This window comes from Acinonyx jubatus, chromosome X (assembly GCF_027475565.1).
Source record: "Acinonyx jubatus isolate Ajub_Pintada_27869175 chromosome X, VMU_Ajub_asm_v1.0, whole genome shotgun sequence".
Classification (NCBI taxonomy): Eukaryota; Metazoa; Chordata; class Mammalia; order Carnivora; family Felidae; genus Acinonyx; species Acinonyx jubatus.
The window spans coordinates 81,631,296-81,703,384 of NC_069389.1; the positions used below are offsets into that span (position 1 = coordinate 81,631,296).

A 72,089-nucleotide genomic window follows, 5' to 3' on the forward strand; every position below is an offset into this window, starting at 1 on the left:
ACTAGTCTTCCAATGAAACATTTATTGAACATCTACTATGGATCAATTGCTAAATAAGGAATGAAAGGTATATAACCATAAATTAAATAGGATGCCTGCTCTCAAGGAATTTACAAAATGTGAAGAAGACAGCCACATCCACAAAATATTACCATTAAGAAAGTAATATTATGTATCATAGCAGAGATATAAACAAAGTACTGTGGAAGTAGGGGCAATTCACTGTTACTTGGAGGATTCTGGAAGTTCTCATACAATAAGTCATGTTTGAGTTGGGCCTCAAAAGGTAATCAAGATCTAGACTGGCGAGATGGAAAACAGGGGAAGGGAGATGACTTCTCATACCATGCCTGGCATTCAAGGCCTTACACAATTTAGCCCCAAGCTACCTTTCTAAACACAGCTGTTAAGTTCTCCAAAAAGTAAAAATTAGCTTCTCATCCATTAACCATCTTCCAGATTTATAATCTTTGTGTTCACACCATGTTGCTTTGCATTATAGCATGATGATTAAAAGCAAAAGATCTAGAATCAGACAAACTTGGATTCTGGCCCAGGCTCTACTACTTACTGGCTATGAGATTTGGGTGAAATGAAAATTAATAATTGTTCTTATCTCATAGGACTGTGTGATAAGTTAGATAATTATTATAAAGCTTTGGTATACTACCTGGCACAGATCATGCACTCAATAAACATTTAACTATTATGAATGTTACCTCTACTTTATCCATTTCTGTGGAATTAATTCTCAAGTCACTTAAAACACACTTATTGTATATCTGCTATGTGTAATAGGTAGCATTAGGTATCGTGGAGAACAGAAAGATGAATAAGACCCTAACTCTGCCCCCATTGACCTGTCAAGCAGAAGATATAAAATATATACACACAGAAATGTCATGAGGCAAGGTAGATGAAAAGACTTGGATTTTCACTCTCACCTTCCATAGCATGAGGAAGGTAGACCACATGATCACCAAGACTATTTCCAAGTCTAACATCATGATTCTATTACTTCTATGATTGTGATACATCAAGGTTACTAACTACGAGGGAAGAGTGTAAAAGAGGTTAAACCAAATTCTACCTGGGAGAGTCAAGGATATGTGCATAGAGGAAATGGCATTGAGTTGTGTCATAATACATGGGTATCATTTGGTGAAGGAAGAAATGGGAGCAGTGGAATTGCAGGAAGAGGGGAAATAAGAACAAAGAAAAGTACAGAGTAAACTCAGGGAATAGCCATCAGTCTTGAATCATTGGAACATCAGGATTCATAACGTTTAAGTAGGGAAAAATAAGGTAGAAACTGATGTCAGATCATGAAGAACCTGCAATATCATGTTAAGTGGTTTGGATTTTATCCTATAAGCTGTTTACCTTGGAAGGTGGTGAGAAGTCCTATTACAAAGAGTTGTGGCAGTTGTTTATGTATAAAATAATGAAGGGTTGAACAAGAGCTGCAGGTCTAACAGTAGAAAAAAAAAGGGACAAAAATCGTTTGGCCTTTTCTGTATTCTACTTTGTATGTATTGTTGAATAATTCTTAATCAAATGTTTCTTAAGGACAATGACCATTCATTCATTTCACAAACATTTATTGAGCACCTATAATGTGTGAGACACTCTTCTGGGCACTGAAATACAGTGGTGACTGAGAAGGTCAAGATCTCTAGATGTCTGACTTATTTCACTTAACAAAATACCCTTTCAGTCCATCCATGTCATTGCAAATGGCAAGATTTCATTTTTTTTATGGCTGAGTAATATTCCATTGTATATAACATAAACACACACACATATGTAGATGTAGATGTAGATGTATATACACCACATCTCCTTTATCCATTTACCCATCAACATACACTTAGATCCCTCCCATATCTATCATAAATAATGTTGCTGTCAACATATATTAGGACTCTTGGTGCTGAAAGTATCAAAAAATTATGATACCACTGGAAGACTAGGGACAGGTTGGTAGAGAAAATAGTGAGTTTGATTTTGGGAATATTATCTTTGGGATGCCAATAATATACCTCTCAAAATGTCAAGTAGGCAGTCGCAAATAGATGTCTTGAGCTTTTTTGTGCTCCAACCCACAATTCCTCTCCATTAGCATAGTAATTTGTTTAAGGTGTGTTATTTTTTTAAAACAACAAAATTTTGGCATCTTTATAGACAATGGTATATTAATCAATTCATACTATATTATATTAAATATGTCAATATGAGGGATCAACACATATAAACTGTTTATTAGCACAAGATATATATTCTCTTTTAAAACAAAACAGGAGAGCATTACCTATAAGAAACCCATTATAATCCCATTCCTGAGAATTCTATCTACTGTTAGCAATTTTTAAAAAATTCAACAACTAATAAAAATCCAACAAAAGGTATATTAGACACTTTGAAAAATGTAAAACTTTGATAAAGATTAAAATTACAATCTCAACCGTTATTTTTGCTTACATTAAAACTCAAGTTACTTTTGCTACAATTAAAATCTCAAAAATAATTTTTGTAGAAAATAAAATCTCAGCATCTATTTTTGTAGATATTGGTAAGAACAGTTAGGAAACTCTTGAAGAACAAGTATGAGGTAGGAAGACTTTCCCTACCAGGTATCAAGACTTATTACAAAGATGCAGTAATTGGGGTGCCTGGATGGTTCTGTTAAGCATCTGACTCTTGGTTTTGGCTCTGGTCATGATCTTACAGCATGAGATCAAGACTTGCATCAGGCTCTGCACTGACAGCGTGGAGCCTGCTTGGGATTCTCTCTCTCCCTCTCTCTGCTACTCCCCACTCCCTCTCTCTTTCTCTCTCTCAAGATAAATAAATAGAACTTTTGGGATGCCTGGGTGGCTCAGTCGGTTAAGTGTCTGACTTCGACTCAGGTCACGATCTCATGGTTTGTGAGTTTGAGCCCCGCATCAGGCTCTGTGCTGACAACTCAGAGCCCAGAGCCTGCTTTGGATTCTGTGTCTTCCTCTCTCTCTCTGCCCCTCCCCCCTCACACTCTGTCTCTCTTTCCTTCAAAAAGAAATAAACATTAAAAAAAATTAAAAATAAATAAATAGAACTTTTAAAAAATTAAAAAATAAAACCAAAGCTGCAGTAAATAAGGCAATGCAATATTGGCACAAGGTTAGAAAAATAGATCAATGGAATAGAATAGAGAGGCCACAAATAGTCCTAAGAATATGTGAACACTTGCTATTTGACAGAGTTGGCATTGTGAATGAGTGGGGAAAGGAGAGATTTTTTGACAAATGATATTGGGACAATTGAGTATTTATAAGTAAGAAATAAAATTGAACCTCTATTTTCACACCCTGCACAAAAAATAATTCCATGTATATTAAAAACCTAAGGGTAGCGGCACTTGAGTGGCTCAGTTGGTTGAGCGTCAGACTTCGGCTCAGGTCATGATCTCACAGTTTGTGAGTTTGAGCCCCATCTTGGACTCTGTGCTGATAGCTCAGAACCTGGAACCTGCTTCAGATCCTGTGTCTCCCTTTCTTTGCCCCTACCCTTCTTGCTCTCTCTCTCAAAAATAAATAAACATAAAAAAATTAAAAACCTAAGTGTAAAAGGAAAAAAAATTAGAAATTTTAAATGTTAATATAGATGACATATCTTCATATTCATATTCATATCAGAATATCTTCTGTTATTGGGGACAGAGAAGGATTTCTTTGAAAAGACACAAAGAAGTACTATGCATAAAGAAAACTTTGACTGTATTATAATTAAGAACTCCTGCTTATTGAAAGATACCATCAAGAAAATTATCAAAATATAAGAGACAAAGTGGGGAAAAATATATGCAACACATATAAAGGACAAAGGACTAAAGTTAAGATATATAAATAACTCCTACAAATTAATTTGAAAAAGTACACTACCAAATAGAAAAAAAGAATGTCAAATGTTTTGAATAAATTATTCACAAAATAATAAACCATAATGTTCAATAGGAAAATTAAATGATGCTCAACATCATTAATAATCAGGAGAATAAAATTGTGAGAGTCCATTTTACACTTATTAGATTGGCTAAATTAAAGTCTGATACAACTGTTGGCCAGCAGGGAGAGCAATAGGAAATGTTAGACATTGCTAGTAAGGGTGTAAATTGGTACGTGCCCTTAGGAAAAGTTAGGCACAATCTCCTAACGTTGAAGGTGCCCATACAGTATAAACCAGCAATTCCACTCTTAAGTAAATATCCTAGAGACACTTGTGTTTATGTACATTACCAAGAATATTCATGGTAGCACTGTTTTTTCAACAGTCAACAACTAGAAACAATCAGAATGTTTCTTAAAGTAATTATGGATAAATTGTGGTATATTCATACAATGGTATGTACAACAATAAAAGTGAAATAACCGGGGCACCTGTGTGGCCCAGTCGATTAAGCACCCAACTCTTGATCTCAGCTAGGTCTAGAGCTCAGGGTCATGAGTTCAATCTCTCACTGGGCTCGCTGCCTTGGGGCTCCACCTTGGGCATGAAGCCTACTTTTTAAAAAAGATGTGAAATAACCAAACAATAGGATACTACACACCTATTAGAATGACCAAAATTCAAAACACTGACAATACCAAATGTTGATGAAGATGTGGAGCAGCAGGAACTCTCATTCGTTGCTGGTAAGAATGTAAAATGGTACAGCCACTTTGGAAGACAGTTTGACAGTTTTTTATAATATTAAACATATGCTTACCATACAATCCACCAATTGTTCTCCTTGGTATTTATCCAAAGGAGATGAAATCTTATATCCACTCAAAAACCTGCACGTGGATGTTTATAACAGTTTTATTCATAGCTGGCAAAACTTGGAAGCAACCCAGATGCACTTCAGTAGATGAATGAATTAATAAACTGTGATGCATCCAGACAATCGAATATTATTGTCAAGCCACAAAAGCACATAGAGGAAACTTAAATGAATATTACTAAGTGAAAGAAGTCTATCTAGAGAGTGCCAAAGATGATGGTGTAGTAAAAGGACCCTAGGTTCCTCTTGTCCCATGAACACAACTAGATAGCTATCAAATCATCCTAAATACCCCAGAAATCAGCCTGAAGACTGACAGAACAAAATCCACAACTAACGGGAGAGAAGAGGCAATATCAAATGCCAAAATGAAAGAATTTATCCCAAATGAAAGAACAAGATAAGACCATGGTCATATATCTAAGTGAAACAGATACAAGTAATATGCCAGATGGACAATTTAAATCAACAATCATAAGGATACTCACTGGATTTGAGAAAAGAATAGAAGACATCAGTGAGACCTTTACAACACACAATAAGAGTTAAACTTACAACTTACAATGAGTTAAAAAAAAAGAATCATTTGGAGATGAACAATGCAATAAATGAGAGTGGAAACAGATTTGGTGCAATGAATAGCAGGCCAGAAAAAGGAGAGGAATGAATTAGTGACCTAGAAGACAAAATAATGAAAATAATGAAGCTGAGCAAAAGAGGAGAAAGAATTATGCAACACAAGAATAGATTTTGGGAACTCAGTGACTACATCAAGTATAATAGCATTTGTATTTTAGGAGTCCCAGAAGAAGAGAGAGAAAGGGGGGCAGAAAATTTATTTCAGTAAATACTAGCAGAAAACTTCTCTAATCTGGAGGGAAAAAAACAGGCATCCAGATCCGGGAGGCACAGAAAACTCCCATCAAAATCAACAAAAGCAGACCAACACTAAAACATATTGTAATTACATTTGCAAAATATAGTGATAAAGAAAGAAAAAGCAGCAAGACAAAAGAAGTAACAAGGGAAAATCCATAAGGCTAGCTGGAGATTTCCCAACAGAAACTTGGCAGGCCAGAAGGAACTGGCATGATATATTCAAAGTGCTGAATCGGAAAATATGCAGCCAAGAATACTCTATTCAGCAAGGCTATCATTCAGTATAGAAGGAGACAAAAAGAGTTTCCCAAACAAAAGCTAAAGGAATTCCTGACCACTAAACCAGCCCCGCAAGAAATATTAAAGGGAACTCTCTGAATGGAAAGGAGAGACCAAAAATGACAAAGACAAGAAAGGATCAGAGAAAATCTCCAAACACAAGGACAAAACAAGTAATAAAATGGCAATAAATACATATCTATTAATAATTACTTTGAATGTAAATGGACTAAACTCTCCAATCAAAAGACACATAGGATGCCATGGGGAGACTGGGTGTCTCAGTTGGTTAAGCATCTGACTCCATTTCGGCTCAGGTCATTATCTCATGGTCCATGAGATCCAGCCCCATGTCAGAGCCCCTGCTTGGGTCCTTCTCTCTCCCTCTCTCTCTGCCCCTCCTCCACTGGCTATGAGTGCTCTCTCTCTCAAAATAAATAAACCTTTTTTAAAAAAGACATAGGATGTCAGAATGGGTAAAAAAAAAAAAAAACAAGACCCATCTTTATGCTGACTACAAGAAGCAAATTTTAGACCTACAGACACATACAGATTGAAAGTGAGGGGATGGAGAAACATTAATACCCAAATTGATGTCAAAAGAAAGTTGGAGTAGCAGTGCTTATATAGGATAAACTAGACTTTTTGTTGTTGTATTGTTTTTACCCTGCTTTGGTATCAGGGTAGTATTGGCCTCATGGAATGATTTTGAATGTGCTCCCTCTATTCTATTACTTTTAAGATTTTGCTAAAAATTGTCATTAAATTTGTTTTAGTGTTTGGTAGAATTCACCAATGAAACCATGTGGTCTTGGGCTTTTCTGTGCTGGGAGATTTTTGATTCCTAATTCAACCATCATTCTTCTTATTGGTCTAAGACGATTTCCTATTTCTTGGATATAAGATTCATGATTCAGTCTTGGTTACTTGTGCGTGTTTAGGAATTATTTGGGTTTTTTCTAAGTTATCTGAATTATTAGTATATAGTTGTTTATAGTAATCTGTTATCACACTATATATTTCTGTGTTATCTGTTGTACTATTTTCCATTTCTCATTTCAGTTTTTGAGTCTTCTTTCTTTTTTTCTTAGTTAATGTAGTTAAAGCATTGCCAATTTTGTTTTGTTTGGAAAACTGGTCATTACTTTCAATGTTATGTTATTATTTACTCTGGTCTCTATTTTTTCCTGATTTTTCTTTGTCCAAACCCATAGAACATACGACACTAAGTATGAACCCTAAATTAAACTATGGACTTTGGGTGGTAATGATGTATTAATGTAGGTACATCAATTGCAACAAAGGTATCAGTGTAGTGTGGGATGTTGATAATACTGGAGGCTATGTACGTGTGGGAGCAGGGAGTAGATGGGAACTCTCTGTACCTTCCCTTTGACTCTAAAACTGTTCTAAGAAACAAAGAATTTTTAAGTAAATTTATCACAATTTTTAAAAAAGAAATAACATTACAGTTACTTGCAACAACATGGATGAATCTCACAAATAATGTGGAGTGAAACAAGGTAGTCACAATTCCAAATACATAAATTATATAAAGCTGAAATATCTGTGAAACAAAACTGTGTTTAGAGAATCTTATATAGAAGATAAACTTATAAAGAAAAGCAAAGAAATGATATCACAATAGTCACGGGTTACCTCTAGGATGGAGAGAAGAAGGCCATCAGTGGTGGGGGACTGGAGGCAGGAAAAATGAGGGGGTGGAAGTTATCAAGATGTTGTATTTCTTGTCTTGGGTGGTCATTACATGGGTGATTATAAATGTTCTTTTAACTGGAAGCTCTCTTCTGAATGCTTCTCTTTTCTTAATAAAATGGAAAGCAAGGTCAACAACTACGATTCAGGAGGGGTGAAGAAGTGTTGAAGATTTGAGGAAAAAAAAGGTGGTATGAAAGAAACAGAAATGGGAGAATATATGGAAATATAGTATTTATTTATTTATGAACACTTCTCACTTTTTTCCTGATTTATTATGCTGCTTTTTCTCTCATATGGAACATTATTTTATTATCTTTAATATACTATACTATATGCAGTTGTTACAAAAATGTAGTTAAATTATAATACCATATAATGTTTAAAAATAAATTTTAAGAGCAAACTGAAGTCTTAATAAACCATATAACAATAATAGTAATATATTAGTTCTTATTTCACCTTGAGCTTTAGAAAACCTGATATAGTTTATATTTAGACAAAGATATACAGGGCTCATATGGAGATTTTATTCTGTTTCTTTCAACTTTTTATACTAAGCAACTTTAGCACTAAATTCTACATTTTATGAGTTTTAAACATACATAGGTATTTATTACCTCCTGGTTTATCTCAAATCCAAAAGTCATTTTTTAAATGTCAGAGAATATAACCACATTTACATCACAAAACTAAATATGGATATTTAAAATTCCTGGGGCACGGCTGGGTGGCTCAGTTAAGTGTCTGGCTTCTTCTGCCCAGGTCATGATCTCACAGTTCCTTAGTTCAAGCCTTGCATTGGCTCTCTGGTGTCAGCACAGAGCCCGCTTCAGCCTCTATCCCCGTCTCTCTCTGCCCCTTCCCCACTACATGCTTTCTCTGTCTCTGTCTCAAAAATAATGATGAAAAAAATTTAAATTACTAGAAAACTATTACACTCTTAAACTTTCCTCAGAAGACTTAAAATGGAAAAAGATATGTAATTTTGCTTAGGTTCTTAAATGAAGCAATTTGTAAAAATCAATTATTTAAATTATAACATGCTTTAGTTGTAAATTCATGTTAATATTAGAATTGCATAGCTTCAATTATTAACACAATGTAAATCCGAAGTTTCTATAAAGGCAAATATAGTACATTTAAACAATTGCCACCAATGTAACTTTAAAATATGCCATGAACTTTCATTTTCTAATATTCTATAGCTATTCCTCAGCATGGAGTTACATCCTGATCAACCCATCATAAGCTGAAAATATCTTATGTCAAAAATGTATTTAATACACCCTGCCTACTGAACATCATAGCCTAGCCTAGCCTACCTTAAACGTGAACACTCACATTAGCTTACAGCTAGAAAAAATCATCTAACACAAAGCCTATTTTGTAATAAAATGTCGAATACCTCATGTAATTTGTTGAATACTGAACTGAAAGTTAGAAATATAAAGGCTGTGTGGGTACAGAATGGTTGTCAGTGTATTAATTGCTTACCCTCGTGATCTTGTGGCTGACTGGGAGCCTCAACTCTTTGCTGCTGCCCAGCTCACATTAGTATCTACCACACATCACTAGCCTGGAAAAGATCAACATTCAAAATTCAAAGTGCAGTTTCTGCTGAATACCTATTGCTTTCACACCATCATAAAGTCAAAAAATCCTAAGCTGAATCACTGTTAATTTGGGGATCGTCTATATAGTAACTGTGCCACTGTCATAGAGTTAAAACACAGTCTTTGAAAATTTGAATCTACAAATATTGAATCAAGAAATATTAAAATTGCAACTCTGGGTAGTTCAGGCAAAAATACTGTGTGTGTGTGTGTGTGTGTGTGTGTGTGTGTGTGTGTGTGTGTAGGTAGAGAATGAATGTTCAGTAAAGCAAATGGGCTAAAATGTTAACAGGGGAATTTGAATAAAGGGTATGTGGGTGTTCTTTAAACTTGACTTACACTAGCAACTTTTCTATAAGTTTGAAATTACAGTTTCAAGAAGTCTGAAACTTCTAAATAAGTTAAAATGAATAAAGGGACATGAACTGACACAGTGGCATAAGTGGAAATCGACATTGTACTTGGTAATAAATGCATCTCTTGGATTAAAACGTGGGGGAGTACAGTAGTTTATCTCCTTTTCAGCTTAAAAACCAAAGCTATAGGGGCGCCTGGGTGGATCAGTTGGTTGAGTGTCCAGCTCTTGGTTTCGGCTCGGGTCATGATCTCACAGTTTCATGGGTTCGAGCCCCATGTCAGGCTCCATGCTGACGGTGTGGAGCCTGCTTGGGATTCTGTCTCCCTCTCTCTCTGTGTCCCTCCCCTACTTGTGCTGACTTGTCTCTGTCACAATAAATAAGTAAACTTAAAAATTAAAAAAAAAAAGCTATAGGGGTGCCTGTGTGGCTCAGTCCATCTGACTTTGGCTCAGGTCATGATCTCATGGTCTATGAGCTGGAGCCCCACATCAGGTAAGCCCCATTTCTCTCTCTTCCTTTCTCTCCCTCTCTCTGCCCCTCGCTCACTTGTGCCCTATCTCAAAAAAAAAAAAGCTATAGGCTAAGTTACAAATTTTTAAGAAATATTTCGTTCCTTCTGAGAGTTAGAAGGAATACATAGATATAACTATGCTGAAATATCACTAGCTGCTGTTCTATTTTTCCTTTCCTTGTACAGACCCCATGTTCCCTGCCCTTAAATCCACCAGCAGAGCACTGTCCTACCCCATCCAAATCTGCACAAGGATCAGATGTGGGAACTCATCTACAGCTCTTTTGGACCACCCATTTTCTGTTGACCTTGCGGGCAAATGCTCTCTGATCTCATACTGCCTACTGCTGTATCTTTAATTTCTATGATGTTAAGTGAGGAATTCTCACTGCTAGGATCTATAAGTAGGTCATTTTAAATGACAGATTCAGTTAGGTAAGGAGGTACAAGTGGAGGTCACTATCATGATATTATCTCCAAAGGGAAAACTGCAACATACGTCATCTTGGAAATCTTCAAAATTCTGGAGTTGAAATGAATGGGATAGTTATGCAATGTGTTTCTGTTTGCGAAATTTTAGTTCCTGTGGTGTTGCAAATAGCAAACATGCCATCAATAACACAAACTCATCAAATGTTCTAGTTAATAGTCATTTATTATTATTATCAGCAGCAGCATTATCATTAGCACAAAACTAAATCCACTAATTAAAGAAAACAAAATCACACCTCAAAGGTATGTGTCTTGCTGACAGTGAGTCAATAACATCATTTTCATGTACAAGGGACAGCACCCTGAGGATAAAGATCATATCACAGCTTGACAATCAATTCGGTAATCAGCCAACATTATTGAGCACCTAGGCACAATGGGAGATTTTAAAATGCATACAAGAATTCCTGCTTTCAAGGAGTTTTACAGTCTAGTAGGAGGTATTGAAGAACATCAAGAAGAACACAGGGCACCATAAGATCAGTGACATAATGGAATCAGTGCCATGTATGAAGTGTTATTGGAAAGGGGCATCACTAGAGACTAATGTAACATTCAGTTATGGGAAATCAGAAGAGTCTCCACAGAGAAGGTGGCATGTGAGCTAGGCTTTGAGGACCTGGAAGGGTTTTGGCAGACTAGCATGTGGGGAACAGATACTACAGGTGGAGAAATAGTGTGGGCCAAAGCACTGCCATGGGAAAGTTCATGGCATTTTGGGGGAGAGAACAATAGTTCAGTTTGGCTGGTTGTATGGGACCTATGTAAGTGGTAGTGGTGTGATAAAATGCTGCAAGTTATATGGAGACCATATTTTGAATAGTTTTGAACTACAGGCTAAGATTTCTGATATTTATATCACTGTAACTGTATTTATCCACACAATAAAATATGCAATTATTTGTGAAGAGATATGGTCATTTCACTTCCAGATTTATTAGGGAAACTCAAGTGGTTTCTAGGCAGTGTTATTGCCCTGCTATCAAAAATATACTGGCAGATAATACCAAGCAATCTATAGTAAATTTTTCTCATGACCTAAATCTCTTCCCTCAAAGTCTATTCCTTCCATCTAGCGACATAAGTGACAATACTTCTTCCCACCCCTATATCCAGCCCCATCAGTTCTTATGACATCTGATCAGTTGAGGCAAGCCTAATTTAGGATTTCCAGCCACGAATGCCAGCCTGACTGAAACAAGAACCTACAGCCCTGAGAAGTGAGAGTGATGGTGGCAGGGGTAGTGAACAATATCATGAAAATGCAGTCATCTGAGATGTTCTATGGAATCTGCATCCTAAGTCAAGCATAGTTCTTTGAAATTGGAGTATCTGGTCCTCCCCTAAGTTTAGTCCAAAGGACAACTGGAGGGGTCCCAGAACTCACAGTGCCTAACTAAGGTCATCTTTTACAGTTTTACTCTTATTGTCAAGGAATTCTTTAAAGGAATGACATTTCATCTGGGTCACAAGCTTTTTTAAGGGCCTCCTGGGTCTGAGACTGTTGAAGCTGTGGATGGACTGGGGTGACTTTCTTTTTTCTGGCCAAGGAACCCTGTTGGGCTTTGTCTTTGCCCAACAGGCTGGTGGTTGACAACTTCTCCCATGCAGTCACAGTTCAAAGATGCTAAACAGTTGTTGCATTAGGTAACCAAGCCAAAGATGTAAGCTATTTAGACCAACTGGGAAGGCTTAGGATAACAAAGTTGCCATGACCACACTTTCTACAGTTAGTCAGTCTTTCAGCTCTTTCCTGGAATGATATCTCCTCTGCAGGAAGTCATGGATAGCAGTAGTGAGGCCCCATGTCACGCTGGACCTTAGGATGACCAGGGAGCCGCCACGGTAGATGAGGAACACCTTTCGGCCCCGAGTGTCCCACACGTCCTGGGCAGAGGCCCATAGGCTTGGCATTCTTTGCCAGCCAATATGGGACTGCATATTGGCCACTAGCACAATCAAAGGATACAGAACTAGGCAGGTGATTGTTCCATTGACACTCCCAGACACTAAGGCAGGAACCCAATGGGGCAGGCCTTGCTCTGCCAAGCCATCCTGGATGGGGTCTTTGAAGGAAAAATACAGAGCACTCCCCAGGCTGTTCCTGAGAAGGACAGGCCAGAAACCACGATAGTATCCCAGTGACAGCCGCCCCCAAAGCCCATAAGAGTTGAATTCCTTGAGAATGCTGAAGGTGCTGGGGAAGCGAGCTTGCTTGCGACCATCCTGGAGCACATTTTGCACCCTTTCAAAGGGGCTCAGTGCCACAGCCTCCACCACACCAGACATGAGCCCTGCAGTCCAGCGGTGTCCCAGTGAGTGTGGCCCAATAGGGGAGAGAGAACACAGCAGGCTATCATAAGTCCCAAACAGTAGAGTCCCTTGCAATGTCTTGGAGAGAAGAGGTGGGTATATTCCCCGGTAGAAGTATTGAGGGCCTTCATGCCAAAGCTGTCGCACAGCCTCTGACACCACCATAGCATGTATCTGTTGACGGAACACAACCTTATAGATAGGGAAGGTCAGAAAAGTAGACATAAAGTTGGAAATGGCCCCAAGGGCATAGGCCTGGGAATGCCAGCTTTTCTTTCCTGGAGACTCTGCTCGTGTCCTGTGCTGAAGTTCCTTTCTAGGAGAGTGGTTCTGTTCTGCCATGCTGAAGACAACTGGGTGCAGATGGAAGAAAACTGGCAAGAGTGGGAAAAAAAGAGGTTACTGACCACTTAAATCTGTTGGTGGCATTTTCGTTACTTACAAACAGAGTCCCAAGAAACTTAGCTCTAAGGAAACAAGCAACACTTTGGATGAATTTCTGAGAAATATTTCTTAAGAAATCGTTCATCAGCCTCAAATTAAAACAAAGGAAGTGTTGGAGCACCTAGGTGGCTCAACCAGTTAAGCTTCCAACTCCTCTTCTTTTTTTTTAAGTGTTGGTGAGAATGTAGAGAAATTGGAACTCTTTTTTTAATGTTTATTTATTTTTGAGAGAGAGAGAGAAAGCAGGGAAGGGTCGGGGGTGGGGTGGGGAACTGAGGATCCAAAGCAGGCTCCATCCTGTAAGCACCGAGCCCAGGCCTGCTGCTATGGGGCTCGAACCCACAGAACCAGGAGATCATGACCTGAGCCAAGGTCAGACATTCAACCGAATGAGCCACCCAGGTGCCCCAAGTGTCTGACTCTTGATTTCAGCTCAGGTCATGATCTCACAGTTCATGAGATGCAGCCCCACCAGGCTCCACACTAACAGCACAGTGGAGACTGCTTAGGATTCTCTCTCTCCCTCTCTCTCTCTCTGCCCCTTCTCCTCTTGTGCTGTCTCTTTCTCTCTCAAAATAAGCATTAAAAAAAAGCCAAGTTTTTTTTTTCTGAACAGAGTCACCTGTGCAGTGGTTTACCAATAAATCAAATATTCTAATATTCAAAGAAGGTTTGTGATTGAAGAAAATAAAATTGGGAAAAGAGGGCTCCAAAACATATTGCATTCAACTTTCACCACATGAAATTTTGCATTTGGTAAACTGCTACAATAAGTTGCTATTCTCTTTCCAAAAAGTGGTACTATCTCAAAGAAGCAGAAAGGCATTCAAAAGTTGTATTCCAATACTTTCTCTAAAAGCTGGTAGTAAATCTGGGGAGTGGGGAATCTCCCTCGTCTCTCTGCCTGCAGATTCCTAACACTGTTGTAACTGTTTCATTAGCAATGCCCTGCCCCCACCCAACTGAGGAACAGAGAGAGTAGCTGTTCCTGGAAGGTCAGCACCCAAAATCTCTATACCTGGCAATTTCCAAGCCTATCCTTGCAGACCTGTAGCTATATAATAGAGCAGGGATTTTCAGTCTTGACACATGTGACATTTTTGACCAGACAATTCTTTGTTGTAGGTGTCTGTCCTGTGCATTATAGAACGTTTAGCAGCATCCTGGCCTCCACTTACTGAATGCCAGCAGCACAAGGTGGGGTCAACCCAGCAATAATATAATTATCTCCAGACATTGCCATATGTCCCCTGGGAAGCAAAATCACCACTAGTTCAGAATCAATGTACTAGAGGAAAGACAGTACAAGGGCACCAAACTACTGATCCCACTGCAGAAATGGCTGGGAGCTGTTGGGGTAGATGAGAGGCAACTGGGGATCCAGGACACATGAAGGAAACTCAGGACCAAGAAGAAATGAACGCTCAGCGTAGATCTGAGACCCTGAGGGGGGTTGTGAGGAATGAAATATGGCTGAGAGGACAGAGTGTGGCACGGTGGAAGGTAGTGTGTGGAGGAGAGGAAGCATAGAGCTGTAGAGATTGGGGGAGGAGAAGACAGGGAGAGGAGGGGAGGGCACCTTGACTGGGCAGGGGATTCACATCTAGACTGGTAGGAATGGCAGACTCTGGAGGTTTCACACAGAACCCTGGGCTGTGTGGTCCTGAGGGAAGAAGGGTATTGGGGCTCTAATTATGCTAGCAGTTAATGGCCCCTCAACAGGGACAAAGGGGTGCAGGCTCAGGCCTCTGGGGAGGGGTAGAAGCCAGGCACTGCAAGAAGCCCACTGCAGCCTTCCCCGGACTGCCATACCCAGACCCTGCCATGAAGTGCTTCTCCTTCCAGAATCATCCCCATCAGCTCCTCCCTGGCTTCTTGCTCCTGCTTCGTCCCTAACCCCTTAATCCGACCTTTCAACCCACCTCTCCTCTCCCCCAGCCACACACTCTCTCTCTATGGACGGGTGTGGAGGCTCAGCCTCCTGTGCTCTTCCAGCACCCCTCCCCTCCCCTTAGCACCCTGTGTTTGCCTTCAACTTCACCTCCTTAACCCCATGGCCAGAAGGAGACTGGGAGGGCCCTTCTGCCTTGGACCCTCTAGCTGAGAACTGGCCAGGAGCAAAGGCTCATGAGGCCCACTTCTTGCATCCCTCTGGGACAATTCTAGGCCCCTGGTAGCCACCTCCATCTCTCTAGAGCCAAAAGGACGCCTCCCCCAACTCCAGGCCACCGGGAGCTCCATTCATACCTCCAAAGCCACAGGTACCCCCAACACCCCCCAAATATACTACTAAGGAACTTCTACCCCAAGTCTTACCTGCATCTAAATAAGGACAGTTAATGAGGGAAATGTTTGCACCCTATTCTATTTCAAAGTGTAGTGATGTTCCACTTCTTACCCCCATTTTCCTGAGTTACCCATAAACATGTGTTGACTGATTGCATAAGGCAGGCTGACATAGGGGAAAAACTGGGCTAGGATTTGGCAGACTAGCATTCTAAGTGCCAGTCTATTATTATCTTCCTGTATGACCTTTAGAAATTCATTGACATCTTGGAGTCTGATCCATCTCAGTTATAACAGAACTGATGGAATGGGGTGCCTGGGTGGCTCAGTCAGTTCAGCATCTGACTTTGGCTCAGGTCATGATTTCACAGCTCATGAGTTTAAGCCTCTCATTGGGTGAACATGAGCCCTGCTTCCGGTGAGCATGAGCCCCTCTTCTCTCTCCCTCTTTCTCTCTCTGCTCCTCATGGGATTGATTCTTTCTCTCTCCCTCTCTGCCCCTTGCTCACTTTCACCCTCACTCTCTTGAAAATAAAATAAAATAAAATAAAATAAAATAAAATAAAATAAAATAAAGTAAAATAAAACAAAGTAATAAAATACAATCAGCTGACGGGGTGAAATGCTCTCTAGGCATTCTCATATTGTGCACGTCACTGGGGGCTGACATGGAGGAATTAGGGCAAATATTTGATAGCAGAATTGCGCTTTCCCATCCCCAATTCCTTCTGCCAATTTTGTCAGTCATTTTCAGGAATTAAAGGTGAACAATAATTTAGAAACACCTTAGCTTAAATATCTAATTCATCATTTTATAAATTTAATTCTTCCTATTTTATAGGGGAGAAGGATAATCCACATTTTTTCCCATGTATTCTCCCATTATGATGCCAGGCTTTGGGAGCAGACAGATCAGAAATTGAATTCTGGAGGTGCCTGGGGTGGCTCAGTCAGTTAAGCGTCGGACTTCAGCTCAGGTCATGATCTTGTGATGTATGAGTTCCAGCCTCGCCATCAGGCTCTCTGATGTCAGCACAGAGCCTGCTCCAGATCCTCTATCTCCCCCTCTCTCTCTCTCTGCCTCCTCTCTCTCCCTACCCCACCTCTCTTTCTCTCTTAAAAATAAACATTAAAAAAAGAAACCGAATTCTGTCTCTACCACTTAGTTATATGACCTTAGACAAGACACTATACTCAATCTGTTTCTTTAGCCATTAAATAGCAACAATAGACCTACCTCAAAAGATTGTTGCAAAGATTAATAAAACAAAATGGGAGAAAGTGGTTAAGCATCCATATCATGGTGACCTCAATAAAATGTATTAAAAAAAATAGAGAGATGCTTCCTGACTTCGCCATCTGTCTCCATAGAGCATATACTCCTGCAAGATCAGGTCAGCCAGAACCAGATAAAGAGGTATGGTGGAACAAATCCTGTGTTCACATATGAGGCAGAGAAGACCTTTCTTCTGTGAATGCAAAGATGTTCTATAAACTGTTCTGGCCCCTTGACATGAATTTCAAAGTACAGACCATAGAATGTGTCTGGAGTCAGTCTTGAGTAGTTATTCCCTATACCTCATGATGTGTCTCCTATGTTTAAAGCCTAATAAAGTGAGCCCAGGGGACTCCAGACTCCCCTGGCCAGTCGAGTCCAGGGGAATCACCCTGGACTGTGATCACCCCAGAATCCAGCCCCTCATTTATTTGTTCATGCAGGGTCTCCCTCAGTCAGTCTTTGTTCAGCTCACAAACATGTACTGATTGTGTACTAAATCACTGTGGATAAATTACTGTAAAGCTAGAGGTGAATAGGACTTGGTACCTGCCTTCAAGGGCTCGGGAATATAGTCGGGGAGACAGGTCAACAATGAACTAAACTATACTGGAAGGCAAAATTAAGGGTACACTAATCAAGGTAAGAGCAGAAAGACAAGAGCAATTTATTCTACCTGGGACAGGGAGCAGTGAAGAAATTTCTCTCATGAGGGGCATTTGACTTGATCCTTAACCAATGACCAGGATTTCATTAGGTGAAGGAGTGACGGCAGGCATTCTATGCTGAGGAAGAGGCCTAAGGCACAGAGGCCTAAAAATATGAATGGTGCACAGTTCTGGATGCAGGCCGTGGGAAGGAGATAGAGCTGTGGCTGACAGGAGTGGATTTAGAAAAAGGGTCATATTTGTTTTCCCCACTGAAAAGTGTTATAGTATAAAGACACAGGCTCTGGAGTCAAACAGATCTGGGTGTGAATTTCACCATGTCACTTCCTAGCTTTATGACCTTGGCCAAGTCTCTTCACTTTTTTGAGCTTCAGTATCCTTATCTTTAAAATTATCATCATGAAGCTTGCATGAGAGGAAGTATATAACACTCTTAACACAGTACTCAGTATATAAATTGCTCCCTAAGTTATATTACTAGTTTCATTATAAAAAAAAGATCCCAGAAATAAAGATTAGATTACAACTACACTTCTTCTAAAAGCTGAAATCAGTCTAATGCACTGGGTCATCTGCAGAGTAGATTTTATTTTATTTTATTAATGTCTACTTCATTTATTTTGAGAGGGAGAGGGAGGGAGGGAGGGAGGGAAGGACAGGGAGAGACAGGGAGCAGGAGCATGGAACAGGCAGAGAGAGAGGGAGAGAGAATCCCAAGCAAGCTCCACACAGCCAGCACAGAGCCAGATGGAGCCCACAAACAATGACATCATGACCTGATCCAAACAAGAGTCAGATGCTTAACTGAGTGAGCTGAGCCACCCAGGTGCCCTTGCAGAGTGCATTTTAAATTGCTTGTTTGGGAGACAGCAAAGTTGTTCATGGGCTTTAAAGTGTGACAGCCCTGAGGGGGCTGAAGTCCCAGTAACTCCACTTACTAGTTGTGTGGCCTTATATAAGTTACTTAATTTCCCTGAAACTCAGGTTCCCTATCTGCAAAATGGGATAACAATGACTGTCTAATATGGCTGCTGAGAAGCTTAAATGTAAAGATAACAGATGGAAAGTTCCTGGCACAGAGGAGGCAGGCAGCCAGGGAAGCTATTACTGTTTCAGCTGAAAAGCTTTATCTCCCTAACCTTCAGACTTTTAAGGTTTCTTTGTTGAAATTGGAAAATGTGGTCTCATCAGAGCCATGAATTGGAACACACTCCCACACATGAGGCCAGAGGTAAGGGATACTCTATATCCAACTGGAGCCAGTTTAGCAAATCCTCCTCCCAGCCTTGCTGGAAGAGACCTTAGCTTAGTTTTAAGGGCCCAATCTAGACACCTTTACATAATCCATTTCTTCTCACTTTTTTGGTCAGAGTTCTAGAATCTATTTCTCCTATATGATCCCATCCCCACAAGGTCCACCTGCAGTTCACCTAAGTTGGCAGTGAAGACAATTTAAACACAGAATCTGCTGTGACACAGGGTCGATTTCATGGTATTGGGGAGCAGAAGCAAAAGTCTCAAGAAGCCTAAGAGCTACTGCCAGCATCACTGCTGACTGGGTGAGGTCAGCCTTCTCTCTACCTCCCATACCCTCCAGCCTCCACAACCCCTTCCACACTGTTCCATCCACAAGAGAAAGGTCCCTCAGATAAAAGTCCTCATTTCCAAATTTGAACTGTTTACTTCAAAGAACCATAGGTATTGGGTTTGTAAATAAGAGGGCAGAAAGGAGCAGGTGAAATACCTTGGCATGTTGAAGATGAACCCAACAATAGTCGTGGAAGGGCATTAGATTGTTCATTTGCTTCTAAATATCAGGAGTCAAGAACAAGCCCCACAGGGGCCTCCTAGCCACAATTTACATAAGGAAAGTAAGACCTGCTCTCCAAGAATGAGAAGTCCTAGAATATAGAGAAGGTTTCCCAGCCACTGGCCTCACAGCCCATTCAAGCTGGTGGCCCTGCATGACCAGCATAGCCTTGCATGCCGTTTCCATGGAGTTATTCTTTCTCTGGGGCCAGTGATGCCAAATACAGCAAAGGAGAGGTCCCCTCAAGAGCTCACAGAAGGGCAACCTAGCAACCTGTCCTCAAGCCAGGAAATGAAAGAGCTGTATCAGCGGTAGAGAGCTGTGGATCAGCGGTTAGGTCAAACTGTTTCATTTCTCACACTTCTTCCTGAAGTACAAGTTGAAAGATGTTATGAAGAAAGATTATAGGGGAATGATTCTTAAACATTTCTGGGCCACAAACTTATCTTGAAAAATCTACAAAACTAAACTCAGAAAAATATACAGAGTCCAAATTCTTTGCAGACAATTTCATAAGGAACCCTGGGTAGGAACCTCTGCTCAGTGGGGTTACATTTCATGACAGATGTGCTGTGGCCAGATACATTGGCACCAGGCCATTTACTTATTACCCTCAGCATGATGTGGTGTCTTCAGCAGTGATTCATAAACTTCTCTACACCTCAGAATTAACCACAGCACTAGTTAAAAATATAAATCACACTCCCCACCCCTAGTCTTAGCAAATCTGAATCTCCCAGAGGTGGAGCTAAGGAATATGCCTTTCTAACAAGCTCTCCAAAATGATTCTGAGGCAACCAGTCTTGTACCCATACTTTGGTTAAAAGCATAGTTTCTGGTGTCAGAGAGATTTGGTCCAAATTTTGGCTTCACCTTGTAATTTCGGGCAAGTCATCTCACTTCTCTGAGCCTTGTTTCCTTTGAGCTCATAAGCCGTAGAAATAATGTTTTATTTTTTTAAATAAACAAGCAGCTTATTGTAGTATAAAGTATAGTGTAGAATGAGAAAGAAAAGTGCCTTAGTTTCCTCTTTTCTATAGTGGGTACTGTAAAAGTTGCCTACCTCTTCCCCTACCCCACTCCCCCACCCCACTCCCTCCCCTCCCCCTCTCACTGAACACTACTATCACACCAAGACTCCTGGTGGTTTGAGACCACCGATGTAAACATACTGTCTAGGCAGGTCAGCTAGGCAAATAGTTGGCATTAGAACAACAGACTTGGATTCAAAATCGGATGCTGAAATTTATTTGCTGTGTGATGCTGGGCAAGACACCTGACCTCTCTGTTTCCCTATCTGTACAATGAAGATAATAGTCCTTGCTCACTAATTCTATATAGTTCCAAATGGGCCCTCACATCTCCACTTTGGCTTTTCTCCACCAACCCTCAAAGAGTAGAGAGTATTTACAGGGGGTAGCCTTTGAAATCAGACATGTTGACTTGGGTGTGAGCGCTTAGCTCTGCACTTCCTAACCATACTGGTTGAGTGCTGAAGATCTCTCTCTCTCTCTCTGTTAAACAGGCACACCACTACCTCCTTCACAGGGCTGCTGAGAATAAATGAGATGTCTGTGCCAGCATATTCGCACGCAGAAAGCGCTCAGTAAATGCTTTCTCCCCTTCCCCCCTATACAAAGGTGAGGAACTCTTATTGTTCACTTGATTTCTGTCCCACCTCGTGTTTAAGGCATCCGGTCTCAAAGCGCAGACGGAGGAGAGTTGAGTTGGAGGGGAGAGGGAGAAAGAAAGCAAGGGGGAAAGCAGCAAACTCACGGGTAAAATGCAAATCGGCCCGGTCCGTGCGTCCGAGCTGCACTTGACACCTCGCTGGCTCTGTCGCCCGTGTGCCGCAGCCCCTGCTGGTCGGCTCCCCCCTTTTGCTAGCAATGGCCTCAGGGCGGTAGACTGAGAGAGGAGGCCGCCCCCGCGCTCCGCTGATTGGCCGCGCCGCCCCGCTCATCAAGCTCTTTGTGTCAATGGGCAGAGGCTAACCTTAGCGGCGGCTGCTGGGAGGACCCAGTGGGTGGGCGGGGGCGGCCGCGGCTGCCTTGGGAACCGTGCTGCCTAGGCTTAGGTACCACTTACTGGTCTGCCCTGTGGACCAGCTCCGTTGGGCAGCACCCGTTCGCTCTGAGGTCGAAGAAGCATCCCCATGCAAGGCCGCGGAGACTGGGAGGAGACATCCACAGCTGTCCAAGACGAAGCATCCGCTGCCCACCAGCAGAGCACAGGTAAAAAAATAATAAAACGCGGGGGGGGGGGGGGCGCGATTGCCCCGAGAGGAGAGAGGAAGGGGAAGCTCCACTAGTACCGGGCGGCTCACCACTTAGGGAATCAAGAACTGCGAGGCAGGGAAGGAGCACTCCCTTGGCCCCGCTAGCTAAGGGAGGAGGTGGGGTTTTGCTGGAAGCTGCCAAATGGGTAGGATTTGCCTGAATTGAAAGGGGGGGGCATTTTCAAAGGGTGGTAAGGGAGGGACAAGGGGAAGAGAGTCACAAACTGTCTGCTTTGAACTCCTTTTGCATATCCCCATCTCTTCCTGGGGAGGAATATATGTGGGTGTGCATGTCCAACTCTTATTCCTTTTCTCCGTGCCAGGCCATCAAAGCCAAATCAGAACTTGAATTCTTTGCGGCTGATTGCAGAGCTGGCAGGCCAACGATTTCCCAGGGAAAAGTAATGGAAAGGTTTGCTTTGGCTTGTATTCAGAAGGTAGAAGAGGGAATTTTCTGTCTGAAGGTGGGAGATAGAATTTTCCGTCTGGCTACAGCGGAGGTGGGGGGGCAGAGAGGGGAGAGGGAGTGGGATGAAGAATGAGGGATGAGGCTGCACTTGACTCCTCCTTCTCTGTCTGGCCCTCCCCGACCACGCAGTCTTGACGTCCTCAGGACTGGGATCTGCAAACCCCAGTGCACCGAAGTCAGGGCTGGGATCTGCAACGCCCAGTGGACAGAGGTCGACCTACTCCGACGGCGAGCTTTCTCAGGAGGGCACCTGTTGCAGAGGCTGGAAGTGAAATAAAGGCGTGCACTTGTTTCCTAGCTTATGTTTTATAATCTAAGAAATAAGGGGTGAGGGACTTTGAGAAGGGGCTGTGGTTGAGATCCGAGTAGTGAGTTTAAGGGATATCTTTACATTTTTTTTTTATTTGAGTATGATTGACACAATTATTTTAATGGATATCTTATTTATTATCACAAATCTATGAGACTTAGACCTTTGCACTCTATTTTGAGAGCCCAGTAACAGCCCCACACACAATTTCACCTAGAATTCAAAGCAACAGTTGCCCTCCCTCCTGTAGGACTTACAGGAGTGATGGATGTAGCTCTGAAAAGTACCCTGCTAGCACAAAGACATCCAGTATCTCCAGAAAGTTGTAATAGCCAGTCTCCTGCAGCATATTTTTAGGTCAGTTAGCAAATATAAAATGTATTGCAGGGTGTTCATGGAAGTAGAGCGACTGCAGACCACTTCCCTGCAATCTACTACTTACTGACCTTTTCTTCCCCCTTTTCTTTACAGTCCCTATTGAGATACAAGGAAAGCAGAGCCTGGGAACATTGCTTTGGGGATTCCTCATACAGATTAGGCTTTTCTGAAAAGCCTGAGCATCTTGTTATATTTATATAGAAGATCATCCACCATCATGGCTAGCATCATTGCATGTGTGGGTAACAGCCAGAGGCAAAACACACCCTGGCCACCTTGGGCCCATTCAATTTTGAGGTCTCTGGGGAGGAGTCTTGGTCCTTTAAGTGTCAACATGGCAGAAAGAAATGTGAAATTGTTCTCAGGGAGAGTGGTGCCAGCCCAAGGGGAAGAAACCTTTGAAAACTGATCCAAGTCAATGGGGCCCTGCCCAATTGGAGTATGTCTGAGGAGGAAAAGCTCAAGTGCTTGATGAAAACCTTTAGGGGCCCTGCCAGGGAGGTCATGCGTTTGCTCCAGGCTGCCAACCCCGATCTAAGAGTGGCTGATTTCTTGCAGGCAATGAAATTGGTGTTTGGGGAGTCTGAAAGCAGTGTCGCTGCCCATGGTAAATTTTTTAACACTCTGTAGGCACAAGGGAGAAAGCCTCCCTTTATGTGATTCTTTTAGAAGTGCAGCTTCAGAATGCTATTCACGCAGGGATCATAGCTCAGAAAGATGCAAACAAGACTTGCCTGCACCAGCTCCTTTCAGGAGCTGAGCTGAATATGGACCTGCATTTTAAGCTGAAACATCTTCTTAGGATGTATGCAAATGATCAAGAGCATCGTCCTAAGTTTTTGGAGTTAATCAAGATGATAAGGGAGGAAGGGGATTGGAATGACACTTTTATGAAACCGAAGAGACTCAAAAGGTCTGGGCTAATCTTGGAGAGGGCAACAAGCCACATGGCATTTCAGGGCCCTCAGCCAATAGCAATCAGCAATGATGACTGCAATGTGATAGAGGTAGATGATACTCTTGATGACTCAAATGAGGATGTGATCCTAGTTGAGTCTCAGGACCCTCCACTTACATCCATGGATGTCCCTCCTCTCAGAGGCAGGACCAGATGTCTGGATCAAATAGTGGTTATTGATTCTTCCAGCAGTTCTGTGGCTCAATCTCCTTCTACCAGTGGGGGTTCTGGGTATAAGAATGATGGTCCTGGGGATATGCGTAGAGCCAGGAAGTGAAAATACACAGTCTTCTGTTCATATTGCGGTGAGGAGGGCCACTCAAAGGAAACCTGTGACAGTGAGAGCAACAAGGCTGAGGTGTTTGAGAATCTGACCATCATTCTGCAGGAGCTGACACATACAGAAAAGGAGAGGTCAAAAGAAGTCCCTAGCAGACACAATGACCTCTCTGGGCCTCTAGTAAGGTGCTAGATCCAGCCCTAAGTGAATCCTTTACTGTATTCAGATGGGAAAATGAGAGTGGGTAGACTTCTATCTGCATTAATTAATCCATAAATTGGCTTTATTTTGGACTGGAGAGGTCTTGGATACCACCAAAGTGGAGAGGATGGCCTGCCCTCTGTCCCTGCTAAGGGTCTATTCTCTGCCTGTGTCCATTCCTTGGTGACTTTATTCTTCTTATGAAAGAAGTGTTACTCTGTTAAACCTTCACAAAATGAAGGAATATACAAAAAATACAAATTACCTGAAACTCTCCATCCTTATATAAACATTGTGAGCCCTTTGATAAATGTCCTTCTAGATATTTCCCTATAACTGTGTACAGGTATGTATAGATAAAAGTGATCAAATGTAAGTTCTGTTCTATACTGTGTATTTTTCAGCAAACAAATATATGTTGTGGAGTTCTATGTCAATGAATATATACAAGCATCAGGTTCAATGTCTCTGTGTGTGATGTAACTTTTAGGAATATAGAAGAAAAAAAATAAGAACCAAATATAGAAGCTCTAATGGGGGTGGGGTCATATTGTGAAATGGAGTTTTTTACCAGCCTCACTTACAGATGAGGAAAAAGGAAGCTGAAATGGGCTGAGTATCTCCCCAAAAGCCCCTTATCACAACTGACACGGTCCTAGGTCAGGGTCAAATCTGCATCCACTAGTTAATAATATCCCAATGCTTTCTTCCCTAATGCATCCTGAGAAAAGTGATCATGGACAAGGGTTGGGAGAAAAATGGGAAATGGGTATCTCAGGGGTTCTATTCCTGTTCACTTTGGGAAGGAGTGCTCTCCCTCCCCTGGGTAGATTCCTTAGACTGCTGCTACTGCTTCTTCTGGACAATACCTGGTGGCACCAATAAGACTGTCCTTTGGGCTGACACTACCCTATGCTTCTTCCCTCAGTACTGAGAAAGCAGCTACTCATCAGAATTTAGTACCAGGAACCTCAGCACCTCCCAAGCTCCCCCTGGCTACATTGTAGAGGACAGCAGCCCAAGGACTCTAAGCTAACCTTGTTCTGATCCAACAAATGGGAATACCCAAGGAAGGATGTAAAGGAATCTGGGTGCCAGGGAATATGAAAATACATGGGGATTAGAAAGCCCACATACTCTTTTTATTTTTTAGTGTTTATTTATTTTGAGTGGGGAGGGGCAGAGAGAGAACCCCAAGCAGGCTCTATGCTGTCAGCTCAGAGCTTAACATGGGGCTTGGTTTCATGTACCAAGAGAGGCAGATGCTTAACCTACTAAGCCACCCAGGCACCCCTCCATATACCCTTTTAGAACTGAGGACATCAATAGGAAAGAGAGATCATGGAAGGACCTTCCTGGACACCTGTTCCTGCCCCATCTCATGGCCTCACATTGGAGAGTGATAAAAAATGACCCTCTGTCCATAAGGGTCTCCCTGTTCTTTGTAGGTATATCAGTTCCTATCCTTGTGAGCAAGACAAGGTTGATAGGGGATGTTTTAATTTAAATCAGGGGATAGAGGGGAATGAATACAGACCTTTGTGAGGAAGGAAATATGGCTGAGAGGACAGAGTGTGGCACGGTGGAAGGTAGTGTGTGGAGGAGAGGAAGCATAGAGCTGTAGAGATTGGGGGAGGAGAAGACAGGGAGAGGAGGGGAGGGCACCTTGACTGGGCAGGGGATTCACATCTAGACTGGTAGGAATGGCAGACTCTGGAGGTTTCACACAGAACCCTGGGCTGTGTGGTCCTGAGGGAAGAAGGGTATTGGGGCTCTAATTATGCTAGCAGTTAATGGCCCCTCAACAGGGACAAAGGGGTGCAGGCTCAGGCCTCTGGGGAGGGGTAGAAGCCAGGCACTGCAAGAAGCCCACTGCAGCCTTCCCCGGACTGCCATACCCAGACCCTGCCATGAAGTGCTTCTCCTTCCAGAATCATCCCCATCAGCTCCTCCCTGGCTTCTTGCTCCTGCTTCGTCCCTAACCCCTTAATCCGACCTTTCAACCCACCTCTCCTCTCCCCCAGCCACACACTCTCTCTCTATGGACGGGTGTGGAGGCTCAGCCTCCTGTGCTCTTCCAGCACCCCTCCCCTCCCCTTAGCACCCTGTGTTTGCCTTCAACTTCACCTCCTTAACCCCATGGCCAGAAGGAGACTGGGAGGGCCCTTCTGCCTTGGACCCTCTAGCTGAGAACTGGCCAGGAGCAAAGGCTCATGAGGCCCACTTCTTGCATCCCTCTGGGACAATTCTAGGCCCCTGGTAGCCACCTCCATCTTTCTAGCATCAAAAGAGACCCCTATCCCCTGAGTTCCACTCAGGCCCCAAAGCCATAGGGGCCCACCAACATTCCCTGACTCTTGGTTTATAGTCTTTTATTCTTCCCTACTCTTCTCTAAATCTACCCTTGGAAGGGATCTGCCCATTTATCTATCCTAGATTAATGTATCCTTTCTTTTTCTGCTCACCTTTTCTCATTTTTACTCTATAAATGCTTGTTGAATAATTTACCCAAATAAACAGTTTATGCTGTCATAATTTCTTTCTGGGACCAGGTAGGGTAAAAAGAAAAATAAATACAACACCTACCACTGCCCTCCTTTTCACTGGCCTTAGCTTGGGAGTTCAGTACAGACAACTGCTTTGTAAAACTGTTCTGATTAATCCCCATTACTTCCTTCCCTCATCATCTTCTTTGTCCTGTAAACCTAAAATTGTCTGAGTTTTTATTTCACCAAAATGACACAAACCTGATCCTTTATTTTACTTTGTGTAGCATTTGCTTTTCCAGTATTCAGGACATATGTATCTTCCCTGAGGGACCTGGGAATTCAGATCAAACTAAGGGGGTTAACCAAAATAAGGCTTTTAGAGAATTTTGTGCCTGGTACCCTTTATTTGAGATTATTTTTCCCCTTCTCCCTTCACTCTCATGAATTGCTAAGAGATGAAATGAATCTTTTGTCAGGAGAAACTAGCCTTTGCATGACCTTCTTGTGCATTATCCCTCTTCTTCTAGATACTATTTTCCCTTGTTTTCTATGACACCCCTATCTCACAGTTTCCCTCAGATCTTTTTGGTGCCTACCTCTCAGTCTCTTTTGTTAAATTTTCTTTCTCTTCCTGATCCTTTCATAACAGCAATTGTTGGAGAAATGAAAAAAGTACTGCGCCAAAGATGGCCGATGGGACTAAAACAAGCTCTGGTCTCTAGCTTAGAGACCCTTCTTCTGGGTTCTTCTTGCCCTGTTTGCCGCGCGCACGAAAACCCACTACAGATATGGAAGCTGACAACTATAAATTACCCTTCCCACTTTCATTTGGCGCTCAGATCTTTGGAGAAACAGTCTCCTCTGAGCCCTCCGGTGTTAACTAAATCTCCGATCCACCAAGATCTCTGAGTGCCGCTTGGTTTTTCTGCCACCGTTCCAGCCTGGTTCCATAACATATTTGATTCCCTGACTGAGAAACCTAACCGCGCTGGCCCATTGTTGCCACTGGTTTGGAAGAATGGCTAGGCTGTGACGGAGCAAGGAGCAAGGAATCATAAAGGAGAAGGCGTGTCCTGACTGAATTCTGGCAGTCCCCTGTTCAGTCACCTGGGGCTGGCCGTGTTCTGTCGTTCCTGCTGGACTCAAAGAGACCTGGTAGGTGAGGACCTGGACCTGAAGTGAGAACCTCACAAGTGAGACTACCAAAGTAGTCAGGCCCAACCAAAAGGGTGGAAGGGGGGGACCTGATCACTTCCCGGAGACCTTAGTGGTCTCACAGGTAGAAAATCTTACAGGAGGGAATGTAATAGACTCTGGTGTGTGTGTGTGTGTGTGAGAGAGAGAGAGAGAGAAAGAGAGAGAGAGAGAGAGAGAGAGAGAGAGAGAGAGAGAGAGAATGTGCGGCTTGGCCAGGCTTGCCACTTGAGTTCGAGTTTGTGGCTCCACGGACGGGCACCCTTAAGGTCCCAAAATTCTACGGAGTCTGAGTGGGCTCTCCTGAGTCTCAGTGAAAGGCATACGGTCCAGGGTGGCATCAGATTAGACTCCGATCACAAGTCACAAAGCTGAGTCTGCTACGGCCAAGCCTCACCTAAAGTTTCCCTTGGGAACACGACCAATGGAGTATCTGGTTGGTCCTGAGGGCATCCGAGGGGATACCCTCCCTTTGTCTGTTTCCCTGACACCAAACACGAGAAAGGAATTAATAATGGGATCAAAACAGAGTAAGCCTACAATTTTAGAGGTCACGCTCAAAAATTTTAAAAAGGGATTTTCAGTCAATTACAGGGTGAAAATGACACCCAGGAAGTTAAGCACCTTTTGTGAACTAGAATGGCCCATATTGAATGTAGGATGGCCCCCGGAACGGACATTAGATGCTCAAGTAGTGCAGCGGGTTTGGCTGATAATGGGAACCCAGGTCACTCTGATAAATTTCCATACATCGACTCCTGACTTGAAATTGCCCGAAATCCTCTGTCTTAGGTGCGACTCATCCATAGCAAGCAGAGTCAGGCAAAGGTTTTAGCAGCTTTATCTGGAGATTCACCCAGGGAGCCAAAGAAGAAACTCACCACTCCCCTAGTGTTTGCATGACACCTGGAGGAAGATCCTGTCTTTCTGCCACCTTATGACTCACCAGGCTCCCTCCCCCATGCCCCTGAGCTTGAAACTCCTCCCCCATCTGTCTCTCCTCTGCTGCCACTGCTGCCCATGTCTCCTCACCTCCTGCACCCAGAGAACCCTCCCCGGGAGACAAGGGCCAGCAGCCAGACCGCACTCCAGACCCAGACCTAATGCTCTCCAAATGCCTGTAAGGGAGACGAGAGCCTGAAAGACAGAATGAGGATGGAACAGTCCAGCCAGCCATTCCATGATGTATTATCAACCTTTCTCTACAACCAACCTCCTCAACTGGAAACACAATACTCCATCATACTCTGAAAAGCCACAAGCAATGGTCAACTTGATGGAGTCCCTCTTCCAGACCCACCGACTGACTTGGGAAGATAGTCAACAGTTATTCCGTACTCTGTTTAATACAGAAGAAAGAAGAAGAATGAGAGAAACATGACAGTATCTAGAAGATCACACACCTCTGGGGATCAATGATCCTGCTGTCTGGGCTCAAGCTGCTGTGCCTGAAGAACGCCCAACATGGGATTTCACCACAGAAGGACAAGCCCACATCCAATGATACCAGGAAGCCCTCCTTGGGGGAATCCAAGCTGGAGCCAAAAAGCCCATGAACATGACTAAAATATCATCAGAAGAAAATTCCAGAAGTTGGAGGGCTTTGCCGGGATGAATATCAATCAGCTGATAGAGGTTGCCAGTAAAGTTTCATGAACAGAGAAGTCACAGCCAAAAGAGAAGCAGAGAGAAGACTAAAAAAGAAGGTCACCTTTCTCGCAGCAGCACTAAAAGAAACAGACGCTGTGAAGATGGGAAGACCCCAACCACCAAAAGGGGGGAAGACCAGAGCCCCCTTAGCAAGGGACCAATGTGCATACTGCAAATAGAAGGGACCCTGGAAAAATGAATGTCCAAATTGGAAGGGCCCCTCAAAGCCCTGCTGATATCGGGAAGAACCTCAAGGCGAGAACCTCATCGGTCTGGCCGGGATAGAATCAGACTGAAGGGACAGGGCTCTTTCTCTCTTGGCCCCCATGAAATGAAAGTAGGGGGCCAAACAATAAATTTCATTGTTGACACTGGAGCTGAACACTCGGTTGTTACTTCCCTGGTGGCGCCCTTCAGCCAAAAGATGGAAACCATACTTGGGGCTACTGGGACACAGTGATGCAGCCCTTCCGTCAAGCTCGACAATGTGAACCTGGGGGTCACAAGGTCCGGCATGAGTTCCTCTACTTACCTGACTGCTCAATTCCTCTCCTGGGCCAAGGATCTGCTCTCCAAACTTGGGGACCAGATAACTTTTGAACCCACTGGACACATTAGCCTCCAGTTAAACTCAAGGCAGAAGGATACCCTGGTCGTGGCGATTACCCTGCCAAGGGAAGAAGAATGAAGACTATTCTGCGCCCAGGCCCTACCCTGTAGCCCTTCAGAGTTCAGGCTTACATTCCCTTCTGTATGGGCTGAAGATAACCCACCTGGACTAGCTTGGAACTGGACCCCATCATTGTTGACCTGATCCCTGGAGCCCAACCTTGGAGACAAAGGCAGTACTCCCTTCCACTCGAGGCTAGAATGGGTATACAAGAGCACCTGACCAAGCTCAGAGAAGCAGGTATTCTAACTGTGTGCCAATCGGCTTGGAATACCCCACTCATGCCAGTCAAGAAGCCAGGAGGAGGATACCAACCAGTATAGGATTTGAGGGCCATTAACAAAGTGTTTCCTTACACCCAGTGGTTCTGAACCCGTATACACTCCTCAGCCAAATTCCGGGGTCAGCCAGATGGTTTACATGCCTCGACTTAAAGGATGCTTTCTTCTGCCTCCGCCTGGCTCCTCAAAGTCAACAGCCATTGTTTGCCTTTGAGTGGACTGAGTCCATTACAGGGCGCCAGCTGCAGCTGACCTGGACACAACTTCCCCAAGGCTTCAAGAACTTGCCCACTCTTTTTGGGGAAGTACTAGCTGCCGACCTTATTGACTTTCTGAGGGAAATCACAGGGTGTGTCCTCCTCCAATATGTAGACGACCTCCTCCTTGCCAGCGACACCCAAGAAAACTGTATGAAAGGTACCAAGGCCCTCCTGCAGCTCCTATCTTACTTGGGGTACCAGGCCTCTTGGAAAAAGGCACAGATTTGTCAGCAGCAGGTCCGATATTTAGGCTTCCTCCTCACAAAAGGAAAAAGAGAACTAGGACCAGAAAGGAAAAATGTTATCACCACACTGCCACAGCTCCCCCCCAAAAATGAGGCTTGCATGAATTTTTAGGGATCGCAGAGTTCTGTCGCATTTGGATTCCCGGATTCTCAGCCATAGTGAGGCCCTTCTATGACCTCTTGGGAGGGCCAGACTGGGAGCCCCTCGCATGAACTGAGGACGCAAGGGCTGCTTTCACAGAAATAAAGCTGGCTCTGGGACGAGCCCCAGCCCTGGGTTTGCCTGACATAGAAAGGCCCTTTAACCTCTTCGTACATTAAAGGACAAAATAGCCCTTGGAGTGCTCATTCAGAGCATGGGGCCTTGACAACGGCCAGTAGCCTACCTGTCAAAAAAAAACTTGATCCTGTGGTTGCAGGATGGCCACCCGTGCCTCAGAGCACTAGCAGCCACAGTCCTGCTCTTCAAGGAGGCAGACAAACTCACACTGGGACAAACACTTAATGTTAAGGTCCCACACGCAGTCATGTCCCTCATGAGCACCCAAGGATATCATTTCCTCTCCAATTCTTGGCTGACACAATACCAAGGCCTTCTCCATGAAAACCCAAGGGTCACTCTCGAAACAGTAAGAACACTAAACCCGGCCACCTTCCTTCCCACAGAAGAGGGAGAACCTGACCATGACTGTTCCAAAGTAGTGGATGAAGTCCATGCTAGCTGCCTGGACCTCCAAGACCAGGCTATAACAAGTCCAGAGACCATCCTGTTCAGCGATGGGAGCATCTATTTATAAGAGGGCAGCCAAAGAGCAGGATATGCGGTAACCACAAACACCGAAGTTCTGTAAGCCAAGGCATTGCCAGAAGGATGGTTGGCAGAACGAGCTGAACTGTATGCCTTAACCTGAGCTTTAATCCTTAGCAAAGGTAAACAAGTTAACATCTATACTGATTCTCGGTATGCCTTCACTACTGTGCATGTACACAGGGCCATCTATAAAGAAAGAGGCCTCCTTACTGCTGCAGGGAAAACTATCAAAAAACAAGGAAGAAATGCTAAAGCTTCTTGAGGCCGTATGGCTGCCAGACAAGGTAGCTATCCTACACTGTAAGGCACATCAGAAAGGAGACAACCCCATAACTCAAAAAACTCACCTGCGAAAGGGCATATTTCATTCTTTCTCATTGCCATGTAGTGTTCCATTGTGTATATAAACCACAATTTCTTTCTCCATTCATCAGTTGATGGACATTTAGGCTCTTCCCATAATTTGGCTATTGTTGAAAATGCTGCTATAAACATTGGGGTACAGGTGCCCCTATGCATCAGCACTCCTGTATCCTTTGGGTAAATTCCTAGCAGTGCTATTGCTGGGCCATAGGGTAGATCTATTTTTAGTTTTTTGAGGAACCTCCACACTGTTTTCCAGAGCAGCTGCACCAGTTTGCATTCTATGCTAAGTGAAATAAGTCATACAGAGAAAGACAGATACCATATGTCTTCACTCTTATGTGGATCCTGAGTAACTTATCAGAAGACCATGGGGGAAGGGAAGGAAAAAAAAAAGAGGTTAGAGAGGGAGGAAGCAAAAACATAAGAGAGTCTTAAAAACTGAGAACAAACTGAGGGTTGATGGGGGGTGGGAGGGATGGGAGGGTGGGTGATGGGTATTGAGGAGGGCACCTGTTGGGATGAACACTGGGTGTTGTATGGAAACCAATTTGACAATAAATTTCATATTTAAAAAAAAAATTGACTGGACGACAAAAGAGCCAGAGCGGCCTGACCTAGGCAAAGCTCCTACCTAAACTATGACTCTTGCACCCCAGAGAGATGCCTCCCCACCCCTGTACACAAATGAGGAAAGAAGTTGGGCCTCGACAGAAGGGGGCACAGTAAGCAAAGAAGGGTGGTGGGTCATGCCAAATGGGCACATCTTTGTCCTGTCGTCTATGGGAAAACACCTAGTGAAGGAATATCACCAACTCACACACCTAGGGAAAACTGCACTGGAGGCCCTTCTCAAAAAGAACTACTATATCAGCCAGCTACTGGAATTATGCCGAGCTCTCAGTGAACAATGTGTAACGTGTGCCAAAAACAATTCTCCCTCTGCCCCACGCTCCACCCCCAGCACACAAAGGATGGGGGCCGCCCATTTTGAAGACATAGAGGTGGACTTTACTGACATACAGCCAAATAAAGGATTCAGCCCTTAAAGTTTCAGGTATCAACCCATGGGTCCATCACTCCAGAGTTAAGAAGGCCAACTCAGAAGAACCCACAACCTGGCAAAGTGATCCAGATCCAGTCAACCTGCTTAAACTGACCCTCAAAAAGACACTGGCCCCTGAGACCTTCAGTCCTACTCCTGCCACACCCCAGAAGCTGGCTGGCCTGTGCGGCAGAAGCTTGAAGAATCAATGTGTGAACCTAGCCCAGGGGTTTGGATGCAACTCTGCCAGCCCTTGCCCCTTACTGGTGTCATAGCCCTGATTTTACTTCTTACTGTTGGCCTGATAGAGACTGCACCAACAAGCTGGACATGGGACAAAAGATACTTGCCGGGTCTCACATACCTCCTCTGGATGGGAGGATTATTAAGTATTGCCTGTATACTATGATAACCTCTCTCACCCTCACAACTGCTGCTTACCCACTTTGCCCCCAGGATTGTTATATGCCAATAAGGGGGTCAAGGGCATTCAACACCTTCACCTCCCTCCACAAAGATTGCTACAAGGGAAAAACACCCACTCTCTGTCGGTCACCCGGTGCCCCAAGGGCTAAGTATTGGACCATAGAGATAATCCAAAATGTCAGGAACCCATGTCACAACAAGGGCCTGAGAGGGAAGCGAGTTTGCTACAGTTACCTTCCTCAATGGGGGATCTCAGACGGAGGAGGGGTGCAAGACAGGGCCCTTCAAAAAGTTATAAAGGATACCCAGGATAGGTATACGAGCCATAAATGTGACCACTCCCCTGGCAGCCTACCAGGGTTTGAACCTTTCAGCCTTAAATCAGATGCTTACCAATTCCCCACTCCAGTGTTGGGCCAACACTACTCTACAAGTCTTCCATAAAACATATAATCACACCCAAACCTGCTGGATGTGTTTGCCCCTCAGCCTGAGGGCTTACTTAGCCACTCCCATCCCTTTGATCTGGGAAGCTCCTGAAAATCTCAAAACCAAAATTTCTGTCTTAATTGGACCCCTGGCCACTGGGGTCCGTCTGATAAATGCCAACAATCTAATCTGTACAGTCCCTGAGGGTATGAATGGTACCTCTCTATAACGAAGAAATATAACCTTAAAGAGGAATACAACCCTATGTTCAACCCTTAGGGTGTTCTATCTATGTTCTAATTCAGCCTACTGATACTTAGAAGCCAACTGGACTCAGATATGTTATTCCGTCTTCCTAACCCCAGTGATATCTGTATACACTGAAGATCAGCTCCTAACAGCCTTTAGCCCCAAGTCCCAGAATAAACAGGCAGTCCTGCTACCCGTTCTGATAGGAGCAGGAATTGAGACAGGAATAGGAACTGGAATGGGGGCATAGGTTCATCCATAGGACTATACCATAGACTATCTCAAGAGCTAAATGAAGACATGAAATGGGTGGCAGATTCTCTGGTAAACTTACAAAGCCAAATAAACTCTCTGGCCGCAGTGACCTCCAAAATAGGTGAGCCCTAGACCTCCTCACTTCAGAAAAAGGAGGTACTTACATCTTTCTGTGGGAGGAATGTTGTTATTTCGTAAACCAGTCAGGAATAGTTACAACTAAGGTTAAGGAACTCAAGGAAAGAATTCAAGGTAGACAACAGGAAAGTATCAATCAATGGAAAGGATGGGATCTCATAGATTGGGTATTCTGGCTTTCTGCTCTGGCGGGGCCCCTCCTCTCCATAATTTTACTTGTATCCATCGGCCCTTGTATACTGAATGCTGTGGTACGTTTTGTTGAAAACACTGTTGCTCGCCAAACTAGAGCATGTATCTTAGCCTTCCGAAAGCACCAACCTGTAAAACTAAAAGGTGATGCTTACCAAAAGTTTTTTTTAAGAGGCATCAAAGCGGGGTAATGTTGGAGAAATGAATAAAGTACTGTGCCAAAGATGGCCGACGGGACTAAAACAAGCTCTGGTCTCCAGCATAGAGACCCCTCTTCTGGGTTCTTCTTGCCTTGTTTGCTGCGCGCACGAAAACCCACCACAGATATGGAAGCTGACAAGTATAAATTACCCTTCCCACTTTCATTTGGCGCTCAGATCTTTGGAGAAACAGTCTCCTCTGAGCCCGCCAGTGTTAAATAAATCTCCGATCCACCAAGATCTCTGAGTGCCGCTTGCTTTTTCCACCAGCGTTCCAGCCTGGTTCTGTAACACAATAAAAATTAAAACTACCACAACCGTGATTTATTGACAGATTATTAGGTGCCAGGCACCCTAATGCCAAGCCCTTTATATGTACTAGCTCTTTAATCTTACAGTAATCCCATTAGATAGCTATTGCTATTCCATTTCTAATTTGCTATTGACATTAATTCAATTACTATTAATTGCCATCTATTTCAGATGAGGAAAGAGGCTGGAAAATTAGGAAACTACTGAGGGCCATGCAGCTAATTAGTGGTGGAGTCAGAGATGAGATGCCTGGCTGACTGACTCCAAAGTCAGTGCTCCTTACTCCTTAGTTCCCATACACAGCACTTTATGATGTAGGTGCTATGACTATCTGCACATGATGCATGAGAAGACCGAGGTCTACACATATGAAGTGGTTGGCCAAAAGTCATAAGAGCAGTGGTGTGTGTCACACACAAGGATGGAATCTTCTAAGGAACATTTGGAGGCTTTTCTACCTTTCTTTTTCTGTCCCCCTGTATTGCAGCTAGAACTCCAGCTGCCTGGCAACCACCCCTTCCCCTGTCTTCAGTTGCATTATCATACTCCATTCAAGCATGTTGGTGGTCTTTCCCTCTAGGCCTTAGGTGAAAACAGTTGTGAATTTAACATATGTAAGAGGAGATAGCAGCAGAAATCAGTGGGGGAGGGATTAATTGTACAATTAATGGTGCTAGGGGAACTTCATTAGTCAATTGGAAAAAAAAGATCAGTTTGCTTTCTCCCATGACACTGAATATGAATCCAGATTAATTTGATAAATAAATGTAGATTTTATACAAATGTGTACTAATTATGAAATAATATATTTTGTTGTTATGAAAGGAATAAAAAGAATAAAAAGGTCAAAAGCAACCCCTCTTTCGGAGATAGAGAGAGAAAGAGGAGAGAGAGAGAGGGAGGGGCAGAGGGAGAAAGAGACAATCTTAGGCAGGCTTCACCCCTAGTACAGAGCCCGAAGGGGGCTCAATTTCATGACCCTGAGATCATGAGCTGAGCCAAAATCAAGAGTCAGAGGCTTAACCGACTGAGCAACCCAGGTGTCCCAAAAAGCAACTCTTCTTAAAACTGCAAGAAAATACATATTAAATCTCTGGATTGGAGAGAGGTTTTAATCCATGTTTAAGAGTGATGAAAGAAATGATAAAGGAAAGAACAATAACTCAGAAGACAGCATTAACAGAAATAAAATAGAAATACCAAACTGTAAGTACTGACAACAAATAAGAAAAATCATAATAACAGCAATGTTCTATTGTGTTTTGATAGCTAACATTTGTTAAAGTCTTACAAAGTGCCAGGCATATTCTAAGAGCTCCACATGGCTTCATTTCATTCTCACAATAAAACCTGAGATAGATCCTAATATTATCCCCAGGTTCAAGAGCATTCTTATGTAAAGGGGAAAAAATGAGACTATGCATAAAATGTAAATATGCACCTTAACAAATTATTATAAAGCAAACCACCATAGAGATCAAGAAATAGAATATTGCCAGATTTCCTGAAGTCCCTGAGTCCCTGCCCATCAAACCACACTCATGACAGTTATATCTAATATTTTCTTTCTTTTCTTTAGAGCTTTACCACTCAAATAGGAATCCCCAAACACCATTGTTTTGTTCTAGAACTTTATATAAATAGAACTATAATGCATGTATCCTATATCTGGCTCATTTCCTTTATGATTAGGTTTTTGAGATTCACCTTCTTTGCATGTAGCATTAGCTCATTTTCAGCCTTGCATTACAGCATTCCATTCTATGAGTTTACAAGACATTATCTATCCATTCCACTGTTGATGGACATTTGGGTTGTTTCTGGTTTGGGGCAATTATGAAAAATGTTTCTATGAACATCTTGTTTCTGCCTCCTGGTGCACATGTGCAAACATAGGGCATCTACCTAGTGTAGAGGCTACTTTAGGCAACGGGCTTGAACAATGGAAACTTGAGCAAGGCAAAAGGGCCCACAGCAACCACTAGAGCTGAGTGCAAACAGACTTATTAAGTTACCCACCTTGACATAGCCATAGGCCTCAACTGACCAATTACAATCAGGCACAGTTCTTAAGATTACCAAAAAAGGGAAAATTCCATACATATCCATACTCTTTCCTATAACGGTGGCCCTTACCACAGTCTCTTTGCAGACAGTCTCTCCTTTGCTGTCCTGCCCTCTCTTCCCTTGTGGTGTACTCTATAAATTTCTATCTCTTTTGTTCTGCCTTGGGTGAACTCTTTCACTGCCTAAACCACTGGCTCCCACCAGATCACAGCGCCCCACCCCTAAGAGTGGAATCTGGCTCATAAATTATGTATACTTTCAACTTTACTAGAGATTGCCAAACTGTCTACCAAAGTTGTATCAACTGCCACTTCCACCATCAGTGTTTAAGAGTTCTTGTTGCTCCAACTGCTGGTGGGAATGCAAACTGGTATAGCCACTCTGGAAAACAGTATGGAGGTTCTTTAAAAAATTAAAAATAGAATTACGCTATGACCCAGCAATTCTACTACTAGGTATTTATCTGAAGGATACAAAAACACTGATTCAAAGGGGCACATGCACCACAATGTTTATAGCAGCACTATCAACAATAGCCAAATTATGGAAAGGGCCGAAGTGTCCATCGACTGATGAAAGGAGAAAGAAGATATGGTACACACACACACACACACACACACACACACACACACACTGGAGTAATAATCAGCCATCAAAAGAATGAAATCTTGCCATTTGCTATGACATGGATGGAGCTACAGTGTATTATGCTAAGTGAAATGTCAGTCAGAAAAAGATAAATATCATGTGATTTTACTCATTTGTGGAATTTGAGTAAGGTAAAAAGAGAGAAGAAGACAAACCATAAGAGACTCTTAAATACAGAGAACAGACTGAGGGTTGCTGGAGGGGTGTTGGATGGGGGGATAGCCCGAATGGGTGATGGGCATTAGGGAGGGCACTTATTGGGATGAGCACTGGGTGTTATATGTAAGTGATGAATCACTAAATTCTACTCCTGAAATCATTATTATACTATATGTTAACTAACTTGGTTTAAAATAAAATTTAAAAAAAAATTAAAAAGTGTTTCTGTTACTCCATATATTCACAAACACTTGGTATTATCAATAAAGCTTTATAATTTTCACTTAAAGTTTCACACATCTGTTATTAAATTTAGTTCAAGGTACTTGATTTTGTATGCTTTTGTAAATGCAATATTTGTTTAAATTTCACTTTCTAAGTTCTTATTGAAGGTATATAGAAATATAACTGATCTTTTGATGTTAATTTTGTATGTTGATTTGCTAATCTCTCTTAATAATTATAAATTTTATCTTTACCTTCTTTCTGCATACATAAGCATAAAATAATGGTTTTAGTTACTTTCCAATCCACATGAAAACTAGGAAGATTGAGAACAGATTAATCACTGCCAGGGTACAAGGATTGGGCAGAGGGTGTGAATATAAAGGGTTAGCAAAAGGAAGCACTTCTGAGATAACAGAGCAGTTTTATATCTTGAATGTGGTGGTTACACAAATGTATACATGGGATAAAACTGTATAGAGGGGCGCCTGGGTGGCTCAGTCGGTTAAGCGTTCAACTCTTAATTTTGGCTCAGGTCATGATCTCATGGTTCAAGCCCCGCCCCCCCCCCCCCCCCCAGGTCAGGCTCTATGCTGACAGCACGGAACCTGCTTGGGATTCCCTCTCTCCCTCTCCGTCTGCCCCTCACCCCCCTCAAAATAAATAAACATTAATAAAACTGTAGGAGCATCTGTGTGGCTCAGTCTGTTAAGCCTCTGACTCTTGATTTCGGCTCAGGTCACAATCTCATGGTGTGTGAGATCGAACCCCTGGCTCAGGCTCTGTGCTGACAACGCAAACCTACTTGGATTCTCTCTCTTCCTCTCTCTTTCTCTGCCCATCCTCTGTTTGTGTGCTCTCTTTCTCTCTCTCAAAATAAACATTTAAAAACTGTATAGAATTACACACACATACAAATAAATGCATGTAAAAAATGATGAAAACTGAATAAGGTCTATGGTCCAGTTACTATTGTACCAATATCAATTCTCTGGATTTGATATTGTACTACAATGACATAAGATACCACCATTGGGAGAAGTTTGGTAACAGGCACACGGTCCTCTATGAATTTCTTTTGCAATTTCCTGTGAATCTATAATTATTTAAAAACCACATGGTTTTTAAAGAGCTACTATGGGTGTCCAGAGTTTCAAAAAGTAGCCTTGGTAAATTTAATTATTGCAATCATTCTGCTGGTTGCTTTCCACGCATAGCTGGAGTAGTTTAAAAATTCCCCATCTTTTGGCAAGTTTTACAAACATGTGCTCAAAGGAAGTGTGCTAGTGCTTTTTTAAAAAAATTCTGAGTTATTTTTATGATACATTTTAAAATAAAATTATATTCAGATGGTAAAAAGATATTACTAATATTTTTAGACCCTAAAGAGTTTTTGTTTATGTAGGTTACAGATCTACCAATATTTACTGTATTGGAAATCAAAACTGAAATTATCTAAAAGTATTTATGAATTCATCAAAAATACCAATAAACCTACTACTTATTAACATAAATAATATATTTTATAAAATAACTATATTTTCCAAAATAAAAAATGATTTAGAAATGTTTTATATGTTTGAAAATCTCTTTAATGTCTGCCTTAATACAAGACAGATTCTCATATTTGCTTCTGCATTGTGATATGGTTGTTTTGGTTGAAGTATATGAAAAAAATCCAACCTTATGGAGATATGTAGTTGGAAAAAGCAGGATTTCCCAGACCTTTGGAAAGGTCTCAGGTGTCAGCTGTCCCTAGAGTCAGACCACACTTGGAGAATCGCAGTGCTGGAGAAATTTACAAAGTAAATGTTAGAATGTCTGCAATTTGAATTAAAATACTCTAAAACATATACACACATGTAAATTCTCATTATATGCAGTAGTTATGTTCAATAATATCACCACTAGCAGTGAGTTAACAAATACTGAGCTAGTGCTCCTAGTAAAAATGCAGAGTGAGGTCCCTGCAAATCCCTGGTCACATTCCCATCAACCAATCAATATATAACCTTGTTTCACTTGTGCTTCTGTTTAAAGACACCTTATTTTATATTTCTCAAAATAATGATTTATATGCAGCATTTATTTATAATAAAACACTAGCTGTAAAGGGTTTAACATTTTCCTGACCCTGAGTAACATGATCTTAAATTTCTCTGGCTCTCAGCCTTACAACGTTGTCTACTATGCTTTTTACAATTACATTGTTATTTCATGAATCCACAAATTTACCTGCTTTTCCATCTTTTCCATAGCTTCATCACACACAATAAATAACATTTTAGCACTTTCTGGAGCAGCATCACTTACAGATAAATTTCCTCTTTCCTTTTCTAGATGTACTGTACTGTTAATTCAATAAATTGAACTCACAGCCAACAACACTATAACTCATTCAAGAATGAAGCTTATCTAGTTACATGCATTTTCTCTGTAAGGCATATCACAGTCTTCTTGCTGTATCAGCTACTGATCCCTGTTCATTCCCTTATATTCATTTAGGGATATGACATCTCAATTAATTTCTACTTCTCCACCCCCAAGTATTCACATTATCTTAAGTGATTTCAAGTTTCACAATTTTACTCAGCTAATACCCTGGCCTCTTATTCCCTGATCATCTTATCTCCAATGATCTTCTTCCATGGTCATTTGAACTTTGTGATCACCTAGAATTTTCTTTACCCTTGAAACAATGAACTTTAGTCTACTACTATCTCTGCATCTCATTCCTTCTCTTATTCCCACTGCCCCAACATTGCAACATTATTGAGACCACCTTGGTCCCTCTACTTTTCTCACAGTATGTCTTCCCATTTCCTTGTTTATTTAGCATACATATTAAAATCAACTGCTTCAACCTCTCTGACCAATATGCTCACCAAATCTTACCCACAAGACATCAGCTCTGAATCCATCCAAGAATTGTCTTCTCTATCTTATGCCATGGCTTCTAAGCACTGATGAAAAAAGTATTGTAGATATGATGATTAGTGTCATCCCATTTTTGTGATTTTCAACCAATAATACTGCCTGGAAATCCTCTCACAAAACTTTAGTCAGTTCCTGCCCTCATTTCTCACAACAGCTCTTCCAAATCGTCACTATCCTTGAGCCCAATACCTATCCCTGCTCTCAATATTCTCAGTAGACAGAATCAACTCTTATTTAACAGAGGAAAATAAAACTAAGGGTATGAATTCAAGTTACCTCCTGGTCTAGAGTAAGTGAATAAGCCAAAGTGCCTCAGTCAACCAATTCTTGAGAGATCTATTGTCCAACAAACCATCATATATTCTCTCAGATTCAATACATGGAAAGACTGAGTGAGAGGGTGGCTGACACCTATTTTAGAGGATAAAGTATCCCACTACCCCTGTGTCCAAGATGAGCCCCTCCAGTAGTATTTTAGATATTATACCTTCCCTTCTGAGAAACCTAGTGCATCAGCCATCTCTTCTCTCTTCATCTTTGAACTTCTTTAACTCTTTCCACATCAGCATATAAACATTCTCAAGTCTCTACCATCTTTAAAAAAAGTGCTACCTCAATCTTATGAGACCTTCCAGCTGCCATCTGATCTTTCCCTTTTCAAACTTATTGAAAGTATAACATGCATTTACAGTCTCCATTACTTCAATCCCAACATTCCAGACATACATTGGTGTGTAATAAACCACCCCACCACTTGGGGCTGAAAACAATAATCATTTTGTTATACTCATGATTGCATGGGTGAGAAATTTGGGCAAGGCTCACTGAACAACTCTCCTGCCCCACATGGCATCTACTGGAGTCATTCAGTGGTATCTAGCTGATGGCTAGGTTGATCTGGAGGGTCCAAGATGGTTTCCTTTATGCCTGGTGCCTTAGTGGGGATATCTGGAATGCTGGGCACAGCTGGGCTGCGCTCTCTCTCTCTCTCCATATGTTCTCACGATCTCTCCATCAGGGTGATCAGAATTTTACATGATTGCTTAGGGCTCCAAAAGACCAAGGCAAAAGTTTCAAGGCCTGTTATGGCCTACCCTTGGAAGTCAAGCATCATTATTTCCCTGCAATCTAGCAGTTAAACTTATTTACAGGGACCACCTAATTCAAGAATAGGGGGCAACACAGGGGCATGATTATTGGGAGGAATGGTCAATACGAGCCACATGTTAAAATCTATCATAGTTGTGCACTCCTCAACAACTGCAATCTGGCAACACTCCTTGTCACTCCACTGTAATCACAATCTCTGAGGTAAAGACCTCTTAGTTGTTAAATCCAATGCATACTGCTCAGTGCTTGCTTTGCTTGCTTTTTCTGCTGAATTGGGCCCTATTAACCACTAACTACTTCATGAAACTCTCCTACCGTGGCTTCTATATACCACATTTTTTTGGTTTGCCCTTAATTTTTTTGGCTGTTTCTCAGTCTCCTAAAGTGACTCATGTCTTATGCTCTCCCCTTAACTATCGGGCTTTGTTATCAATTATCTTCTCACTCTGCATATACTATCTAGTTATATCCTCTACACCTATGGCCTTATCTATCACTTATCTACTGAGGATTCCTCAATATAAATCTCCATCCCAGATCTCTCTCCAGTCTTCCAGACTCAGATGTACTTTGACTTGGATGGTACCTCAAATGTGGCCAAACATGAATTCATCTTCTCCTCTAAACTTGTTCTATTTCTTATAGCCCCTATCTTTCCAGAAAGCCAAGGCAAAAACATGGAAGTCATCCTTAAGTCTACTCTCTCAAATCCTCCTTCATATATTTTGTTATCAATCCATGACCATTCAGCATGCTATGAAGCTGCTCAATTTATCCACCCTTCTTCATCCCAGATATCAGGTCTGGCAGAGGACTGAGGGGTCTTAGCCTGTTCTAATGATCTATAAGTTGTACAGAAATTATGGTTTACTGTAATAAACTCAAATGACGTTTTTTTAATTTTTTTTAAATTTTATTTTTAAGTAATCTCCACACCCAACATGGGGCTTGAACTCTAAAGTGTCACATGCTCTACCAACTGAACCACTCAGACACCCCTCAAATATTGTTTTTTAAAAGAAGAGGTGACCAAGAGATATCAGGATAGGTGATATTTAAAGAGTAAAGCTCCTCATGGAAAGAAGCACTCAGATGGGTGGCAACAGGATTCTACCTGTCCACAATGAAGTTATTTTGGCTCATGGGAAATCCCAGCTTGGGGTTTATGAAGCTTCTCCTGAACCTGTTATCCTGAAACTTCATCACATTTAGCTTCTCTATTTATAAAAACTTATTTTATCAAGCCACATCATCAGGAATTAACATCAGATACTGGGTACAATTTCTTGCTACCCCACCAGAACGTTCTTGCTATACTGGCTACAGGTTATATAAAAGTGACCACACAGTTTCTGGCTTCCACTATTAAATGACAAAGTAGCTTAAGAAACCCATCTTCTCTGAAATGTAACAACAATACACTCTGGAAAAAATGGTAAAAAACAACTACATGAAAGTACTGACAAACAACCCAAAGCAGGCAGCAACTGGAAGAGAGTCTATATTTAAAAGATAAGATTAGAACTATGTGAGATTCTAATTTTTTAAGGGTTTTGGCCATAGGGCAGGCCTCAATCAGTGGGTGAAACTGAATCTTAACCAGAAGGCAGAATTCAGTATTTCAGCAGCCGGGATAAAATCCTGGAATAGAGAGGTCCTGACAGGTGTAGCCCTAAATTCTTTGTATGAATTCTATCCAAATCTCTGGATGACCTGTGAACCATGCATGCATGGGGCAGTCTCCAAACAGCCCCTAAAGCTAAAAGAACTGAATAAAAATTTCAGCTGTTGCTTACCACCAGGGAGACTGAATATGGAATTTGAGTTCAGTCAATTTAACTGCCTAAGACAAACAAACAAAAATCAATACTCTTCAGAGGGACATAATGGAATCCAGAATCTCTACAACATGTCTTCTACAATGTCTAGGAGAAATTTCAAAATGATTGGATATATCAGAAACAGAAAATGTGACCATACTGAAGGAAAAGGACAATCAATGAAGACTGGCCCTAAGACAATCTAGATGCTGGAATTAGCAGGACTTTTTATGCAGCTATTATAACTATGCCCAAGGACATAGTGGAAAAATATGCTCATAATGAATAATGACCAGTTGCATTCCATCCAGGTAAAAGATCACCAGCCTGCAGATATAGGCAACTGGCTCAAGTTCTAGAGGAAACATGACAAGCCTGGCCAGGAGCTACAGTACCCACTGACATCATCTTAGTTCAGATTCTCATTGTTTTTCATGTAGACTATTAATATGGTACCAGAAATCATCTCTCTGCTTCTGGTTGCTATTTAGTATGACCTCTACCCCAACATAAACAAACACACACAGATTCTAAACACATCTACACTGATTCCAGAAATAAGTTTTAAAACATGACTTTAATCAGGACTTTGATTGCAAAGGAAAGAAATGCAACTTTAATTTGAACAAAAGAGGAAGTTTATTGCAATTCTCATATAATTATAAGAAGGACATAGATGCAGGAGGGCCTCAAGGACAAGTAAGACCAGAGACTTGAGCACCAGTAGGAATCTACTGCTCATCCTGCATGCTGAGTGTATTCTCTCAGGCAAGCTTCCTCCCTGTGGCTGCTAAAGGGGCTATAAGCAGTTCCTGGCCACACATATCCCAGTTATGCCACAAAAGTGGGACACAATATTTTCCCCCATTTAAGCTTTAAAAAAAGTTGAAGAGAAGGATTCTGATTGTTCTGATCTAGATCACATGCCCATATATCAAACCAATCAAATCAACTACTATGATTAGAAGCCCCCACTAGAACTACATGGCTGGACAGGAAAGAAGCAGCACTCCCCTCCCCCAAAACAGAGTTGTTTTTTTTTTTTCCAAGGTAAGCGAAAGACACTGGGAAAACAATAACGATCTATCAGGTATCCTGTATTCTCTGTCTCAGCAGTAACACCATCTTCCATGCAATCACTCATGGCAGAGTCCTGGGATTTCTCTTACAGTAGTGACTACTAGTTGTCTCCAGTATCTGTTATCCCATTTCCTCCACAAAGCATTATGCTGCTTGGAACATGAATGTGATGGCTGGAGCTCTATTTTGTATCATGAGGGCAAATATTACACTGTGGAGATGATAGGACATTAAGCCTTTCAGGGTTTAACATGCAATAGAAATGAAGTTCTATCCTGTTTAATCCAGTTATTTTGGATGTCAGATAACTCATAGCTGAAACTAATCCTAACTGACAACCCCCTCACTCCCCAATGTAATCAAGGCAAAATAATCTAGAAATTAAGAGTAGCATGCAGTGAACCAGGTTAGAGTACCTTAGAGCCAACTACCTATGCTTGAATCTATGCTCTGTAGCTTCCTAGCTCTGTGATCCCCAGAAAATTGCTTTATCTCTCTATACTTTGGCTTCCTCATGTATAAAATGAGGTTAGTAACATTATCTATACCATAGATTGGTTGTGGGAATTGTGGAAGATAATTCAAATGAGCACTGAGAATAATGCCTAGCACATAATAAGCACTTAATGAGTGTTAACTACCATTTTCAGTGCCTGCCAATTTTACCTACTAAAGATCTTAAAAGACAGTCTCTACCTTCACTGCTCAAGTGCCATGTTATTCCACTCCAGTGAGCCCTGACTCCAGTCCAATTCTTCCACAGCATTCTCCACAATGCCTCAGCCTGGCTTATCTAGAACACTCCAATCTGTCCAGGTCACTCTTGTTTTAAGCCCCTTGATGACTCCCCATTATTTACAAAATGAAGCCTTAACTCCTTAGCCTGGTGACTCAGGCCCTTTTGAATGAGGACCCAACTGGCCTTTCCTGGCTCATTTCTTGTCATTCCTCCACCACCAACCATATGCTGGCTTCACTGAAGTATTCTCAAACATCTTCTCCCTACCTGCCTCAAAAGTGTCAATGAGGGAAAGATGGCAGAGCAGCATGGAGACTTTCATCTTTTCTCATCTGTGAAACACAGATCAGCACCAAACCATTTTGCACACCTAGGAAATTGATCTGAGGATTAACACAACAATATTGCACAACTTGAGACACAGAACTTGGCAGGTTCTGTGCGGAGAGGTGAACTGGGGGAGATAAAAGCTGCAGAGGTCAGGGAACTGTTTTTGTGGACAATGGACAGAGAAAGAGAAAGGAGGAGAGCACGGTGCATCGGGATCATCCAATAAAGTGCTCCCCCGAAAGTAGCTGGATAGAAAGAGTGAAAACACTCGCAGGAGACAGAACAAGAAATATGTTCACCAAAATATAAACACTGTAGTGCAGAACCTGAAATTCTGGAGTTCAGTGCCTGGCACTGCTGTGGTGAGGAACTAGGGTGAATCCCCAGGAGAAGGCAACAGAGTCTGAGAAGTCCGTGTGCCACACAGGGAGAAGCAGTTCCCCTGTATGGAGAACATTTGGTAGAGGCCATATGGCCTCCACACAGGCAAAGGTCCTAGTGGACCCCAGAGAACAGCCTCGCTTGCTGGTATTGGGAAAAGGACACCAGAGTATGGTGAAACCCTGGTGACCGCCATGTGTTGTGATTTGCCACAATTTCTGAACCTCTGCCACTGCATGATCACATGAACATTCTCTGGGGCAAGCCTCCACCCAGCCATTGCTCAGCCAGACCCTCCCCCCAGAGAGTCAGAGTGGGTCCAAGTTGTGGGGGTCTCTGAAGCATGGTGTTTTGAAACACAACCCCATCTGAGATAAAACTCTGGAGGTAGGTGCTATCTGGAAGGTGCAGGGCTTGGACACGGACAGGGTAGAAGTGTGGAGTGGACCAAGGCCCAAGACAAAGGAACCATACTTAAATGCAGGTTGGTGAGAGAGCAAAGTTCCTGTGCCAGAGACTAGGGAGCTGGGTGAAGCCATTTCCACCTCTCTCCTCCCACCCCCCCATCTCCACCCCCACACACACGCAGGAGCTCCACACTGATCCACCCCAGTAAGCTAAACAGCGCCACCTAGTGTAGAATGGAGCAGTTACAGTAATCCCCGCCCAAATGCGCCTTATAAGCACATCCCCTAGAAAACCAGCACGTCTCTCCACCTGCTTAGTGTATGGACTATATGTGCTTCGTAGTTTGAGTTGTAGGGGAAACATTTGGGTTTCATTCTGTTGCTGGTCCATTTATTCATTTTTTTTTTGCTTCTGTCTTTGTTTAAATTGATTTAAAAATGTTTTTTCCTTTGTCTTGGATACAGAAAGAGAAAATTTTATTTTTATTTTCTTTTGAAAAAATTTTTTAATTTTTTAATTTTTTACTATATTTTTAATTTTTAAAAGTTTTTACTCAATTTCATTTTATTTCATTTTAGTGAATTTTATAATATAATATTTTTAAATGTTTTTCTTAACTTTTGTTTTCTTTTCTTTCTTTTCTTTCCTTTTTTTCTCTATGCTATCAAGCTTCTTTCAAAAAACAGACCAAAACACACCTAGTATCTAGCTTCCTTTATTTGATTTTTTGTGTTATTTTAAATTTTTAAATTTTTATTTGCTATTTTATTAAGTTTTTTTCTTCCTCCAAATGATGAAACAAAGGAATTCACCCCAAAAGAAATAACAGGAAGAAATTACAGCCAGGGGCTTAATAAACAAAGATATAAACAAGATGTCTGAACTAGAATTCAGAACCACGATAATAATAATACTAGTTGGGGATGAATAAAGCATAGAATCCCTTTCTGTGGAGATAAAAGAAGTAAAATCTAGTCAGAAGGAAATTAAAAATGTTATAACTGAGATGCAATCTTGAATGGGTGCCATGATGGCAAGGATGGATGAAACAAAGCCATGAATCAGTGATATAGTAGACAAAATTATAGAGAATAATGAAGCAGAAAAAAAGAGGGAAACTAAAGCAAAAGAGCATAATACAAAACTTAGAGAACTCAGTGACTTTTTAAAAAGGACTAACATCTGAATCATAGGAGTCCCAGAAGATGAAGAGAGAGAAAAAGGGACAGAAGATTTATGTGAGAAAATTATAGCAGAAAAACTTCCTAATCTGGAGAAGGACACAGACATAAAAATCCAAGAAGCACAGAGAACTCCCATTAGATTCAACAAAAACCGACCATCAACAAGGTATATCATAGTCATATTGACAAAATACACAGACAAGGAAAGAATTATGAAAGCAGCAAGGGGAAAAAAGTCTTTAACTTATAAGGGAAGACAGATCAGATTTGCAGCAAACCTATCCACAGAAACGTGGCAGGCCAGAAATGAATGGCAGGATATATTCAATGTGCTGAATCAGAAAAGTATGCAACCAAGAATTCTTTATCCAGAAAGTCATTCAAAATAGAAGGAGAGATAGTTTCCCAGGCAAACAAAAACTAAAGGAGTTTGTGACCACTAAAGCAGCCCTGCAAGAAAATTTAAGGGAAACTCTCTGAGAGGAGAAAAGACAAAAACAAACAAACAAACCAAAAAGACAAAAAGCAGCTAAGACTAGAAAGGATCAGTGAAAATCACCAGAAATTCCAACTCTACAGGCAACACAGTGGCACTAAATTCATATCTTTCAGCGCTCACTCTAAATTTCAATGGACCAAAAACTCCAAATAAAAGACATAGGGTATCAGAATGGATATGAAAACAAGACCCATCTACATGCTGCTTACAAGATATCCATTTAAAAAAATTAAGTTTATTTATTTTGAGAGAGAGACTGAGACCACAAGCTGAGAGGGGCAGAGAGGAGGAAAGACAGAATCCCAAGCAGGCTTCATGCCATCAACACAGAGCCAGATGTGGGGCTGGAACTCACACACTGTGAGATCATGACCTGAGCTGAGATCAAGAGTCAGACACTTACCCAACTGCACCACCCAGCCACACCCAAGAGACACATCTAAATTTTTTTAACATTTATATTTATTTTTGAGAGACAGAGAGAGACAGAGCACGAGCAGTGGAGGAGCAGAGAGAGAGGGAGACACAGAATCTGAAGCAGGCTCCAGGCTCTGAGCTGTCAACACAGAGCCCGATGCAGGGCTCGAACCCACAAACCGTGAGATCATGAACTGAGCCAAAGTTGGACGCTTAACCAACTGAGCCCCCAAGAGCCCCCAAGAGACCCATTTTAGACCTAAGACACCTGCAGATAGAAAGTAAGGAGATGAAGAGCCATCTATCATGCTTCTGGTCATAAAAGGAAAGCTGGAGTAGCCATACTTATAAAAGACAAACTAGATTTTAAAATAAAGACTGTAACAAGAGATGAAGAAGGGCATTATATTATAATTAATGGGTCTATCAACCAAGAAGTTGTAACAATTGTAAACATTTATGCCCCCAACATGAAAAACCCAAATATATAAATCAATTAAACATAAAGAAATTCATTGATAATAATAACATAATAGTAGGGGATTTCAACACTCCACTTACAACAATGGACAGATCATGTCAGCAGAAAATCAATAAGGACACAATGGCTTTGAATGACACACTGGACCAGATGGACTTAATAGATGTATTCAGAACATTTCATCCTAAAGCAGCAGAATACACATTCTTCTCAAGAGCACATAGAACATTGTCCAGAATAGATCACATACTGGGACACAAATCAGCCCTCAACAAGTACAAAAAGACTGACATCATACCTTGCATACTTTCAGAGCACAATGCTATGAAACTCGAAATCAACCACAAGAAAAAAATTTGGAAAGACCATGAATACTTGGAGATTAAAGAACATCTTACTAAATAATAAATGGATTAGCCAAGAAATTAAAGAGGAAATTAAAAGTACATGGAAGACACAAGTACATTGAAAACATGACAGCCCAAAAAATCTGGGATACGGAAAAAGCAGTCATAAAAGGGAAGTGTATAGCAATCCAGGCCTTCCTAAAGAAAGAAGAAAGGTCTCAAATACACAACCTAACCTTACACCTATAAGAGCTGGCAAAGAACAGCAAATAAAGCCCAAAACCAGCAAAAGAAGGTAAATAATAAATAAGAGCAGAAATAAGTGATATTGAAAAAAAAAAAAAAAGTAGAACAGATCAATGAAACCAGAACCTGGTTCTTCAAAAAAATCAACAAAATTGATAAACCGCTAGTCAGATCAGAACAAAAAAAAAATGACTGAAATAAATGAAATCACAAATGAAAGAGGAGAGATCATAACTAACACTGAAAAAATACAAATAAGAGAGAATATTATGAGCAATTATATGTCAACAAATTTGGTAATCTGGAAGAAATGGACAAATTCCTAAAAGCATATAAATTACCAAAACTGAAACAGGAAGAAATACAAAATTTGAACAGACCCATACCCAGCAAAGAAATTGAATCAGTAATTAAAAATCTCTGAACAAACAAGATTCTAGGGCTGGATGGCTTTCCAGGGGAATTCTACCAAACGTCAAAAAAAGAGTTAATATCTATTCCTTCGAAGCTGTTCCAAATAGAAATGGAAGGAAAACTTCCAAACTCATTCTACAAGGCCAGCATTAACTTGATTCCAAAACCAGGAAAAGACCCCACAAAAAAGGAGAACTACAGACCAATTTCCCTGATGAACATGGATGCAAAACTCTTCAAAAAGAAAAGAATTATTCACCACAATGAAGTGGGATTTATTCCTGGGATGGAAAGCGGGTTCAATATTTGCAAATCAATCAATGCAATACTTCACATTAATAAAATAAATGATAAGAACCATATGATCCTCTGAATAGATGCAGAGAAAGCATTTGACAAAATACAGCACATTTCCTTGATTAAAAACCCTCAAGAAAGTAGGGATAGAAGGATCATACCTCAAGATCATAAAAGCCATACACGAAAGACCACTGCTACTATCATGCGCAATGGGGAAATCTGAGAGCTTTCCTCCTAAGGTCAGGAATACGACAAGGATGTCCACTCTCACCACTGTTATTCAACAAAGTGTTGGAAGTCCTAGCCTCAGTAATCAGACAACACAAACAAATAAAAACCATCCAAATCAGCAAGGTGGAAGTCAAACTTCCACTCGTCATAACATGATACTTCATGTTGGAAACCCAAAAGACTCCACCAAAAAACTGCTAGAACTGATACATGAATTTATCAAAGTCATACTATATAAAATCAATATACAGAAATCGTATGCATTTCTATACACCAATAATGAAGCAGCAGAAGGAGACATCAAGAAATTTATCCCATTTACAATTGCACCAAAAACCATAAAATACCTAGGAATAAACCTAACCAAAGAGGTGAAAAATCTATACACTGAAAACTGTAGAAAGCGTATGAAAGAAATTGAAGAAGACACAAAAAAATGGAAAAAAAAATTTCCATGCTCATGGATTGGAAGAACAAATGTTGTTAAAATGTTAATACTACCCAAAGCAATCTACATTTTCAATGTGAACCCTGTCAAAATAACACCAGCATTCTTCACAGAGCTAGAACAAACAATCCTAAAATTTGTATGGAACCAGAAAAGACTCCGAACAGCCAAAGCAATCTTGAAAAAGAAAACCAAAGCTGAAAGCATCACAATTCTGGACTTCGAGCTGCATTATAAAGCTGTAATCATCAAGACAGTATAGTACTGGCACAAAAACAGACACATAGATCATGGAATAGAATAGAGAACCCAGAAATGGACCCACAAACATATGGCCAACTTATCTTTGACAAAGCAGGAAAGAGTATTCAGTGGAATAAAGACAGTCTCTTCAGCAAGTGGTGCTGGGAAAACCGGACAGCAACATGCAGAAGAATGAACCTGGACCACTTTTTACACAATACACAATAATAAACTCAAAATGGATGAAAGACCTCAATGTAAGACAGGAAGCCATCAAAATCCTAGAGGAGAAAACAGGCAACAACCTCTTTGATCTTGGCTGCAGCAACTTCTTATGTGACGTGTCTCTGGAGGCAAGGGAAACAAAAGCAAAAATGAAATATTGGGACCTCATCAAGATAAAAAGCTTCTGCACAGCAAAGGAAACAATCAGCAAAACTAAAAGGCAACAGACATAATAGGAGAAGATGTTTTCAGAGGACATATCAGATAAAGGGGTAGTATCGAAAATCTACAAAGAACTTACCAAAATCAACACCCAGAAAACAAATAATCCAGTGAAGAAATGGGCAGGAGGCATGAATAGACATTTTGAAAAGAAGACCTCCAGATGACTAACAGACACATGAAAAAATGCTCAACATCACTCATCATTAGGGAAATACAAATCAAAACCACAGTGAGATACCACCTCACACCTATCAGAGTGGCTTACATTAACAACTCAGGCCACAACAGATGTTGGCGAGGATGCGGAGAAAGAGGAACACTTGCACTACTGGTGAGAATGCAAGCTGGCGCAGCCACTTTGGAAAACAGTATTGAGTTTCATCAAAAAATCAAAAAATAGAACTACCCTACAACCCAGCAATTGCACTACTAGGTATTTATCCAAAGGATGCAGGAGTGCTGTTTCAAAGGGGCACATGCACCCCAATATTTATAGCAACACTATCAACAATAGCCAAAGTATAGAAAGAGCCCAAATGTCCATCGACTGGTAAATGGATAAAGAAGATATGGTGTGTGTATATACATATATAGTGGAATAGTGCTCAGCAATCAAAAAGAATGAAATCTTGCCATTTGCAACAATGTGGATGGAACTACAGTGAATTATGCTAAGTGAAATAAGTCAGAGAAAGACAAATATCATATGACTTCATTCATATGTGGGATTTTAGACACGAAACAGTTGAACATGAGGGAAGGGAAGCAAAAATAACATAAAAACAGAGAGGGAGACAAACCATAAGAGTTTCTTAAATACAAAGAACAAACTGAAGGTTTCTAGAGGGGTGGGGGGATGGGCTAAATGGGCGAAGGGCATTAAGGAGGACACTTGTTGGGATGAGCACTGGGTGTTACATGTAAGTGATGAATGACTAAATTCTATTCCTGAAATCATTATTACACTATATGCTAAGTAACTTGGATTTAAATTAAAAAAGAAAGTTTCAACCACTCGTTCTTCCTCTCTTCTGAACTCTTTCCTCCCTCCGATTACGTGGCAACACACTCTCCTGGTTTTCTTTCAATATCCCTGGCTATTCCTTTTCCATCTTTCCCATGGGCTTCTCATTCTACAATCCCTTGGTAAGTGTCAGGGTTACCTCCTTAGTCCACTCCTGATTTCACTGCAGGTCCTCTCCCTGAGTGATGGCATCCACTGTCAGACTTTCAAGCCCCACCTATATGCAGTGACTCCCAGATCTTCACTACTCACTTGTTGCCTGAGCTCTGGTGTCACACATCACATGGATATTGTCTCCTGAAGATCACACAGACAAACCTTTAGCATATTCAAAATGGAACTCATCTCCCCCACCACAAATTTGCTTTCCCTCTTTACTCTGAATATATTAGCAGCACCACTATCACTCGAGCCAGAAACCTGGAACTCTTCATTCTCTCTCATTCTCTACATCTAATAAATCACCAAATCCTGCCAATTTTATGTCCCCTATAACTCTTCAATCTGTCTTCTCTTCTCTATACTCATTGCCATTGTCCTAGTCTGGCTCTCATCCTCTCTAGCATGGACTCAGCAATAGTCCCCTCTCTGCCTCTAGTCTGTCATGCCTCCAATCCAACTGACAAACTGAGTTACCTACCTACAGTGAAAACTTTATCATGCTACTGCCTACTTGAAACTCTGCACTGGTTCCGACTGCCTAAAATTACTACTTTTCCCCAAAGATGTTTAATATCTACTATGTACCAGGGACTATGCTAGGTATTAGCAATACAATGATGACTGTAAAATGGCCCTTGCTTCCTAAGGAATTTACCATTTACCTGGGAAGACAGATATATTAATGACATAATGTGATTAAGTCCTATGATACATTCACAGAGCATTATAGAAGCACAAGATTGAGTTCCCTGAGATCAAACACTTGTACCTTCCTAATCTCTGTATCCCCAACATCTGATACCAGGTCTGATTCAATTGTTGTTGAATAATGAACAGATCTTATGTGATCCTCAGTTTCTCTCTCTTCAGCTCACAGCTCACATATCAAATGAATGCAATCTCTGGATCTTGTTTTAACCCTGATTTGAATACAGCAAATGCAATTTTTAACAATGAGATAATCAGGTAAATTTAAATACTGTCTAGGTATTTAATGATTTTAAGGTATAATTACTTGTTGGGTTTTTGTGTGTGTGTGTTATAATGGTACTTTGGTGTGTTAAAAAGTCCTTATCTTTTAGAGGGATGTAAGAAAGTATTTAAAAATGAAAGAATGTATTGAAATGTGAGATTTGCCTGAAAATAACCCAGTGTTGTTGTGTGGGGGTAGAGCTGAAGCACAACTGGCCACACCTACATTAATAATTGCTGAAGCAGGGTGATGGATAAAGTAAAAGACAAAATTAATCTGAGGGTTTTGTGGCAATTCAATGAAATGATTATATAAAATTGCTGATATAGCCCTTGCTGTCTCAAAAAATGTTAGTTTTGCTTCTCTCCTCAGCCATTTAACTCCATCCATGGGGGTTTAGCAGAAGAAACAGCAAGTCAGTAGTGTGGATTCAAATTAGAAACCCCAACATTCAAAGAACTGAAAACATACTCAGCACCATTTCTCTTCTCTGTTCAGTAAAGACAGAGTAGCTAAGAGTGCCAGAGGGTTCCCAAGCAGCCTTGGGTAGGAATGGCAGTGCTCCAAGACCAGCAGACCACTAGGAAAGAAATCATGGCTTGAACTTTTGTGGAGGACAGAAAAACTGCTGCAGACATGAAACATGAACTCTTGGCTGGAAAGGGCTGGTCTGGGCCTCTACTGGTTGAATCCCTTGGCAATACTGCCACCCGGTGGCTCTCTACTATGGTTTTACTTTTCCTGAATGCAGTCAGTCCTCTGGTAGTTTCCACACTGTAAAAATTCTGGAACACAACAGGCCTTCTCAATGAAATGTCCCTTGAACGGCTCAAAGTTGAGCATATCAAGAAAGGATGCTGAATTTTGTCAAATTCTTTGTCTACATCGATTGACAGAATCATATGGTTCTTTTCTTTTATTAATGTGATGTATCACATTGATTGCTTTGCAAATATTGAACCAGTTCTGCAGCCCAGAAATGAATCTCACTTGATCACGGTGAATAATTCTTTTTATATGCTGTTGAATTCGATTTGCTAGTATCTTGTTGAGAATTTTTTCATCCATATTCATCAGGGATATTGGGCTGTAGTTCTCTTTTATTGCTGGGTCTCTGTCTGGTTTGGGAATCAAAGTAATTCTGGCTTCATAGAATGAGTCTGGAAGTTTTCCTTCCCTCTCTATTTTTTGGAACAGCTTGAGAAGGATACGTATTATCTCTGCTTCAAATGTCTGGTAGAATTCCCCAGGGAAGCCATCTGGTCCTGGACTCTTATTTGTTGGGAGATTTTTGATAACTGATTCAATTTCTTCGCTGGTTATGGGTGTGGTCAAATTTTCTATTTCTTCCTGTTTGAGTTTTCTTACCTGACACATCTCCAAAGGCAAGGAAATTAAAAGCAAAAATGAACTATTGGGACCTCATGAAGATAAAAAGCTTCTGAACTGCAAAGGGAACAACCAACAAAACTAAAAGGCAACCAATGGAATCGGAAAAGATATTTGCAAATGACATATCGGACAAAGGGCTAGTATCCAAAATCTATAAAGAACTCACCAAACTCCACACCCAAAAAACAAATAATCCAGTGAAGAAATGGACAGAAGACATGAATAGACACTTCTCTACAGAAGACATCCAGATGGCCAACAGGCACATGAAAAGATGCTCAACGTCACCCCTTATCAGGGAAATACAAATCAAAACCACACTCAGATATCAACTCACGCCAGTCAGAGTGGATAAAATGAACAAATCAGGAGACTATAGATGCTGGCGAGGATGTGGAGAAACAGGAACCCTCTTCCACTGTTGGTGGGAATGCAAACTGGTGCAGCCACTCTGGAAAACAGTGTGGAGGTTCTTCAAAAAATTAAAAATAGACCTACCCTATGACCCAGCAATAGCACTGCTAGGAATTTACCCAAGGGGTACAGGAGTGCTGATGCATAGGGGCACTTATACCCCAATGTTTATAGCAGCACTTTCAACAATAGCCAAATTATGGAAAGAGCCTAAATGTCCATCAACTGATGGATGGATAAAGAAGTTATGGTTTATACATACAATGGAATACTACTCGGCAATGAGAAAGAATGAAACATGGCCTTTTGTAGCAACGTGGATAGAACTGGAGAGTGTTATGCTAAGTGAAATAAGCCATACAGAGAAAGACAGATACCATATGTTTTCACTCTTATGTGGATCCTGAGAAACTTAAGAGAAGACCATGGGAGAGGGAAATGGTGAAAAAACAGTTTGAAAGGGATGGAGGCAAACCATCAGAGACTCTTGAAAACTGAGAAGAAACTGAGGGTTGATGGGGGGATGTGAGGGAGGGGAAAGTGAGTGATGGGCATTGAGGAGGGCACCTGTTGGGATGACCACTGGGTGTTGTATGGAAACCAATTTGACAATAAATTTCATATTATAAATACATACATACATACATACATACATACATACATACATACTTAAATAAATAAATCTAAGAGCAAAAAAACCCCCCACAAAGTTGAGCATATCATATCATATCCCTCATGTCCTGAAAAGTGCCTTGTACTTAAGCTTTTTTATAACACCTCTCACTATACTAGAATTATTTACCTATGAGCATTCATTAATTCACCCAACAAACTTATGTGTCATATCTAGGACAATGAGTTAGGCATGGAAGACACAACAGTGAACAAAACTAGTTGAGCATATAAACAGAGAAACATGTAAACAGAGAGTGAAATTAGCTACCTTCCCACCTACTATAAAAATAATAGTTATTTAACATTTGTTGAGCACTTAATATATTCCTGGAACTTATCTAAGTCCTTTACATATATATGTATTAATTCATTTAACCCTTAAAAACAAATCCAGGTGGTAGGTAATATTATTATCCTCATGTTATAGATAAAGCAACAGAGGCACATGAAAGTTAGGTAAGCTGGCTGAGGTCACAGAGCTAAGAAATGCAAGATAGAACTTAGATTCAAACCTGACCTTGGTCCAGAGCCCATGCGCTAGTTAAAAAAAAAATACTACTACACCCCCACCCCTTCCCAATGCCTGTTTGATGATTGAATAAATAAAAACCTTGGAACTCTGAAACCCAATGAGAAAATCTCAAGTAGTAGAATCTCCTAGTAGAAGGTTAAACTGATCAAGACTTCATCCCTCTGAATCTCACCTAGTTCCCGGAATTCTCTCTGCTGGATCATTGCTTCTAACACACTCTTTGCTCCCAAAGTGAGTGTTTTTCCTTTAATGTGCTGTCTTAAATATAAACAAAAAACACTCCATATGATTCTTCCTAGCATGAAAAAAAAACATGCTGGCATTTTCAAAAGATGCTGACAAATTCTAAAGGTAAACAGAACAGAAATAAACAAAGCAATTGCAGAGAGCATTCAAAAACAGTTTAGATTCTGACCACATCCATGTGATTTCCAGGCTTTGTGCATTTCAGTATCTGGATTTGTAGCTGGATTCAGAGATAAAAATATGGCTGTCTTTTGGTGAGCACTTACTCTACACAAGGCAGGACAATAAAGAGAGAAAAATAAATTAAAAGCAGCCATATTGGAAGGGAAGAAGTGAAACTACCTCTACTTATAAGTGGCATGATCTTGTATATAGAAAATTTTAAGAAATCCACAAAAATACTACTATAAATAATAAATTCAGCAAGGTTGCAGGATAAAAGGTCAATATGCAAAAATCAACTGCATTTTTATACACTACCAATAACACTACAAACAGGAAATTAATAAAATAATTCCATTTACAATGGCATAAAGAATACTTAGGAATTAATTTAACAAAATAAGTGAAAAAGTTGTATACTGAAACAACATAAAGTTGGAATAAATATAAAGACATCCTATGCCCATGGATCAGAAGATTTAATATTTTTAACATGGCAGTACTCCACAAATGGATATACATATTCAACGCAATTCCTGTCACAATCCAAGCAGTCTTTTATTGTAGAACTTGATGAGATGATCCTAAACTTCATATAGAAATGCAAAGAAACCAGAATGGCCAAAACAATCTTGAAAAAAAAAAAGAATAAAGTGGGAGGACTCACATTTCATGATTTCTAAAATTACTCCAAAGCTGTGGTAATTAAGATTGGTACTGGCATAGGATAAATATATAGATCAGTAGAATAAAGGTGAGAATCCAGAAATAAACTCAGACCTTTATGGCCATTGATTTTCAAAAAATAGTCTTTTCAACAAATGTGCTGGGACAACTTAGATATCCACATGCAAAAGAATGAAGTTGGACTCCTACTTACACCATATGCAAAAATGAACTCAAAATGGATCAAAGACCTAAATGTGAGAGCTAAAAACATAAAACAGGAAGGGAACACAGGTGTAAACATTTGTGATCCTAGATCAGGCAATGGTGTCTTAGCTATACTCTAAAAGCACAAGCAACAACTTGTAACTGAGATTTGTTTTTAGTAAAGGATTAAAACAACCAAAGTAAACTCCTGAAAACACTCTCTTAGATGTAATTCCTTAATTGGTCATGTTTTGCTTCTCTAACACCCATATGTTACATATGTGGGTTACCACTTGTCTCCCCTCCAGCCTTCTGATGATGCATACACACAAGGATCTGTTTTAATAATTTTAATGATAATAATGACAAATATAATAATACTTAACATTTAAACAGCACTTACTGTTTACTAGGCACCTTTACCTATATTAACTCTGCAAATCGTCCTACAAAGCTTCTATTTTACAGATGAAGAAACAGCAGCACAGATAGATTAAACAACTTTCCCAGGGTTATCAAAGCATATAGAGTGTGGAGCCCAGATTCCAACACATGAAGTCTTGCTGTAGTGTCAATCCTCTTACTCTTAATCTGGGCAAGCCTCCTTAACTCCTCAGATGGAGGGGTTCTTATAAACCATGTGGTTTAGGACTAGACTAAGGCCAAAGTAGGGTTCTTACTCCTACTCCCTCTGCTCCAGGTTTTACTTTTTAAATAATATTTTATTTCATTTTTTAAAGTAATATCTCTGTCCAACATGGGGTTTGAACTCATGACCCTGAGATCAAAAGTTGTATGCTCTACAGACTGAGCCAGCAAGGCACCCCTGTCCCAGGTTTTAAATCTTAGAAACTGTATCTTAAGGCACCACAGACAACAGAGGGGATAATTTTCCTATATAAATTTGTGCAAATCACTTTGGCCCTGGGGGTTAGAGGAAGAAAAAAAAAAGATTAGAGTAGAACGATGGAAAGAATATCTTCTTCCCAACTCAATAAGCAAAGACAAGAAAAACAAAAGACCACCAAGCCAAGGGAGGAAGAATTCAGATTGGTGAGCAGAGGATTCCCTTAGTGAGGCTTGACTACAGCCAAAGAGTATGTGTTTTTATTCATCCTATTTCTTGTTTTTCAGCCACATCCACAGTCTGCATCACCTGGGGTCAGCTCCACTGAGACAGCCCGGCTTCTTGGACAACCCTGGACCCTGGCCACAGTGTCCCATTGTGATGCTGGACAGCAAGGCCCATAAAAGGCAGCCATAGTAATGAGCTCTGCTTTTCTTTCCTTCTTATTTTAATGAAATGTTACATTTATCAGAAAATGTTTACATATAATCAAGGCATCTTGTGTCCAGCACATCCCGTTTTTTGTTGTCAGAACACTAATGTAAGAGTTCAGTGGGAGCTGCCTCACTGTTCTCAGAGTTGCAATTCAGGGAAAGACAAGTGGTACAAGAAAGCAGTGAGAAAGATACAAATGCAGAAACAGCTGGGTGGGTGTTTCTCCTTTCTTGCATCGAGGCAATGCATGAGAAAAAAACTTGTGATAAGTAGACAATACACACACCCCTAAAACTTGTTCTAATCCAGGTACAAGGATGCTTACATATGTTCATCATTTAGAATTTCAATAAATATGTATCAAGTGTCTACTATGTGCTAGGTACTGTTCCAGGCACTGGGGATGCAGCAATGAACAAAACAGACATAAAGTTTTGCCCTCATGAAGCACACTACTTCCTTCTGTTTTTCTTCTTCCCCCTTTCATTCCTTTTTCTCCTTCATCTAGTGGAGTGCATAAAGCTGTGAATTAAGAGACTTGAGTTCTGGTACCTAGTTCTGCCACTATGTGACGATGTGTGATCTTCACTAGCATCTCCAGGCTCAGGTGCTCTCTCTACAGTTCCTGAAGATGAAAACATCAATTACAGAGCTATGGTGAACCTACAAAGCAATCTAATATAGACTCTGTTTTCCAGGAGTTCACAGACCAGCGGGAAGGCCAGATACGTGCCCAGATAACTATAATGCAAAACTGAAGATTGAAGGTGACAGAAAAGAGAAACAGAGAAAGATGATGAAGAGGATAACAGAAGATCTAGAAGGTTTCCAAGGAAGTGCTGCTGGCTTTGCGTCTTGATCGTTGGATAAGATTCAGGTATGTGTGAATTGACAGAAGTACTTTTCAAGGTAGAGTGTACAGAGGGAATAAGATCCAGTAGCAGAAGAGACTCCCCATGGGGGAGCAGAGAGTAGTCCAGTGGCTGGAACACCATGAAAGAGCCAAATACCATATTCACATGAATTTTTACAATGAAACAAGAGGCTGAGATGTTTTGTATTTGGCCCATAACCATGAAGTCAATTGGCACTGTATTCAACACATATAACCGATATCTTTGTGTGTTCACTGATTACACAATTCCAGTATATTACTAGGGCTTCTATTCTAACTTACAGATAGACTGAGTTACCCAGTAAAACCTATTTGTATGTGTAACATATAGACACATATGGAGGCTTTAAAAGTGAACCAGATTCTGCCAGATTAAAAGAATAAAACTCCTATACATGTCACTGGAAACAATATTGTTTGTGATTTCCTCTGACCCCATACAATGAGAGAAGAGCAAATGTCCCTTACCCTTTGTTTACTAAGTACTGTTACCAAGGGAGATTAAAGAGCTAACAGTCTTAACAGTTTCAACACTAATTCCATCAAAGGTTCTTACATAAACACCTCAAAGTATTCTCAGACAAACCTTCATATAACCATAGTAAAGTCGACATGATTTTTAATAAATAACTGAAGATAACTGACTGAAAATGATTCATTTTTCAAAGGATTGTTATCATAGGCAACCATAATATTACATTTTGTTATTCATTGACTAGTTTACAATGTACTAATATTACTACTTTTTTTCTTAGGGAAAAAACACCCACACACTTTGTTAATTTTAGTCAAAATTTTCAGTTAAATAAATAGCTCAAGATCATATTTTAAAAGAGGTACAGGGGCATCTGGGTGGATCAGTTAGTTAAGCGTCTGACTCTTGATCTCATCTTAGGTCTTGATCTCAGGGTTGTGAGTTCAAGCCCCATATTGGGCTCTGCATTGTGTGTGAAGCTCACATACATACATACATACATACATACATACATACATACATAAAAAGGAGGTGCACATTATATGCAGAAGTTTCATTTAGCATACTGGATACCTTCTCTTCCCATGCTTCCTTCTCCTGTACACTTCTGTCCACTCTGGGTCTCAGGGACTAAAGAGCCCAGCAGAAGCAGCAAAGCTAATTGCTTTGCTACTAGCCTGATTTCCCTCTACCAGCTACCTTCTTTGCTCCTTTTACTCCATTCCTTTGGTTTTAACCAAACGTTCTTCCTCTAACTGGATTACTATTGCTTTGCGATAAACCAATCCAAAACAGTGGCATTAAATCAGAATTCTCTGATTCTGTGTTTCAGGAGCTCAGACAGAGTATAGCAGGATAGTTTGTTGCTGCTCCATGATGTCTGGGGCCTCAGCTAGGAGACTCAATGGCTTGGAGCTTTAATGATCTAGAGGTGTCTTTATTGACAGGTCTCCTGGTTAATATTGGTTAGTAGGTAGAACCTCAGCTGGAACTGCTGGTTGGAGGACTCATAGGTGACCTAAACATGGGCCTGGGCTTTCTCAAAGTATGGCAGGGTAGTCAGACTTCTCACAAGGCAGCTCAAGACTCTACAGGACAATCCCTTTGAAAAAAAAAATTAACATTTATTCATTTTTGAGGGACAGAGAGACACAGAGCGTTAGTGGGGGAGTGGCAGAGAGGGGGGGACACAGAATCAGAAGCAGGCTCCAGGCTCTGAGCTGTCAGCACAGAGCCCTACACAGGGCTCAAACTCACAAACTGTGAGATCATGACCCGAGCCCCAGTCAGATGCCCAACCGACTGAGTCACCCAGGCACCCCAAGTCAATGCCCTTGAAAGTAAGGCAGAAGCTGCACTGCCTCCCATGGCCTAGCCTCAGAGGTCATAGGTCTCATTTTTCCTGATTCTATTGGTCAGTCCAATCAAAGTCTGCTCAGATTCAAAGAAGAAGGGACATCAACCCTACTTCTCAATGGAAGGGTGGCAAGATCACATTATAGAAGAATGTAAGTTGGGAGATACTTTCGTGGCCATATTTGAAAAATACAATCTGCTACATTCTCCCATATACTTATCTTGCTTAAGTATACTCTGATCTGATTTTTTGTTTAAGGAAAAACAACCTCAGGAGACTACTAGTTTCACTGAGGCTTTTAAGTTCTATTAGAGGGTACGCAGATGCTTTCAGCCACATCTACATCCACTCTCCAATCTTTCCTGTTGAACACATCTAACCATTTTTCTGCTATATATGGCTCCTGGCAGAAAGGGAATTTGGTTCCTTACAGTCTGCTGGACCCAACACTGATCACTCTAAGAAAAGCAGACACCGATGTATGGCAGCTAGCCTAGCCCTCACAGCTAGGCTTTGATGTTCTTAGTGTAAAACAATTTCACGGGCCATTAATATCAGACAAGGCCACTCTATCACCACTGTGACTGAGACAAAAGCAAGACCACTGCATAATCATGTCTGAAAAGAGACAGAACGTGAACTTTGACCAAACGACAAAATGGCCAAATATTCTTCTATCCTGGCTAATGGCGACCACTGCTACTTTAGCAATTAGCCTTCTTCAAGTCTATCCTCCTTCTAGATAAGATTCACTAAGATACCCAATTATAGCATTATCTCTATATTCTGCTACTTCCTAACAATCCAATCCAGAGAAAACACTCACTTCTTTAAATCCTCCCCCAAATCACCTAACACAAGTCCAAAACCTATAATCAATTTTTACTAACATCCTCTGAGACACCCCACAAGTTCTCCACAATGTGCACTCTTCTTTAATGCACTGAGTAATCAACCCAACTTGTTAAACCACAGGTATGTTCCTGGTGGTCTTTAGCTACAGGGCACTGACAACTCCTCTAAGGATCTTGAAATTAGGGAATATATTTCTGGCAAGGTCACTTCTGGTCGGCTGAACGCCAGCTTTCAGTCAGACTTGGATTTGGTTCTTTTACCATTTAGTTTTGGAAGACAATTATTTGCATTCCTTAGACCTCCAAAAGCTATTAAAATGACCCTAGAGTTAAAAATTATATTTATATTATATTAAATCCTCCAGGTTTTCTCATTACCTTATTAAGTGAAGAAAAGTTATCATGATAACATGCTCTGTCCCCATGATGGTCACAGGACCTAAGGACAACCTAGCTGCAGGCATATAGATGCTTAAGCCTCTGCTTCTGCTGTGGGAAAAGCTAAGTAGACATGCACTTGCCAACTGACTTTTCAGTTTCAGATACCAGATTCTAGAATGTATTTCTGCTAGCGAGTTCTTCATTATTCTCTAATTTATTTACAGTTCTCACTCACTTGATGTAGGGACTCTCATCCTGGAAAGGCAGTTCCAAATGACTGCCATAGCCTTGTGGTTAAGTGCCTGATCTGAAACCCCACTCTAACTCAGGTTACAGACACTTACTGATTTAAAGTTGTTTAGAGAATGAGCTGCAGCAAGCAAGGAGTATGAATTGGAAACAATCCTGTCTGAATTTGAATTGTGGAGAAATCATTTGTTTGTTACATGGCCCCAGATTCTTTTCCATCTGTCTGCTCTCAGAGTCTATGAGATATTGAGTGTTCAAGCAACAAAATTCAATCATTCCTACCTACAAATCACTTAGGATATAGCAATGTATAGTCCAACCTAACATAGATTTGTTTTATTTCTTTTTATTTCCTCACATTTCATAGAAAATTATACTCTCTGTAAGACTAGGTGCAGATTAGGTAGAGATGAAAACTGGTGTGGAGAGGAAGAATCAGTGCACAAATATAAGTGAGAGGCTCACCGACCATCAGCAAAATGTGATTAATATTCAAGTTGTATGTATGAGTGTTGAGGGGGTTCAGGACATGCTATCCCAAAATATGGTACCTTAGCATATTGAATGCTTAAAGCTAAAGCATTTTGAAAAAATGGCAGAAGCAGAAAGCTCACTTTGATCCCCCCTGCCCTGCCATCCTCTGAAACAAGTCACCCTCATGTGAGAGACGGCCTCCCTATAGCATGAAGAAAGGAGTATCTTTATATTCAAAGACAAAGGGATGCTGAGAAGAATCCTAAGAAACAGGCCTTTGCTAAGTGTTCTCCAGTTTATTACACTTGCTTCATACTCATTATCATATTCCTCCATGACTGTCCACTCTTCATCAAACCTAGCATAAAATACTCAGGTCTGTTTCTTAGGGTCTTTATTTCCTTACAAGGCTCCTGTGTTATGTAAGACTTATATTACATTTGTACACTTCTCTCCTATTAGTCTGTTTATATTACATTTGTACACTTCTCTCCTGTTAGTCTGTTTTTTTTTTCAGTTTAATTTTCAGACTCAATCAGGAATCCTAAAAGGATTAAGGAAAACTGCACCCCCCCCCCCATAGTGTCCTGCTGACTCCCTTGGGATGTGAATATAACAGATCCGTAGATTTCTGAAACATCCAGAGGACTGGTCATCCTAGCAGCTTGATACTTCCTACAAAGGCTCATAACAGACTCAGTCCAGTTTGGACTTTTTTTGTGTGTTTTATGTGTGCATGTTTGGTTATGGAGTTTTGTTTTAAAACTTTCCTGGAGAGAGATTTGGGGTTCAACACTGACAGGGGTCTAGAATGATTACTAACATTCCTAAAAATGTATCTTGGCCTTTTTTGGGCTCACAATAGGGATTTGGAAAGTAGATAGAAATATGGACCATCACCCTCCAAGAGACTGTTTAGGACATTCTCTAAAAGAAGGTTTCAAATTAAGTTCTGGCACAGTAAGATTCCTGGTTCTATCTGTGCTCTACAGTGAATAAACTGTTTCTTCTGAGAATGGTGGGTGTTTCACTGAGGATGAAAAAGCCCTACTCATCACACATCAATTCTAGCTCCTTATACTCATCTCTGTTGATTAGATTGTCACAATTTTTTTTTTACTTTTAAAATCAAACACAATTTATTACAAGAAATTAGGAACATCTCATTTTTTTTTGTGGTGATGACACACATTGGGTTGTGAGTTCCATTGTAAATACCTAGCTACTTGATTATAACTGAGCAAGGAATCTGAGAAGAAAATAGCTACTTTGTTTTTTAAACAATTTATGGTACAAGGAAATCTGATATTTATTTGTGAAGAAAAAAACTGATGCAAACCTTGCTTTCTTCAGGAAGACTCATCTTTGTTCCTCCACTCAAAACATACAAACAACAAAAACAAATCCATTTTATTTCATATCTCCTGTGAGTTAATTCAGATATATCTAACCTTTAGGAGGATATCTGGTCTTCCCTAGAGATGTCCTTTAGAGTTTAATGTCAGTTCTGTTTAGACCAGTAGTTCTCTGTGAGAACTCAGTACCAGTAGTTATCTCTGGGAATTTGTTAGAAATATAAATTGGGGGGCCGACCCAAGACCCACTCAATGATCAACTCTGTGGGTAGGACCCAGCAATCTGTGTTTTAACAAGTTCTCCAGCTGATTGTGATGCACAGCAAAGTTTGGGAACCACTTAGATTGTCTGCTACACTGTTGTTTCTCTGGTAAATAAAGCAGGTTTAATGATTCAGATGTCTTAAAACGTTGCTTAGGATTTCAGGTGGATGCACAATTCGTGATGTGAGCTGAATTTGCTGGAAAACCAAATAACTGGCACATAAGTGTTTCAAATGCTTAGGGCAGAGTGGCCTTGAGTCCTGCATTGTAGTTCTACTCTGAGCTTGCAGGCTCCAGGTGCAAAGGGAGGCCTTGCTCTCAGATAAGACTGATTCTCCAGCAGGGGCCCTGAAAGTGCCATTGTGATGGGACAACTGCTCTCAGCAAGAATGAACTAGTTTGGGCCTTAAGTGCTACTCAGTTCTCCAGGTAGCTGCTCCTGAACTAAACAGGCATGTAACATGCTTGCAAAAATTTTATAGTTTCGCCCTACTTATTTTATCTTCGAAGTATATGTCAAATCACCAAATCAAAGAGCGTCGTAGATCCCACCTCAGGTGAGACTGGTGGCCCCCAGTACGTTTTCAAAACACTTTCTCTGTCTTCTTGTATTGTAATTGATTGTCTTCAAATGCATATAGTAACTGACAGGCTTTAAATATCGAGGATAATGACTAACTCCTTTCCTCACCCAGAGCCTCTAGTCCAGAACCCAGCACAGACTGGGCACTTGGTAATTTGTTAAAGGGAATCAATCAACCCATCAGAAGTAGAATCTGAAACCAAGGACCCATCAAAATCATTTCAATAAAATCATCCCGTATAGGTATGATTCATAGATGCTGGTGCCCAGCTTTTACCCTCCATTCATCTGTTCACCGTCTCCCCCATCTCCAAATAACCAGAAAATTTACACGTCTCAAATACAACAGCTGCAGGACATATTTCAAGCCACTCTCCGACACCGACGCAATTCTCGCCGCTGGTCCGTCAGTCTGTCAGTTCCCTCTAATCCTCATCCCGTCTCACTTCCGTTCCCCTTTCCCTTCGCGGTTGGAGGCAGGATGTGTCTATGCTTTCAGCCCTAAAGAAGTGCTGTAAACATCCGCCTCATCTGCTCTCTGGCTGGCGGCCAAAGACCCCTGCCTTGCGGCCTCGGAAGCAGCTCGGGCGTCATTGACCATACTCCACCTCGCCGTAGCCCTCAATAAGAGTTGGTCATAATAGACAATCGAACCGCATATTTCTCGGGCGCTCGTGGGGCGACGTAAAACGGGGTTCCCACAATCCTCTTCGCCTTCTCCCCACCCCCCATCCATTACCCCCGCCCCGCGCAAAAAAAAAAAAAAAAAAAGCATTAACCCCTTCGCGTCTAAATTCATTGTCTCATAGACCCTACCCTTGCGCAGATTGCTTTGTTGGGAGATCCAGGTCATTTATCTGATAAACGAAATAAAAGACCATGCTTGTCCTCTTAGTCACAGTCATGTGACTAAGTTTTCTCAGTTTGCTTGTAAATTGACTTGTAAGTTTACCAATCATTTTTAAATAGGAGCTTAACTTACTTGTTCATAACCTGAACGTTTCATAACGATGCTTTAAGCTTCTGGACCAACCCAAACTCTAACTTTGTAGTTTATGACTGTTCATCTTGAACCTGTGCCCTTTCTATCTATCCTACATTCCCAATCTCCTTTTGGTTCTTGTCTGATTATTTAACCGCCTACCTCAATGATTAAGAGCAGGTACTTTCTAGACCTGACTTTCTGGGTTTGGATCTCCACTCTACCACTTTACAAACGTGGAATCTTGGGCAAGTGATATAAGCACGTTTTCTTTGGCTTTCTAATCTGTAGAATGGGTATAATACTAGTACCTACCTCTAAAGTTGTAGTGAGAATTTTAACAGTTCTAGGTGTGTGAGCAGCACCTAGAACATTGCCTGGAAGAGTTAAGCAGCATACTGAAATAGAAATTTTAATTATCAACTTTGAGGGTGATGTCTTCTCAGCTAATGCCTTCTAGCTAATAAATAAATGATAATAATTGTTAACATTTTAGCATCTATGGACCAGGTACAATGTTAATTGCTTTGAACCCATTGTTTTTTGTTTGTTTGTTTTATCCTCACAATTATTGTGGTAGTTAAAAGTATTATCCTTCCTTTTCCTCCTCTTTGTTTTTCTAAAGCAGCTAAGAAAATTCAGGTCAGTAAGATATCAGATAACTCTGTAATTTTCTCATAGTTACAGAGTCAGTAACAAATAGAGCCAATACTTAACCTAAAATGAATTCAAATATGTCTTGGTCTTTCTCAAATATCACTGGGAAAATGGCAATAAATTATTTTTGTGTGTTTCCCACCTCCCAAGAGTTGCCTCAATACTGTGCAGGTCAGGAAGGCTAGGTTTTCTTCAGAGGCAGAAGGGCAGCAGGCAATAAAGCAAGAGTCTCTCTCTTGAAGGCTGGCAGCAAAGGGGATGACCAAAATAGCAATAGTCATAACCAGCGCACTTATTGTGCCCCAGTGTGCTACACAGTCCACATTACTGCCTAAGGCCACCAGAGATAAAAATGCAGGATCCTTACCTCACCTGACCTGTAAAGCTTGGATATTATCAAAGATTTTGTTTTAGGACAGCATCAAGAGGCTCTGTAATATACTATTCTGACTCCAGCCAAAGCGGTAGTAATTTTCATATTTGCCGTTCGTAGAATTAGGTGTTTCTACCTCAGCCCAAGAGCACAGGGAAATCTCCTTTTACCCCAGATGAAAACTAAAAAGGTAATTTCCTCCTTTCTTTCAGAGCCTACAGTACCCACAGTCTTGTTCTTGCTCTACACCCATCCACTCCCACTTCCCAGCTTATCCTCAGGCAGTTTATAATGTTTTTTTTTTTCCCCCAGAAGGACTGGTGATGGTTTAAAAAGGCAGGGGAAGGAGAAGGTAAATCCCAAGTTTGCTGAAGGTAAATCAAGTACTGCTTTATACCCACCCCCTATTACTTCTACAGATCCCCGACCTTCCTCACTCCCTCTTGGCACTTTAGAACCCATTATTCTGCACACCCAGGAAACCTCTGGGCTGGAATTGTAGAAGAATCAACTTCTTGTCTTTTTTCCCCTCCAATGTCCACAATAGCATGTATGACTGGCCTTGGTCTTCTACTTAAAGAGGCTAAGTTTTAAAAGAAAAAAGGAGAGAAATAGCATAAGAAGACATTTTACTTAATTTTCTTCAATATTTTTAGCTATCAAACTATTAGAAAATGTCAGTGCAGGGGTAAAGCTACAAGAAGTTTAGTTCTAGAGGCCAGGAAAAATAGAGGTCTTGGTGCAAAGCAAAAGTGTTGACAAAAGAAAGACAAGCAGACAAGGGTGCCTCTAGGGTCAGTAGAAATAAACGAAGAGGGGAGGTTGGGATAAAGATCTCAGACAAGAGACCCTGCCCTTATAGCTCCTTTCACCTTAAACTCCATATCCTAATTCCAGAGACTTCATCTGTATTAAATTCTTCTAACCAACCTGGTCTCCTAACCAACCCAGCTTTCACTTCCGGGCATCTTGCCCTGATCACTGAAGCCACCACCAGCTGCAACTGCTTCGCAAAAAGAAAGGTGAGTGGGGAGAATATTCCTAACCCAGTGTTAGAAAGGGAGATGTGTTCCCAGCATTCCTAGTGATTCTCAGAACATATTTTTAGAAACACTACATAGTTTCAGTGTTCTAGAAACCATACATAGTTTCAGTGTTCAAGTTCTGCAATACTTTCTGTAGTATGTTTCAGTTACATGTTTCTTAAGGGCTGATCTGGCATCCTAACACACAAATGACAGTGTTTCGGGACGCCTGGGTGGCTCAATCAGTTAAGCGTCCAACTTCAGCTCAGGTCAGCATCTAATAGTTTGTGGATTTGAGCCCCTTGTCAGGCTCTGAGCTGGCAGCTGAAGCCTGGAGCCTGCTTCAGATTCTGTGTCTCCTTCGCTCTCTGCCCCTCCCCTACTCACGCGGTCTCTTTCTCTCTCTCTCAAAAATAAAATAAACATTAAAAAAGTTTTTTAAACAAATGACAGTGTTTCTATATTGTAGTGTACATACACTGCTGGTGACCAGTTCAGGCCTCCTTTACAGGGCAGATGGACCCATCCCCCAGCAGCTCTGGGTATTAGCTGCTAACTACAGCTTCTTCCTTCTCTAGAGAATTGCACTCTGCAGAATAAGAGCTTCAGTACTCTGCCACACTCCCACTCCTTACACACCCCTGCAACCTGCAGTCAATGACTGAATGATGATGAAGGTACATAATGCCAGCCACTCTGCCTCAAGGTGGACCAATTCTGTGGGGGCAAATTCTACTCCAGTGCTCCTTGTGGGGTAAAGTTAAAGCTAGTCTCCAACTGGCTTAGTTGTTTTCCTCCTTGCCCTGTCCTGCTTCCTTCATTTCCCTTTACATGAGAGCACTTCGTTAATAAATCACTTACATAAGAACCACCTCCTTTCAGGCTGCACTTCAAACAACACTCTCTCTAAGACTCGTGCTTTTTTTTAAGTTTATTTTATTTTAACTTTTTTAATGTTTATTATTTATTTTTGAGAGAGGGAGAGACTGAGTGTGAACAAGGGAGAGGCAGGGAGAGAGGTAGAGAGAGAATCCCAAGGAGGCTCTATGCTGTCAGTGCAGACCCTGATGCAGAGCTTGATCTCATGAATCATGAGATCATGACTTGAGCTGAGATCAAGAGTAGGACGTTTAACTGACTGAGCCACCCAGGTGCCCCCAAGACTCATTCTTATCTCAGGTTTATCAGAGGACTAAGTAAAGAAGGCCCTCTGTAGTCCTCCCTTTCCCTGACCAGACCAAACCCCCATTGTAAGCAGAAGAGTCATCCATCTCTGGGAAGCCAGTGGTGAATTATGAAACTAGACAGGGTCCCTCAAATCAAAATTGGACCTATGACATAATTCAAATGACAATGAAGCCCAGCCAATTCCTAATATCTTTTGTCTTGCTGACACCAACAGATCACATTCTATCAAATCATAATAAAGGTATATTTGTTCATACTTCATTGTAATTCTTTGTCACTACAGAATGTCAAAAATTCTTATAATTATGGGAAAATGCTATATAGCATTTCTTAAACTCTTGGCTAGATTATTATTCTCTTGTGATAGATATTCCTGCTCAATAGCATGAATCTTAAATTTGTTTATCAGCTGTTGGCTGTTTTATTTCTGTAAACTGTAAACTGTTATTGAAGATGGCCAAAGAATAAGCCCAAATTTGGATACCTGATAAGATGCACTGATTAATCTAGAAGTGTTAAAAAACAGACCAGATTACTAGTTTGAA

At 41.1% G+C, this 72,089-nt stretch overlaps 2 protein-coding genes and 1 non-coding gene across 3 annotated transcripts; 2 read left to right on the forward strand and 1 right to left on the reverse strand.

Moving 5' to 3' along the window:
• Positions 1 to 12,088: 12,088 nt before the first annotated feature.
• On the reverse strand, positions 12,089 to 21,348 carry SLC25A53 (solute carrier family 25 member 53). Its single transcript, XM_053201493.1, has 2 exons — positions 21,227 to 21,348; positions 12,089 to 13,340 (listed from the first exon to the last, which is right to left on the reverse strand). Exon 2 carries the CDS (start codon positions 13,306 to 13,308, stop codon positions 12,388 to 12,390), a length of 921 nt encoding a protein of 306 aa, XP_053057468.1. The 5' UTR covers positions 13,309 to 13,340; positions 21,227 to 21,348; the 3' UTR covers positions 12,089 to 12,387.
• A 104-nt stretch (positions 21,349 to 21,452) lies between these two features.
• LOC106979203 (uncharacterized) lies at positions 21,453 to 37,627 on the forward strand. Its single transcript, XR_008289809.1, has 4 exons — positions 21,453 to 21,684; positions 22,052 to 22,140; positions 27,463 to 27,968; positions 28,800 to 37,627. It is a non-coding gene; the product is annotated as an uncharacterized LOC106979203 (transcript).
• On the forward strand, positions 22,184 to 24,710 carry ZCCHC18 (zinc finger CCHC-type containing 18). Its single transcript, XM_053201491.1, is given in 3 exon segments — positions 22,184 to 23,289; positions 23,292 to 23,522; positions 23,525 to 24,710. Coding segments are annotated over 3 exon segments (1,209 nt in total). The 5' UTR covers positions 22,184 to 23,102; the 3' UTR covers positions 24,316 to 24,710.
• Positions 37,628 to 72,089: the final 34,462 nt, after the last annotated feature.

Coding starts and splice junctions, on each gene's coding strand:
- SLC25A53 (XM_053201493.1), bottom strand. CDS start 13,308: ATGGCAGAACAGAACCACTCTCCTAGAAAGGAACTTCAGCACAGGACA.